Source organism: Myripristis murdjan, chromosome 5 (assembly GCF_902150065.1).
Source record: "Myripristis murdjan chromosome 5, fMyrMur1.1, whole genome shotgun sequence".
Classification (NCBI taxonomy): Eukaryota; Metazoa; Chordata; class Actinopteri; order Holocentriformes; family Holocentridae; genus Myripristis; species Myripristis murdjan.
This window is the reverse complement of record NC_043984.1, coordinates 34,835,767-34,905,773: the sequence shown is the minus strand read 5'-3', so window position 1 is coordinate 34,905,773 and position 70,007 is coordinate 34,835,767. Positions and strand designations below refer to the sequence as shown.

The 70,007-nt window shown below is 42.7% G+C and overlaps 30 non-coding genes across 30 annotated transcripts; 15 read left to right on the top strand and 15 right to left on the bottom strand.

The window, feature by feature from the left end:
• Window positions 1-42,448: 42,448 nt before the first annotated feature.
• trnag-ccc (transfer RNA glycine (anticodon CCC)) lies at window positions 42,449-42,520 on the top strand. Its single transcript has one exon. It is a non-coding gene; the product is annotated as a tRNA-Gly (tRNA).
• A 221-nt stretch (window positions 42,521-42,741) lies between these two features.
• On the bottom strand, window positions 42,742-42,813 carry trnap-agg (transfer RNA proline (anticodon AGG)). Its single transcript has one exon. It is a non-coding gene; the product is annotated as a tRNA-Pro (tRNA).
• Window positions 42,814-43,159: 346 nt separating this feature from the next.
• Window positions 43,160-43,231, top strand: trnag-ccc (transfer RNA glycine (anticodon CCC)). The gene has a single exon. It is a non-coding gene; the product is annotated as a tRNA-Gly (tRNA).
• Window positions 43,232-43,442: 211 nt separating this feature from the next.
• On the bottom strand, window positions 43,443-43,514 carry trnap-ugg (transfer RNA proline (anticodon UGG)). The gene has a single exon. It is a non-coding gene; the product is annotated as a tRNA-Pro (tRNA).
• A 350-nt stretch (window positions 43,515-43,864) lies between these two features.
• On the top strand, window positions 43,865-43,936 carry trnag-ccc (transfer RNA glycine (anticodon CCC)). Its single transcript has one exon. It is a non-coding gene; the product is annotated as a tRNA-Gly (tRNA).
• Window positions 43,937-44,158: 222 nt separating this feature from the next.
• trnap-agg (transfer RNA proline (anticodon AGG)) lies at window positions 44,159-44,230 on the bottom strand. Its single transcript has one exon. It is a non-coding gene; the product is annotated as a tRNA-Pro (tRNA).
• A 346-nt stretch (window positions 44,231-44,576) lies between these two features.
• Window positions 44,577-44,648, top strand: trnag-ccc (transfer RNA glycine (anticodon CCC)). The gene has a single exon. It is a non-coding gene; the product is annotated as a tRNA-Gly (tRNA).
• A 211-nt stretch (window positions 44,649-44,859) lies between these two features.
• Window positions 44,860-44,931, bottom strand: trnap-ugg (transfer RNA proline (anticodon UGG)). Its single transcript has one exon. It is a non-coding gene; the product is annotated as a tRNA-Pro (tRNA).
• Window positions 44,932-45,282: 351 nt separating this feature from the next.
• On the top strand, window positions 45,283-45,354 carry trnag-ccc (transfer RNA glycine (anticodon CCC)). The gene has a single exon. It is a non-coding gene; the product is annotated as a tRNA-Gly (tRNA).
• Window positions 45,355-45,575: 221 nt separating this feature from the next.
• On the bottom strand, window positions 45,576-45,647 carry trnap-agg (transfer RNA proline (anticodon AGG)). Its single transcript has one exon. It is a non-coding gene; the product is annotated as a tRNA-Pro (tRNA).
• Window positions 45,648-45,993: 346 nt separating this feature from the next.
• Window positions 45,994-46,065, top strand: trnag-ccc (transfer RNA glycine (anticodon CCC)). Its single transcript has one exon. It is a non-coding gene; the product is annotated as a tRNA-Gly (tRNA).
• Window positions 46,066-46,276: 211 nt separating this feature from the next.
• trnap-ugg (transfer RNA proline (anticodon UGG)) lies at window positions 46,277-46,348 on the bottom strand. The gene has a single exon. It is a non-coding gene; the product is annotated as a tRNA-Pro (tRNA).
• A 351-nt stretch (window positions 46,349-46,699) lies between these two features.
• Window positions 46,700-46,771, top strand: trnag-ccc (transfer RNA glycine (anticodon CCC)). The gene has a single exon. It is a non-coding gene; the product is annotated as a tRNA-Gly (tRNA).
• Window positions 46,772-46,982: 211 nt separating this feature from the next.
• trnap-ugg (transfer RNA proline (anticodon UGG)) lies at window positions 46,983-47,054 on the bottom strand. The gene has a single exon. It is a non-coding gene; the product is annotated as a tRNA-Pro (tRNA).
• Window positions 47,055-47,405: 351 nt separating this feature from the next.
• Window positions 47,406-47,477, top strand: trnag-ccc (transfer RNA glycine (anticodon CCC)). The gene has a single exon. It is a non-coding gene; the product is annotated as a tRNA-Gly (tRNA).
• Window positions 47,478-47,698: 221 nt separating this feature from the next.
• On the bottom strand, window positions 47,699-47,770 carry trnap-agg (transfer RNA proline (anticodon AGG)). Its single transcript has one exon. It is a non-coding gene; the product is annotated as a tRNA-Pro (tRNA).
• Window positions 47,771-48,116: 346 nt separating this feature from the next.
• On the top strand, window positions 48,117-48,188 carry trnag-ccc (transfer RNA glycine (anticodon CCC)). Its single transcript has one exon. It is a non-coding gene; the product is annotated as a tRNA-Gly (tRNA).
• Window positions 48,189-48,399: 211 nt separating this feature from the next.
• Window positions 48,400-48,471, bottom strand: trnap-ugg (transfer RNA proline (anticodon UGG)). Its single transcript has one exon. It is a non-coding gene; the product is annotated as a tRNA-Pro (tRNA).
• Window positions 48,472-48,822: 351 nt separating this feature from the next.
• trnag-ccc (transfer RNA glycine (anticodon CCC)) lies at window positions 48,823-48,894 on the top strand. The gene has a single exon. It is a non-coding gene; the product is annotated as a tRNA-Gly (tRNA).
• Window positions 48,895-49,115: 221 nt separating this feature from the next.
• trnap-agg (transfer RNA proline (anticodon AGG)) lies at window positions 49,116-49,187 on the bottom strand. Its single transcript has one exon. It is a non-coding gene; the product is annotated as a tRNA-Pro (tRNA).
• A 346-nt stretch (window positions 49,188-49,533) lies between these two features.
• trnag-ccc (transfer RNA glycine (anticodon CCC)) lies at window positions 49,534-49,605 on the top strand. The gene has a single exon. It is a non-coding gene; the product is annotated as a tRNA-Gly (tRNA).
• Window positions 49,606-49,816: 211 nt separating this feature from the next.
• trnap-ugg (transfer RNA proline (anticodon UGG)) lies at window positions 49,817-49,888 on the bottom strand. The gene has a single exon. It is a non-coding gene; the product is annotated as a tRNA-Pro (tRNA).
• Window positions 49,889-50,239: 351 nt separating this feature from the next.
• trnag-ccc (transfer RNA glycine (anticodon CCC)) lies at window positions 50,240-50,311 on the top strand. Its single transcript has one exon. It is a non-coding gene; the product is annotated as a tRNA-Gly (tRNA).
• A 221-nt stretch (window positions 50,312-50,532) lies between these two features.
• trnap-agg (transfer RNA proline (anticodon AGG)) lies at window positions 50,533-50,604 on the bottom strand. The gene has a single exon. It is a non-coding gene; the product is annotated as a tRNA-Pro (tRNA).
• Window positions 50,605-50,950: 346 nt separating this feature from the next.
• Window positions 50,951-51,022, top strand: trnag-ccc (transfer RNA glycine (anticodon CCC)). Its single transcript has one exon. It is a non-coding gene; the product is annotated as a tRNA-Gly (tRNA).
• A 211-nt stretch (window positions 51,023-51,233) lies between these two features.
• On the bottom strand, window positions 51,234-51,305 carry trnap-ugg (transfer RNA proline (anticodon UGG)). The gene has a single exon. It is a non-coding gene; the product is annotated as a tRNA-Pro (tRNA).
• Window positions 51,306-51,656: 351 nt separating this feature from the next.
• trnag-ccc (transfer RNA glycine (anticodon CCC)) lies at window positions 51,657-51,728 on the top strand. Its single transcript has one exon. It is a non-coding gene; the product is annotated as a tRNA-Gly (tRNA).
• Window positions 51,729-51,949: 221 nt separating this feature from the next.
• Window positions 51,950-52,021, bottom strand: trnap-agg (transfer RNA proline (anticodon AGG)). The gene has a single exon. It is a non-coding gene; the product is annotated as a tRNA-Pro (tRNA).
• Window positions 52,022-52,367: 346 nt separating this feature from the next.
• Window positions 52,368-52,439, top strand: trnag-ccc (transfer RNA glycine (anticodon CCC)). Its single transcript has one exon. It is a non-coding gene; the product is annotated as a tRNA-Gly (tRNA).
• A 211-nt stretch (window positions 52,440-52,650) lies between these two features.
• trnap-ugg (transfer RNA proline (anticodon UGG)) lies at window positions 52,651-52,722 on the bottom strand. The gene has a single exon. It is a non-coding gene; the product is annotated as a tRNA-Pro (tRNA).
• Between the last annotated feature and the right edge of the window lie 17,285 nt (window positions 52,723-70,007).

Sequence of the window (70,007 nt, the reverse complement as noted above, 5' to 3'; positions counted from 1 at the left end):
CCCCGATCCACAGCGTGTAGAAACCAAACAACACCTCCACCCCCTCGGGGAGTAAATCACCAGTTTCATCACGATACGATACGATATCGATTCTTTGGAGAACGATACGATATTTGCCGATATCACAAAGTTTGCCACGATCCGATTAGATTTGATTCGATTTAGGGGCCTGCGATCGATATGAGACTATATAATGTGCCGATTTAACAAAATCAGTTACATTTATATCAACACACAAAAAGCAACTAAAATATGTTTTAACAATTTTACTTCTGCACTCTTCCACACATCAGACATTTGAATGAAAAAGTCTACTTTTTTTTTTTTTTTTTTTTTTTAAATAAAACTACAATAAAAAAAAATAGAGTGAATAAAGTACCCCATTATAAATGCAAAGGCTTTTCCAGTTAACTTAAAGTGTCATTAATTACCTTTCAATTATGAAAGGTACCGGAAGAATATTTTTAAATGATCTTAATAATTTCTACCGTGGATCTTTTGTAGCACAGAGGAGATATGTTGCTCAAACACTCAGTATGTAGTGTTAGTGTATGTTTATGAGTTGTAGAACATAATAAATTATCTTGAAGGAGTTGATGTTTACCAGTAAGCTTGACTCCAATAATTTAACAATATGTTAAATTATTATTTGTTTTAAAATGTAAATTACTTATCAAACAGACCTAACAATTCAACCACCAATGAATGAGCAGTAGTATGCCTGTGATAACATAGATTGAAAAATAAGCCGAAGTGATACCTCTTCTTTGAATAGACAAGCTAAGCCAGTGTGCCGCTGTTAGTCAGTGAAAATAGAGCGGAGTGGCAACTCTTCACTTTGTTACACAGTCTATGTCAGTGCGCTGCTGTAGCTGGAAAGTTTCATAGCATGCCTCGAGCTGCAGCCGTTGGCTAGCGTTGTTTGAAAAGGACATGCGCGTGAACAGAAATGGTGACACAAACGTATCGGGGGAATTTCAAAATAAAGACCTATTTTAAGGATGACGATGTACATCGATGTTTGCGCTTCACATCGATGCTTTTACATCGTTAATCTGTTATAATTGGCCTTATAGTTCATGTCTCTTGTAGTATCCAATCTATGTTAGAGTTCAATGTTTCTTGTATTATCCAGAACAGCTTGACTGCTAGCAGAGGGCAGATAAAGCTGGAGCCAGACATATTTTCTCTATCTTGTTATTTAGGTCTATTGCATTAGATACACGCCCAGTCAACATCCACACACATAGCATCACACATTCCGGGAACAAGGCATGGACAGTGGTTGGCCTGTCCATGTCCGGGTAACTGGCCAATTATTCTCGGTTGCGTTTAAGTCCAACCTAAGTACGGGGCAGGCCCAAGCCCAAGAACATAAATGTGTATCATTTCCTGATATCGGGGCTCTTTCTGACTGAGATCCTGCGGGAGCTCTGTCACACTGAGACCAGCGCTGCCTTGCTTTATATGTGACCATAATAAATATTGCATCAGAAAAATGAAGACTGACTCCGGTCTGTTCTTGGGCTTTCAACAAAAGAATCGGGAGCTAACAAATCATTGAATCGATGTATCGATCTAGATCGATGTATTGTTACACCCCTACCACCCCCCTGACGTAAACGCCCTTACAGCAGGCATGAAGAAACTTCCATTAACTTCCACTGACTCCGTCCTTTGTAGGAAAGTGGGTCACAAAACCGGACCGTGTCAGCAAATCTGAAGAACGCATTTATGACGAATAATTTCCCATTACTCTTGTGTTCTACACCTCGCACCGAAATTCACAAATCATTTACACACACACACACACACACACACACACACATGGGCAGGTCTGCAGATATTGCCTCTGATTCAAAATGTTTGGGCTTTTGTAGACTGTTTTCTGCAGCCTCCAGTCGCAGCTCCACCAGCCTGACTGACATATTCTGAGGAATTATCCCAATCCATGAAATTACCAGCTGAACCCTAATCGCGGGTGTTAGTGGATACTGAAGCGTTATATACCGGTCTCCTCTGTGTTAGAGGTTTCTTAGCTGCTGTTCTGCTCTAAAGGAGTATTCTTCATACTTCTACTTATTTCCCATCTATCTTGAAATATCTGGAGGAGCGATCCAAAAATGTCACCGAGCTTTGCCTTCCTCCTCTGTGGACTCCTGTTTTTATTTTGAGGTGACAGATTTTTTATGATAGAAAAAAAAAATATATATATATATGACAACCGCCTCAAGTTTTCGGTGTCGTGTAAACGCCCACAAATGATTTTTTTGGACATCCTTGATAGTTAGAGAGAACAATGGTCTAAAATCTGACCTTTGCTGCAAAAGCGCTGAAAGAAATTCAATACTCCATGGTGAATCTTACCACCCTGTGCCTCTAAAAAAAAAAAAAAAAAAAAAAATAGAAGCCTCCCACTCTCTCAATTCAATTGCACTAGACGCATCTGTAGTTCTGAGGATGATTTGAAAGCTCGATCAGTGGAACTTCAAAATTGTTTCAGACAAAGGGGCTATAAAGAGAAATGGATCGCCGAGGCCTCCAGCCGCCTCGATTAAAAAAAAAAAAAAACAACAAAAAACCCAAAAAGGAATCGGAGTCTAAGATAACCTCGTGTGTAGAGTGTGTGTGAGTGGGTAAAGATACTGAAGCTGCCATCAAACAGCGCTGCCATGTTACAGACACAGAACCCACACTGGAATAAAACATTTTTTTTAAAAAAAAACTCAACTTGTCTGTCAGAGATCTCTTGACTCGTGCAACACGTCAGTAAGAGCAGGTGTAGTGCCTCGTCCAACACCCTCCACTCTTTCACAGCGCAGCCTCACCTGGAAACGAGTGCTACAAGAGGAATTTCACACACAGCACACACACACACACACACACCATCAAACCGCTCACTCACACCGAGCAAACCGGCACCATCAAAACTATTATTTCCCGCACCGCAGTCGGACTGGGAACAAAATTCAGCTCCGGCAATTTTCATCTGAACCGACTCTCCTTTTCCCCAACACACACCTTTATGAGCTGCATAAAGCAAAATCAGGCTATTTATAACATATAGACTGAGTGACAGATATCAGACTGGACCTTAACAACAGGTGAACTCACAGGGTTTCATAAAATAATATAATAAATAAATCACTAAGAAGCAGCCCAGAGGAAAACTAGGCAGCCCAACAGACGTGCTGAATTCATTTGATAATGGGCAACACGTCTTATGTTGCAATCTGTAACTTAAATAAAACACACAATATCATAGGTCATGATTATAGTCTATGACAAAATGCATTGCTGTTATAAAACAACAAAACGGCCAAACTCAGTTTTCACACCGGACAAAAGCTTTCCTCCTAACGGTGATCTGGAAGTGTGTGTGAAGTTGGACACTAAGCAGCAGCTGATCTGGATCTCATGATGCCGTCACTGTTTAAACAGGTTCATTCACTGCTAATGTAAAGCTGTCACACGCACCACGCTGCCCCCTACTGGAGCGACCCAGAGCCACTAATGAGCGCAGAGCCATAATAACATTTAAAAACCAGCAGCTCAGCGACTTTAAGCAGCAAACAGATCAGAACAGCAGGTCATCTTGTCATGTAATCTAAGTTTGGTGAATTTTAATGAATTTACAGTGAATGTGTTCACTTAAAATGTTTTGCAGCATCAGCCCCAAGTCTTTTTCCGCTCCACTTTTTTTTTTTTTTGGATGTGGCTAGCTTTATTTTCAATTTGAACTTACAACTATTAGTTTCCGCTTGCTCTATCGTTAAATGTCTGAATGCATCCAGTTGAAGGTGTGGTGGTTGGTGGGTGAGGGTACAGGTAGCACCTTCTGCTCCTGCCCTACAGTATGTCCACTGCAGGCAGTTTGGACGGTGTGACCTCCAGTCAGCCGGGCTCTTCCAGCATCACGTCGGCTGCAGCCAGCAGGTCCATTTTTTTCCCCACGTTTTTTTCTCCCCCACAATTTTTTCCCCCACATTGCCGGTGTTGCAGCCGACTGCTGGGCCTGGCCCATCTGGCATTTGCCACAGTTGCCAGATTGCTGGTCCGAGCCTGTCCTGCACCCCCAGCAGCATCATATGTGTGCTCTCAAGTGCACTAGTGGCCTGGTTTTACATCAGAAACTGGAGCCTGTAAAACCAGAATTACAGAGCGAACAGCTGTTAGAGACAAGGATGGATGTAAAAAACCCGGCCAAGCATGACATATAATATCTAATATACTGGAGGTACTGAAGTAATTACAGGGACATCAGCCAGGGGCGGATCTACCACAGTGGCACGGGGTAAACAGGCCCTGCCAGCCCAAATACAAAAGCCAATGATGGATTTACAACCCAGGACCCCTCATGTCAAAGTCCCTCATGTCAAACTGCCAGTCACTAGTCACCGCAAAAAAGATGCTTGAACTTCTTCAGTTTCAGGTTCAGTTTCAGTGGATTCACTCTGCATGACATCCTGCTCTCCGTCCCATACACCACCGACTGAGCCTTACGAACTCTGTCCAGAATCCACAGAGATCACCTGTTTTTGTTAAAGGCGGCGTCACCGTCTCTGCCGGACCCCCCACCCCCACCCCCAACCCTCCACGGCCTGTTTGCTTTGCTGCTTGAACGCACATGATAGAGCGCTTAATGTGTTGTAACCCAAACGTCTAATGAAACCGTCCGTCCGCTCCTGCTGTTTATGTGTTACGAGTCTTTCTCTGCACCTCAGCGGTGAATTATGTACCCCTCGTAATCCCATGTTATGTGTATGTGCTCATATTACGGCTCTGAGCTCGCATCGACGTCACCCAAAACTCACTCCAATTCATTTACTGAATGCAGTTAATAACTGACTGAATGCAATTCTGATTCATTTATTTACTTAAGACGGTGGTCACATGGTCTGGAGCACCAACAGGACACACAGAGCAACTAAATGATGGCACATGGCCGAGCTACAGTACAACAAATTTTACTTAAAAGTTTTCCAAAAACAAATCTAGTGTACAAATAACTTCTGGCTTAACTGATTATAATAACATTAATTTAAACATAGATGGGTGGATTTAAAATAATACCTTGACAAATAGCTTTGTCTGTAATTCATTTTGCTTACATTCATGTGACACTCGTCTCCTAAATGATTTGTCAAAAGTTGCACATCCTCTGGCTTCTATCCAGTGCTTTATATCGTCCAGTGACCCTCACCTGTTACTGCTCCTAAAGTCAGTAATCACATTATAGTTACAAATCAAACAGTCATTACTTGCTTAATATAAGTTCTTCAGTTATCTGCATAAGGGTCGGATAGAAAAAAACAGTCTGCCATGTCTTCATGCATGCACAAGAGTCACCTGCCCTCTGACCTCTGACCTCTGGCCAGTCGTCTCTTCTCTTTGGCCGAAGTCGGTGCAGGACAGAGGACAGAACAGCAGAGTCGTGCACATTACTGACAGTTTTTCTGTGTGAGAGGAGAGGAAGGTGGCGGTAAAGTGCAGAAACTCCTCTCCACGCTGTGAGCTTCAGACCGGCTGCTCTCCACCAGCTCTGCTGTCGGCTCCCTGCTGTCACTTTATTAAAGAACAGAAAAGAAAAATATCTTGTGTCTGTCCTTCATGTTGGGACGGGGATTTGAGCCGATATGAGGGCAGATGTGAGGTTCAGCCGGCAGCGACGTGATGATGCAGCTCAGGCCGTGTTGTGGAGAAACACGTGACTAACGTGTGTCGAGTTACTTTCCACAGGGAGGAGCTAAGTAAAGCAATGCATTACTTTTTTTTTTTTTTTTTTTTAAAGTAAGAGGTAATGTGAAATGCTTAACTTTTTTGAGAAGTGACCCCAACAATGCAAATACAGTGGTCCCTCGCTATAACGCGGTTCAGCTTTTGCGGCCTCGCAGTATCGCGGATTTTTTTAGTGCAATTTTGCATGCTTTTTTTTTTTTTTTTTTTTTTTTTTTTTTTTACAGCGCATTGTGTTCTGCGTCCTGATTTGCTAAGGGACTGTAGACCATTGTCAATCAGTCTCCTCCGTGCCGTGTCTCCTGTACAGTACAGAATGTGTTCATTCTATAATACTGGACTTATTTTTCTACGAAGGTTTGAACTTTGAGAGTTTAAACAAGAGAGAAAAGTGAGAAAATGTTAATGCCTGTCTGAGAAAAGTGTATAAAGTGTGTAGTGAGGGGTTTTACAGTCCTAAAACATCTAGAATAATTGTAAAAAAATAAAGCTGACTGCTTTGCGGATTTCGCCTATTGCGGGTTATTTTTAGAACGTAACTCCCGCGATTAACGAGGGACCGCTGTAGCCAGTTTTCGTACAACAGATACTTTTCAAGCTGTTGTTTAAATTCTACATACAAATCACATGATGTTTCGGTTCGGAGCTCACTTTGCTGTTTTTCCATAAACCGAACTTTCAGCTGCTGTTCAGGTTCGTTTCACCCAGCTGATGCTGTGTGAGCAAGAGGAAAGACAAACCAGAATCTGCTTAGACCCACGGCGGCGCATATTCACCTGAATTATGAAGGCTGAGCAGATAATTACAGATTATATGCCTCAGTTTCATTTGTTTACCTTCTACCAGCCAGTAACAAAGGGGGCACCTCCCCAGTTCCCTATAGACCAGATTATTGCAAGTTATCATCTTAACTTTTTGGATGTACTTAAAAAAAAACTGAGGTGCAGTTTTTCCAATAAATCTTTTTTTTTTTTTTTTCAAAACCCTTACACCTCACATGCATGCATCATAACTGGTGTAACTAACATGTCAAAAAGAACTAATGAGATATTTACAGGTAGAGTTTTCCACATTTATGGATAATTACAGGCTTGGCTTCTCAACAGCTTGTTTTAAACAAACCATTATAATTCAGAACGAAACTGAGACATTTCTGAGTGCAGAGTTTCATTTCCACTACTAATAATGGAAATATGCACCCAAATTAATGCATATACAGTCATAGATGTACAGATAGACCAAGATATGTCGGGTCCATTTCCTTTGCTGTTAGAAACGTCGGAGCGCTGCAGCGAGTGTGAGACTGGGAACAAACTCTGTGAACCTTTTATTGCCCGTTACTGATTGGCTTCTTTCTCTCTCTCTCTCTCTGTGTGTGTGTGTGTGTGTGTGTGTGATTTCTACTCTTTATACTGTGCAAAAGAAGAAAAATAAAATCAAAGTATTACACAAAGTAATGACCGATGCCCGATGTTTAGCCAAAGACTTTGTCGGTGAGTGCAGGCAGGCGAACCTACAGGACAATTCAGCTCATTTCCTCCACGACAGCAACTTAAGACACTTTCTGCACGATGGAGAAAATTTACAAACTGTGTATAACATTTAAAGCACAAATAAACACTTAGTGATCAATCACAGAGAGTCAAATCCCTCATTCAAAGACCAGGGAAAAGAGTTAGAGCCATGGCCATGTTCAAAAAATACACACACAAGAGCCTGAACAATAATGGACTTTTGGGGCCAATATCAATATTTGGGCCTCTGATAATGATATTTGATATTTTTATACATACAAACACACTTGTAACAAAGATATAAAGGATATATAGGGGATAATCAGTGAGTCGGTGTGTGTTAAATGGTTTGGTTTGCCTCCTCGTTGTGCCTTAAAACCATTTAACACACCGACTCGCTGACGATCCCGCCCACACCAGGGCTCATTTGCCATCCAAAATAAAGGAAGGAGGAGGAAACAATATAAAAAACTACATCGGTGTGTTTGTAACAGCAGTATTTAAGACAGACGTCCATTCAAAACCCCCAACATGGAGCACGTGAGACTCACTGGATTTTGAGAGATACCGAATTAACAGATTAACAAAACCAGAAACTGGGAACTTGAGTCTTTGGTTTTGTCATTTGAGGCCTAGAACAACATTTTGGATACGAACATCGAACTGCGTCAAGACTGAGAGTGAAATTCGTCTCCAAAGGTATTTCCAAACCCCCCGTGGACCGGCCGGCCGACCAGCTGCTGTGTTATTTTATTCTCCTGAAACAACACGAGGAAAAGGGAATGGGAAACGCTGCTGAGGGGATCTCTAATGGCTGATGATAATGGTCTCATCTTTAATGTCTCGGTAAGGGCTGCGCTGAGTAGCTAGAGGTGGTTCTGGAGATCGGCGGGACCCCGGTGATCGTGCTGATGGTGCAGCGCTGCGAACCAAATCACAGCCATCATTAACCAACAAGTACATTAGCATGGGCAGCTAATGGCCAGGCGGGGTGGCCGTGGGCAGGAATGACTGTCAACAAACTGTCATTTCTTGCCTTTCAGTAACTTTTTCCTCCTCTGCCTCCATTTGGAGACACAAAAAGTGTTGTCAAACAGGAAGACATTTGAGCATTCACTGCAGGCCGGCCTCGTCTCGGCTGTGAAGACATAAGTAGAGGTGTGACTCTTCATCTCAAGTCATTGAAACACGTAGAGCAAACACTTTTTGTTCATCCAAAGTATCCGTTTTTTGCTGGACCCAGAATAAAAAAAAAAAAAAAAAATTAGGCATCGCTATCGCACAGGATTTATTTTTGCCAGTTATAGTTTTTATGGGTACATTCTGAAAGTGCTTTTTTACAGCGTCAGCCCTCTCAGTTTGGAGATAACACACTTTTTTCACACGGACTCACAGGAGGTGATGCAGGAGGATCCTGCGTCCTTCACTGTGGAGAAGGAGATTAAATCAAATCAAGGCTTCGGAGCAGATTGGACCAGCATCAGCAAGGACAGGACGAGCCTGGAGCCACCCGTTTGAATGAACTTGAATGGGACGAGTGAAACTGAATGTTGGTATTTTTTAAAGATTTTTTTTTCAGGGGTATTTCTGCTTTATTAGACAGACATGACAGAGAGGGCAGAGAGCGGCAGCAAAGAGGCTGAGCTGGATCTGAACCGCGGCCGCAGCCACTAAATGAGCCTCGGAGGTGTTTAGTGAGTAAGTAAAGTTTATTTATAGAGCAGATTCAAACACAGCTGACCAAAGTGCTGCACCGACGCTCTGCCACCTGGTCGTGTGACGCGAGCTCTGACCAATAAGAGCCTCGAATGCACGCAACAAGAGTTTAAATTGGATCCTAAAACGGACAGGAAGCCGATGGAGAGCGGTTTGGACTGCGGTGATGTGCTCGCTCTTTTCAGTCCCGCTCCACATCCTGGACCGTCTGCAGGCCTGATCACGAAGACTGAGGAGGGCCAGAGGAAACAGAGCTGCAGCTTTGATGTTATGAATGCATGAATAACTTTATTTACTCACTTACTAGATGAAGCTGGAGATCGTGTGGGATTTAAGATATTGCAGTGTCATGATTTGGCATAAGTGCTGCCTTTTCCTGGATTTAAAGGCTGTGTTACAGTAAAGAAATGTAAATTTTCTGAACTTATTAGACTGTTGTAGCTGTGTTTTTATTAGCCTCTACCTGCTTGGCCATCATAACCACATTACTGATGATTATTTAGTAAAATCTCTTGTGTGTAAATATCTTATGAAAGCAGCAAAAGTCCCATATCGATAACAAGGTTTTTGGCCTGGGGATATTAGAGAGAGTTATATTTGGTTCATATCGCTCAGCCCTGGTGTGAACTTCACAGTGAGTCATCGTGAATCTGAATTTTTAAAATAAAAATTGCATGTGCTTCTTTAAAATTGACTTTTTCAGGATATAGTTTGAATGTAATCAGAAAAAAACAAGTTTAAAATTAGTGTTACACTGTGAGAGGTGTCAGATTTCTCTGTCGGCGCATCAAATATCTGATCCTTTTTTTTTCTTCTGTTTATCTCAATATATTGATGTAAAGCTTAGAGCAAAAAAAAAAAAAAAAAAGTGAGTTTTTGGCAACACACAGCCACACAAATAATGTTCATCATGGTTTACAAAGTATTATTAACCACTTATAAATTTATAAAAGCCTCAAAATGCTGTTTAAAGGCCCATCTGTCTCTGTATGTTTGCAGATGGTTTACAAATGGCTTTGTAAAGTTTTGCCAATCCTTTGGATCATTAGCAAATACTTAATATAGTAAATAAAATGTAAATATAATAATAAGATGTGCAACAATGAACCACTCATCATCACTGTATTGTTTATAAACTGTAAAACAGCTATTACCCAAAGTTTAATTAACTATCAATGCATGATGGTTATTATAAAGTGTTACTGTGTTTGTTGATGGAAATTTTATTATATGAGATTACACTTGAATTTCTTTTTCTCTGAGCTTCAAATTGGAAATTGTGGTGAAGTTTCAGACTCTCAGCTATAAGGTGAACTTTGAATAAATATTTTATGCGGCAGTGAAAGTTAAAACTAGGAAATTAGAGCAAGCTGGCTGTAATATTGCATGGTGAGAGCTAAATATTGTTTAGTATTAAGTGAAAATAATCAACAGGCGCAACATGTTGACTGAAACACTTAAAATGCCTGCAGTGTTTTGTTTTATAAATAAATAAATAGATGTTTTTTTCCCACAAGAGGATGACCCAATCAGCTTAGGGAGAACCTTTTGTGTTTGCATCTTCTGACTCTCGTCTCTTCATATTCGCACCGTTTGAGGAATCAGGATGCAGGAAACCAACTGTGAGCAGATGTGCGTTCATGCAAACACACACACACACACACACACACACGTCGTAGCGCTCCCGCGACACGTCCTCCCTGTTGTTTCTGACCCACAGGAAAACACACCTTGAGACAGCGCCGTTGAGCTGATTGCCTCAGTTTCCACGACAACCAGGTGAAGGGGCAAGGTAATTGACGCTTCCTGTCTGCGCGCTGGCTAATCTGTCGGGAGGAAATTTGTTCTTGCTCTGATAATCAAACACCTTTTGGAGATAAAGTCAAATTAATTATTTCTGATTCACTGTCTTATTTTATTTTTTTCATCTTTGATTCTGATTTTTTTTTTTTTTTTTTTTTCTGTTGAATCCACAAGCACTCCGAGCACGAGTGAAATTTCTCCAAATAGCAGCTGCACAGTAGAAATCACAGGCTAGATTAGATTTGCTGCAGAACAATAACCTGTGCACCGGGGCAGCCGAGCAGAGAGAGACAAAATAATATCGCTCTTCCTCTCAGAGTCGATGAATTTGTACACAGTGTGATCCTTATTCAAACAGCCAAAGCCAGCTTGACCTCGCTCCATCGAGGCTGGAGGAGGAGGAGGAGGAAGAGGAGGAGGAGGAGAAGGAAGGGGAAGAAGAGGAGGAGGAGGAGACGGCTGAGCTCTCAGGGCTTTACCTTCGGAGGCCTCTCATCAGCTTTGTTCACACAGCCGCTGAAAGTGACCCAATACTTTTTTCTTTCTCAAATCTGTGGTCAGATGCATTAACCCTTTGGTGCATAGCGGTCACTACAGTGGACAGCTGTTTAAAAGTCATTTTCTCCTAAATGCAATGGTTTCTATGGTGGAATTGCATATCAGCTGTTAGAATGCTCTCTGCTGCTCCCCCCCATTGAGGTTTATGCAGAGACTGTCAGTTCTTGTTGCTGAAAACATATTAATACTAGTATCATGACATGGTAATACCAGTCCTGCACCTTAAAGAAGTATGGAGACTCACAAAAGTGTTCATGCCCTAAGAAGAGTAAAAACACAGAAGAAAAAAAATCTTGACTCAGGCTTTCATAATTCATGCATCAAAGGGTTAACCCTCCTATTATGTTTGGTGTCAATTTGACCCCAGCCAATGTTTAACGTCTCTAAATAAATGATTAACATCATTTTTTTTTTTTGCTTCATATTTAATGAGTGTTCCTAATGTAATGGGCACTACCGGGTAAAGATGAAATTGACATAATGATATGTTTTCAATGTCCTGTACACACTTTGTAACGCATTGGTTATAAATGACAAAAATCTGTACTTAGAAATAATATAAAGCCATTAAAACACCAAAAATTTATATTTCTTTCCAATTTTAGGTCAATCAGTGAGATTTTATGGTGATTTGCATATTTTTCCATTGTCGTGTAATAGGAATACTAGAGGTATTATGTTTTACTAGGGGTTATGTTTTATTTAAAGGGTTATTTAGGTCATCAACAAAGAAACATAAAGTACCTGACACAATAACTTTGGTAACAATTTTAGTTATAATAATTTTGTGGAAGTTTAAACTGCAGGGGTCAAATTGGCCCCCAAAAATAAAAGATGTTCAAAAATGTGAACATAACAGGAGGGTTAAACTGCATTCCCCTCTCTCTGGATTTGACGTTGTGGTCGTGTGCCGCGTTTCAAGTGACACAAAAGAGTTTGGACTGAGATGAATCTGTAGAAATCTGGCTGGAATCGTATTTCCATCTCCAAATGTGGTTCGGATCTGATTTGCAAAAATACCATCATCAATCCGGATACAATCTGAATATGACAAAAACAGACTTGCACTTTAAGTCCAAGCAAAGCCTCAGATTTTGACTGATTCTACAGCTGCGACTCAGTCCGGACGCTCAAATTAGATTTGCAACTTGCAACGATGACGTCAAATCCAGAGCGATGGAGGCTTCTGGACATTTCTCCTGCCTCTGCGCTGGAGAGCCGTGTCATCAGCGTACGTAGTTTCTGACGGGTACATCTTTACGACAGCGACCCGTGTAGAGAGGTCGCTGATGTATGGAGACACAAATTCGATCTGATCGCTTGCAAATAACAGTGTGGACAGTCTGTCTTCAGGGCAGAATGAGCAGGATTTGCTGTTGTGGTTTGTAAACAGAACAATCAACGTTGGCCTCGCCTCCCTATCCAAGACAGTTTTTGTTTCCTAGGACGGCAACAGAATGACATGACCGTCTGCAGTGTAATGTAGCCAGAACAGGAACAGGAACAGGATCTGGTCCACCGGCACCTCGCTGTCCTACAGAAAACAGGCCAACACCACGTCGCTCTTCATCCTCCTCCTCTCCCTCGGAGCTCGCCAGCAGGTGAAAGCTCAACCCCAGATTCACTCTCGTTGTCCTGCGTTTCTCGTTACTCGAATTCTTTTTTCCGCTTCCTATTGGATGTGGTGCTGTTGATCTGGCGTTGTGCTGCACTGTGATTGGCTGGGAGCCCAAAGGCCGACGCCCAGCAGAGGCAGGATCTCTGCAAACACACACACACACACACACACAGACTAGGGATGGGCGATACCACACTTTTAGGATTCAATATGATACCGATACTTTTTCTTGCATTTTCAGCGATACAGATACTGATACTGATAATTTCTTATTGGCAGTTTTTTTCATTCAAAATATTATTACATTTAAGACAAATTACATGACAAATACAGACCATTTATACCATATTTATTATGGTCAATGCATAATAAAACTAAAATTAAAATAAATAACATAAATATGAATGAAATAAATTAAAAATGAACAAAAATTTGCACATTTTCACTGTTATTGTTGTTTTCTTGCACTTTTCTTGTAAAAAAAAAAAAAAGAAAAAGAAAAAGAAAAAAAGACGATCTGCCATTATTTTCTGTGTGTTCCTCCGGCTCCGGCATTCGAGCCCCTCTTGCTGGCTGTGCTGTCGGGCCGTCACGTGACACGGGCCAGCTCAACACACCGCCAGGCACAGGGGTGTGTCGGCACATAGTCAGTGAAGGAAGCTATCTAAAACAGCTGAAAGTTATGCATGCACCCCCTATTCTTATTTGTTAGTATCGATATTTGTTTAAGGAAATTGATGCCAAATGAGTAGCGTGTGAGTATCGATATATCGATACCACAGAATCGATACGCCCATCCCTAACACACACACACACACTGCTAGTGACTCACAGTCATGATGGAGCGGGAGTCTATACATTATCACATACACACATTACATACATTTTCAGGAAAATCCTCATTCTGCGTTTAAAGATCTGATGTGAGAAACAAATCTGATTTGCATGCAGTCTGAACACGGCCCGAATCAGAATCGACAACGTCAGATTCCATGTGTGTTTCTTTGTTTTGGTGTTCACACTGGATTTAAAAAAAATAAATAAAAAAATAAAAATCAAATCTGTGTCACATTTGAGGAAAAAAAAATAAATCCGCTCTATGCCACTTTGTACTGGTTGTCTCAATGTCAAGTAAGATCACCGGCTCAGTGCTCTTTTTTTTTTTTTTCATCTTTTGAAATAATCATCAGACCTATTCACACAGTCAGTGCTCTCTAATTTGGCCTCCGTTTCAAAGAGGTGCCCTCATTTTGTAGGGAAGCTGAAGAGCGGGATGCCAGCCATGTGTGCGTTTAATAGTGACGGCGCAGGAGACATTCAAGCGGACGCATCCTCGGCATTGAATGGAGAAAATTACATTCGATAGAAATTTTTCTGTATTACTTCGATTAGTCCATTAGATATAGTCTATTTAAAAAGCCAGATTGGCCTGGAGTCTCATGAATATCTCCCTGCGTGTTTGAATCTCCTCTCACGTATAATATTTTTAGATGTAACTGGGTCACCCTTATTTTAACATCACACCCCTTTCCAAAAACTGTGGGAAAGAGACTCTAATCCTCAGAGTTGTGCTTAGTAAGCTAATAGTGAAACGTTTGGCCACCTCTTAGAAATTATAGATAAAATTATAATTGAAGTGTGCCATCTGAGTGTCTTTTTAATCCCGGTTCTTAACTTTAGTCCTAAGTGCTGCCAAGCTATTAACACCTTGCAATGTAAATCGCTCTGCCATCCAAGGATTTTTTTTTTTTCCCCTCCCAAAGAAAGCTGGAAACCTCATTACCTCGGTCAAAGTGCTGCCGCTCTTTTCCAGGAGGAGGCATGCGCATGGAAATAGTCTTGTGCTGTTTTATTTTTCCAGCCAGGTATACAGTAGCGGTTGCTTTTCCACCAAACATTCGCAAGTCAAAACAGTCAGAACATTTTTTCACGAACAGGGTTTAATGACACACATCAGGTTCTCTCAGGCTGGCAGGTGATTCTGCAGGCAAACTGGTGGAAGGACAAAAAAACTCAACTCAAGTCAGATCTTCAAGACAAACTGTTATTTGCAAGCGATCAGATCACTGAAACAGAAAGCGGGGTTACGACAAAAACAGAATACATTGAAGAACAAGATGCAACGCCTGCAAAATGCAATATATTTCATGCAAGGGAGGATGCAGAAAAAAACACAGGGATGTTTTTAGATCAGAGGCCAGCTTTAGCAGCGTTAGCCGACCAGCCAGTGGGGGGACGGCTCGGTCCAGACGACGGGAAGACGGGTCAAACATGGAAATATGGCCGCCGAGGGAGGAGGCAGCGAAGGCGGGGAGGACGAGACATGGAGCCGGACGCAGAGCGGCGGTAAATCCAGCAGAGCAGGTGAACTGTGAGGCGGATCTGACTGTCAACACGGGCCGCTGAGGACCGACACATGTCAGCATGTTAACATGAGGCCAACCCACGGCTCTGCTAACTACATTAACATTACATTAGCTTTGATATATATAATTAAAATAGAGCCTCGGCGTCAGAGCTCAGTCCCGTGTGTCGCAAGACAGACATGTACAGCCTGGGAAGACACAAACAGAGACTCCTCTGTTTCCTCTGACATTTTAGAATAACTTCATAGAAACAGACAATCTCCTCACTGATGGCCTCGTTTGTTCGTGTCGGTCATGTCGAGGCATCAGGATTAACCTGAGACTGTTTCATTACCAGGTAAAGACGCCATCAAATGGACTCTTACTTTCATGGAGCAGGGAAGGATCATTGACAAGTGCAAACCAACAGGATCTCGGTGTGGGAGAGGAACACGGTTTTATTTTGAAGGGATGAGGTGGATGAAAGAGGACGTTTAAAGATTTGAGAAGGTTTTATTGGTTGAGATTGTAACTTTCATGCACCAGTGCAGGATGACGTCACTGTTTAAGACGCTCAGTTTTTCCAGGGCGAGTTGTAGTTGCTTTAAGGAGTAAAAACTGATCATTTCGCTGTGCATTAAGAAACAGAGAGTGTAGAGGTTTGTAGTGACACCTAACATTTCCTCAGCGTGCACGACGGTTGAGTCAGGCTGAGCACGTTGACCAGAGAAACTGAAAACGTCCACGAGCAGATGGAAAGGACAGCTGATGGACACGGCAGACGTCTCACCTGTCTCACCCGAGTGTTTCACCATCAGCTCGTTGGTCTTGATGACGCCTCAGGGCTCATGAGAGAAGAAGTGGCCCAGTGCAAATTGAAGCCTGGCGTCGATCACGCTGAGGCCCTCGACAAACATGTAATTGTATCAATCAAAGCGGGAGGAAAGCACCACGTGCAGGAAATTGAATTCTCCCTGAAAGAAATTTCTGGAGATGCATCGCGCTGCAGAGTGTGTGTGTGTGTGTGTGTGTGTGTGTGTGTGTCAATGCAGTGTAGCTAAAAAATGACAAAGTGCAGGAGGGGCGACTCATCACGAGGTACTACAGGGCTTTTTATTCCCTCCAAAGAGGCATAAAACTGTGTCTGTGTGGCAGATTTAATCTCCAACCATAGACTGCTTCTTTTCTGAAGTATTTTATGGGATGAAAATGAGACAAGAATTAATGCATGCGGGAGCCAACTGTGATTAATTTCTCCTAGGAGCCTCGCTCTAAATTGGTAAACTTTGAAATTTGCATTGTAGATCAAGACCCCTGCCTTAAACTGTGGGTTTTTGTCTCACAGACACCTTCACACTTCATTAGCGGCCAAATCAAAGGTTGAAAACATCGATCTCAATTGAGACACGCTGAGCTGAACTGTACTGAGAAGTCTGAAGGGTTATTATGGCGGCATATTAGGGCCACTGAGGGGCAAAATTATGGAGCCTGGGAGAGTGTTGGGTAATATTACAAGGGGAAAAAAAAATCTATTTTCTGAGATTAATGTCGTAAATTTACAAGAGTCTTTTTTCTTGACTTTTCTAGATAGATAGACAGATTTACTTTATTGATCCCAAACTGGGAAATTATTATGTTACAGCAGCATCAGTAGACACTCTGTACACACTGTACAATATAAAGCAGATGCATAAAAAACACACTGTACAATATAAAGCAGATTAAATAGAATAATGCAAAATATATACATACATATATATAAACATCTAACAATAAGAAATAGATTAAATAGAATAATGCAAAATATATACATACATAGGGGAGAGTGGGGTAAATAGTGCCAATTTTTACTTAAAGTGCCTTTAAAGAGAGGGGATTACAGTAATGCCTCCAACTAAAATATGCACATATAGTTTAAGATGTTGTGCATCCCTGGGAACAATCACTTTGGATCTTATATAAACTGTTTGAGAAATATAGCTTTCGAAAAAAAAGTGGTTTTGTGGCACAACTTGCCCCTGGTGCGGGGTAAATTGTGCCATTAGAGAGAATACACTGGGGTAAATTGTGCCATTGATAATTGAAGTAAAACAGATCATTTTAATCTCACAAATGATAATGCTATATAAAAGCAAAACAAATTCAATACAAAATTATATATTTAACATTTATTTATTATTTTAACAAGATCACAGGCCACTTTTCTATAACAAGGTCTAGCGCCACATGAACACAAACCCAGAACAAAATAAAAATTCCAAAATGAGCACCTGAAAATCATCTTCACCTGAATCTGAATAGTTTTAGTGATCAAAAGTAAGAAGACAATGTACAATAACAATAAAATACAATAAAGTAATATATAATATATAATCACAAGTTGTGCCACTGGCACAACTTATCCCAAGGCCCTTTGGCACAAATTACCCCAAGCCCACCATTTTGAAAAAAATGCATCCCCCAGCTGTTTTGAGCTAACATCATGCTAACTGTATAGACTCATGGTGTAGCTTACTAAAGTACTAAAACCTGTGTGAACTGTTTTCAGAGTTTTCGATAATTGTTCAAACACAGCAATCAAAAAACCTTGATCATGGAAATTTTACTTTGGAGGGCAAAAAAATGTTTTTTGAACTTAAATGTGCTTTCCTCTCAAGCCATGTGTCTCCCTTCTTTGCAGGATGAGTGAAATGGATGCCTCTTCAAAAATATGTGGTCACATGACCAACTTCTTCTATGGTTTTCTAGATAACAGGGGTGGCACTACTTGCCCCTTGGCACAAATTACCCCACTCTCCCCTATATATAAACATCTAACAATATGAAATATATTAATATATTAAGTGTAAGTTTTTTGTTGTAAATTTGAGTTTTTTTCATAAAAATTTACCACTTTAACTGCAGAATTTGAGTTTTTCCCTCATACATTTTTGAGTTTTTTTTTTCTCACAAATATATAACTTTAATCTCAGATTTCTTTTTTCTCTCATATTTATGACATTATAATCACAATTTTTGAGGGTTTTTTCTCATAAATTTACTGCTTTCATCGAAAGGAATATCCAAGTTTTTTTCTCGTAAATGTACTACTTTAATCTCAGAATTTTTTTTCTAAAATTTCTTTCTCTGAATATTATCCACCCTCCCCGGCTCCATCATTTTTTTCCCCTACAGTGGCCCTAATGTGCCACCGTAGCTTATACCCATAAAGTTATCCTCTAAGTTTTTTGCATTCATTGGACTGTACTGGATGTTTGTTACTGAAACTGTAAAGCTCTTCATACTTTAAACAATCACATATTCAGTTCCTCCACACTGCATGGGCTGGACATTGATCGTATGCGCAGAAGATTACTCATCCTGACTCAGGTAGAATGGGCTTTAGCAAAAGTGGGTTGAGCTTTTTTCTGTCCATATTGAAACAAAATCCATCTTATTTTCTCGTGACGGCTGCTCTCATAACCTGGTTTTGTGATGGCAGAGAGACGGCGGTGAGAAGAAAGGCCGGGGGATGACACCACGCAAAATCGAGATTAATGACAGGGATCAAGCAGCAGTTCCATCAGCGCCAGGCCACATCAATCACCCGGCGTTAGCCAAGACTAATGACGCCCTAGGAAAACATCTTGATAATGAACTTTATAATGATGGATGATGTCACAGAGCGTGATGGAAAAAAGAGCGAGATGGTGTTTCTTTGCAGAGGCATCCGAGCCTGGCCGCGGCCGTCGAGGCGGGGTGGGGGTGCAGGAGGAACACGGCGCCCTCCAGCCGGGGCGGCACCGACCCTGACCGTCTTCTGACTGTCTTCTGACTGTCTTCTGACTGTCTTCTGACCGTCTTCTTCATAATGAGGTTGAAGGATCTGAGCTCGGCGCCTGATGCAGGGAGAACGTCACCGCCAACAGACCAGGTTAGGATGGTGAACATTACAGCCACTGACTCTGCAGGTCAGTTAGCGGCTGAAAACAGGACGGGGAACCCAAAAACAACAAACATTTTCCGATTCAGTTGGCTGCTGTTCTACTACTATTCTGTCTTCTTCATCTTCTTCATTCATCTTCATTTTGTTAGCTACATTCTCCTGTAGCTAAAAACATGTAGCTAATGTTCTCCTGTAGTTAACAACATGTAGCTAATGTTCTCCTGTAGCTAACAACATGTAGCTAGCTAATGTTCTCCAGTAGATTTTGACAAACTGGTTTTCAGCAGATTAAACTGAGCAGGACTTTAATATACTGTGCCACGCTTTGAAGGTAACTGTTTAATGTTTGAAGAATGTCTATAGACCAATCTCTGACAGGAACAATAGCAGACTACAAAAAACACACAGCAAAAAACAAAATAAATCAAGTGGATCAATACAATGAATATAAGAACAAGAAAAAAATAACACTAAATATGAGAACTTATTTTTGGTCCAAACTCAAGCTGAACTGCATGCACACACAAACAAAAACTCAACTAAACAAGGAACAGCAGTGTAGATGAGGGCAGGCTCCAGCATGGACGTGCAAACATGACGTCCAAACTAAAATCTACAGCCTAAACCTCAAACTGAATCAGCCAAGCGAGCACTGAGCCCGGCTGAAATGAAACGTCTTCATTAGAAAACAAAACCGAACCTCGTCCAAGTCTTCGGACAACCTTTATTTCAGGACCGGGTCCCATTGGGCTTGGACCGGGACCCGCTCCATATTCTCATGCTCCTCGGAGAATACATGCTCGGCTAATATATGCAGTACACATCATGTTCCTGGCTTTTATGTACAGCTGCATAACAAAATATTATTAATGCTTTTAGTCATTCAAGGCTCAATCTATCTGCAAAACATCCCTACAGGGAATAAAAGTAATCAGAAAGTCATCCTCAGCCTGTCAATATCAGCCAGCCGCTCCAACTCTTTTCATGTCTCTTCCAATTGTGTTTTGTCCAATTTTTTTTTTCCCAGTGCGACAAAAGGGTCAACGTGTACATAGTAAATTCCTTATTTTAATTTACAAATGTCCAGACAATGAAATTGCTTTCCTGGTTTTCACCACATATTAAACGAGAGCCGGTATTTCAATTTACACTTCCACTCCTCCGTCTGCTCACACACAAACGTTGATGCCCTGCCAACTAACCCAAATGTTACTCTCCATTTTCTTGCCTCTGTCCAAGAAAGATTTCCTTTTACTTTGAATTTTTGGTACTTCCACTGAAGTCATTTCAAGATTTAGGCAGAGGCCATTCACTTTGAACGAAATCGCTTGGCAACTCTGAAACTTATATGTAATGCAGCAGCAGTTAGCCTGCAGCTGGAGCTGGGATTATGCTTCTCATGAGCTTTAGGTTTAACTAACCTCCAGAGATCCTGTAAATCACCCCCATATCTCCCGCTGCGAGTGACCATGGCTGCTCACTAATGGCCAGCCATTCCTCCAGGCTGTTCTTCATCTTTATCGCACTATTCCAAGGTGTTGTATCATTTTATTCTGTCAAGACACTGACCACGTTATTATTCATGATAATGAGGATGTTGCTCTAACCGCATAGGTGCCCACACTTGTTCACCGAAGAGCATTTATTCTTGTTTCAGGATGATTTCCTGTTTAACAATTTAATGCAGTTGCGATCCATTTTCCATGAGGCGCTTTTGTCATCATGGGCGATTTTCATGGATATAATGCGCACAAATCAAATGTTTCAGACTGGGTTGTCCTGTAACTAATGGAAAATCTGGAAAAGGGTGAGGTCAGATGATCCTTTTTGTATGCACTAAATAAAATGTTGAACTGTACTAAACATATAGCCTAACCCTCCAAGGGGCTGAAAGGACCTACAGTATAGAATGACTTTATTTTTAGGACCTGAGGACTGGAGCCAGTATGGAAAAAGACCCTCAATGTAGGATATTGGTGCATCCAAACTCTGAGAGCAGTTCGTCTTAACATAATCTTATGGTAAGACAAACCGGTCTCACCTCCAAAACAGTTTACCAGAGCTTGGTTTCCATTGGTATCCTGCCATTGTTTATCACCTTATCACCTTTCCCTCAGGTCAGTCACGTCAGTTTTGTCGGAAACTGGTACAACAAAAACAACAATGCACAACTTATGACTTGGACCCATCACAGTCGGCAGTTAGTAAGGCTGTAAGATGCCACAATCAACGAACAGTGTCCAACGAACTCAGGCTGTTCTCTGATTTCCCTGCTGACCAGACGCACCTGAACCAAACAGACGCTTGGTTCTCAATGTCCTTTTCAAAGTCTGTCAGATGGTTTCTGCACCGGGTTTTCATGTCTTTGACTGGAGGACCATCAGGCAGAACCAAACTACCTTTATGAGGAAATTGCGAGCTTTCTCAGAGTTGTTGGAGTTGATGAGAAGACTGGAGACTTTTGAAAAATCATATCCATTTTCTTGCATTGTGAATCCTCTAATGTGCTGAATAAATTTTACCATAAGAAACCCATTGATTCTGAAACCTAACAAGCACAAGTGGATGGCCAAAACTCCTCCTGAACAACGACGTCAGGCTGAACCATGTGACCGGCTTCATTTTGAGCAAGGAGGAACTGAACGCCTGGTCCACAGGAAGGAGATTCCTTAATATTTTTTCCACTTCTAGAATCGCTGAGGTGATTCTTTCTGGCAGGAAGTGAGAATCGGAAGTTTCCCCAGGATTTTGGTGCGTCACGCTGGAAGAGCTGGTCGATCCTGTTCAGTTCAGTCACATTGGGCTGAAGGTGCCTGGAGTTTGACGTCCCCATCCATCTGATATAGAGCCTCTGCGGCAAAACTTCAACTCACTATTGTTGTTTTCATCACTTAAAGTGTAATTTCATACTGAGGAAGCATATGCTTCACACATTTCACCGACGGAGAGCCATGTCAGAGAGCTGCTGAGTCTTCCAGGGGGGATTTCACCCACGTTTACAGCAGAATATATGTGTTGATCATTGTTTTCAGCTGCTGAATGGAGTCTCATGTACGTCTGCTACATCATGGATTCATCATTTCAAGGAAGAGCATTTTCAGAGTTGGAAACACAAAGCTGAAGTGAATGTCTGCACACCATTTTTGTTCCTTTTTTTTTTTTTATTTCTTAGGACAGAGAAGTTTCTGTGACAGCATATTAGGGCCATTTCAGGGAGAAAAAAAATCCAGAGCCAGAGCAGGAGGTGTAGTATTCTGAGAAAAAAAACTCAGAATTTCTGAAATTAAAGTAGTACATATATACAAAATATATTTAAACTTATAATATTGAGAAAACTAGTTGTTCTCCTCCTGTGGGATTCAGTCAGAGGGAAATCCTGGTGGTTTGAGCCTAGAACCCCAATCTCCTCCTCAGCATCTGGACTCTGAAGAGACGTTGCTGTGACTTGGGCCAATTCAGAAGAAAACAATCTTGTGATTCTGGGCTAAAATCAGAGGGATCTCCTTGTTCCTAAATCCCATGTCAAAGTAGAATCTGCTGAGGTGATCAGCTGCAGGCCTGAGACACGGCCAGCAGGGGGCGGCACATGTGGAGCCGCCGACACAAAAAGTAGAAGAAAAACTGTTTTTCTTATTTTTTTCTCATAAATTTATGACTTTAATCTAGGAAATTGTGAGTTTTTTCCTCAGAATATTACAACCCTACCCCAGCCACATAATTTTCCCCCCTACAATGGCACTAATACACCGTCTTAAGTTTCTTCCTCACATTGTGTACTGTGCATTTCTAACAAGGCCATGGCAAAATCCTCCCTGCACAATGTACTGTCACTGAGAAATCTGAAGAGTGTGTGTGTGTGAGTAGCCAGTTCCGTGCCTGAGGATCCCTGTGACTGTGCTGATTATTTGAGCTTGCTTCTCGCTATAGCATCTACTAACTACACACACACACACACACACACACACAACTGTTTCTTAGACATCGGTGCTCTGATCTATAATCAAAGAGGTGCTGCTCATTCCCCATGTCTCAAATGGGCTCCCGGTGCAAAACAGGCCTCATCATTGCATTATAATATGTCCCGTGCACTTATTAATGTCCTCCACAGGACCGGCGGTCTAATGTTAATGGGCTCGAACGGCAAGCGAGACGAGCCGTCGGCTGCAGCTCTGCCACTTTGACGGCGACGTTTCCTCTTGCAAGTCCGTCTGTGTCAAAGAACAAGGTTGTGATGTGTGGAAAAAAGCGGCCACACGTCTCTGGAGTTCAGCTGTGTCAGCATGTCGCTCCGCATCGAGACGGCGGGCTCTCATCTCAAACTTGCAAAGCATGCACTAAGCTTTTCTTTCTGTCTTTCTTTCTTTCTTTTTCTCATCTCCAACAATGGGTTTGATCCACACCCTTCGCACTCTCCCGGCCCTTAAAGTGTTTTCTGCCATAATTCGGCCCATTAGCCGCCTGGCATTCTTGCAGCGGCACAGCTACCTCAGATCTCGAGTTCAAACCTGCCTCCTTCACTTCCCTGCCACTTTGCTTCATCCCTCGGCTGTTGTTGCGTTCCACCACCACTTTTTTTAGCCTTCAGTCTTTTTCTCTCCTCACTGTTTGCTGGCGTAATGCCGTCATCTGCTGAGCTGCTTTTCACTTTTAATTCTCAGCTTTTAAATGCGAGATACAGCATTTTTAAGTGCAACAGACCAATGTTATTGAGTTCATTACTCATTCTTTTTTATAGTATTTATGTTAGTTTTACATTTCTTGGCTGTGTGCTTGTGTTGTCTGTCTTTAATTGTCTCATTAATTGCACCAATCAGGAGTGGCGCTCCTAATTTCGCTGTACAAAGACAATAAAGCCTTTCTATTTGATTCTATTTTCTTGCAGCCGATTCTTTTACTCATTTTTTCATCTTCAGCAGCTTCTAGGGTGGCTTACACTGTTGGACTCTCTCGCTGTGTGTGTGTGTGTGTGTGTGTGTGTGTGCACACGCTGCACCTCACCCATCCTCTGTGTGTACCTCTGAGACTTTTCATAAAGCCTTTAAAATAAGTAAAATTAGACTTGTATACTCAATTCTTGCACCTGTACTTGCCAATTCTTCTTCAAATTTCAAAAACCATATCCAAGCCACTTATTGAATTTTCTTGCATTTTGAATTCTCCAATGTGTTGAATAATTTTAAACCACAAATGAGCGGCCAAAACTCTTCCTGTGTCATGATGTCAGTCTCACCACGTGACCGCCCAGCTCTAGTGTTGGAGAAAAAAAATTGTTTTTTCCACCGATGGTTCACTGAAACATCGTGCGATAATAATGCACAGCAAATAATAATACACCAAACCACTGGTAGATTGCAGCTCCATTAGCATGTCTAATGGGTCTCAAACTGGGCCCACATTAAACGTTAATGTTATTGTTTGATGTTGCAAAAAAGCTGGCACAAATAAAACTGTTGGATTAATTGATATGGGAATTTGTGGACCTAATTATCCATGATGAAATCAGGGTCGGTCTGTCTGTCCGTCCGTCCATCCATCAAGCACAGTATTAGCTTGGCCTCAGGGAGGGGAGCGCTAATGTAGTTTTAATTGGCTTATTTAATTGTACGTCACACACAATATCTCAAATATGATATAAGTTTGTGGGATACTGCAACGTTTTTGACATATTTGTTGCTGTTAGGGTGTTACTTCGTTATTTTCTTGGCAGGCATAAAGAATTTGGGACGTTTATTTTTGTCAAAGGCTTTCTGCATGCATGTTTTGGTTCGGTCAAAGGAAATGTGGCCAATTAAAAAATGGTTTGCAGACAAAATTTTAGGCCTATGTGAGTGTTGATGCTGGCTGTTCAGAGTCCATCAGCTGTGTGTTTCGAGCGCTGATACAGATGTGCGGTTCATTTTGGTATTAATCACAAATTTATCCAGTGAGCTGGACTTCCTCGGATGTGGAGGCTGTGCCGACAAAACCTTTGCCTCTGAATAATAAAAGGCTGATGGTTCATTGGACTGGGAGCTGAAGAAAGGAGCAGATACTGCAGTTTAATTCATGTCAGGCTTTTTATTGTTTGTCCTTCAGACCTTTATTTATTGATTGTTTCATTCAATTAACTATGTAACATTATTTCATGCTGTGGAGATAAAATTATTTTTGTTGCCGAGACCTTGCAACAAGGAGAATTATTAATAACGGTAATGGTGAAAAACGGATGTGTCACAGGGCTGCAACTACCAGGAAAAACAAAGCAAATGTGACAAAGAAGCCAATAATAACAACAAAACACACAACCAGACATTCGTTTATTTCTGTTTAATTTTTTTTTTTGTTGGGGAGATGGAGGTGATCCTGGCAGGTCTCCAGTCAGACACACTCTCCTGCGATGGACATTCAGTCTCCAGGCTTTCTGGTCTCAGTGTGGGGCCAAATGAATGAAGCTGCACTACACTTTCCCTTTTGCACTCATTTTTTTTTTTATTGTTCATGTTGATTATGTTCTTATGATTATGTCCATCCTTTTGGTGCATGACACTTGAAAAAAAAAATTACTACTACTACTACTTGATCTTGTGCAACTTGTTCTGACAGCCAAACTGCCACGTTTAGTGGGGCGGCATAGCTAAACTATCGTTCATTTTGTGATAAAAGCACCAAATTTGGTAGATGTGTTGGTGGATATATTTCAAACAAATCTGGATATTGGGCCATCACAAAATCGACCCCTAGTGGCCATAGCAGGCATTTGATTTGTTAAAATTAATAAAAATATAAAAATGATTCATTAAAATATTTTAAAAATGTAAATACACATTAAATTAAGAAAAAATACAGTTATACACACTCACTATCTCAAACACTGCCCCCACCACCACAACCACCACTGCAAGCCAGCTAGCCAACGAGCTAGCTAGCATATATTCAGGACCGAAAATTGAAAAAGCCCCTTAGAAAACAACATGGTAGGCATTTTTGAGGAAAAGCACTTTATCTGTTGTTTCTGTATGATTATTTAATGCTGAATCCATTTCTGCTGTATGCCAAGCTGTAAAAGTTACAACTTAGTCATAATTATTGATTAATTAGCATAATTATCGATTAGTCGCCCAAAGTCAGAAATGGCTATCAGTTTCCTATTTGTCAATATTCTGTATATGATGTTTGGTATCATTGTAAAGGGGACCTTCTCAGCTTTCATTTAAGCCCATGGGTGTCTCTTTCTGACAAACACAGAGGTCACATGACCTCCTTAAACCATAAATTACACACATTTTCCCACATTTTTCGCCTAAACTATATAGTTTCTTTTATCCCTGTGGGATCAAGGGATATCAAGGACCCAAAACACAACATCCACAATACCTAATGGACTTTGAGGATTCAGGAAATGTATGATATACCCATACTATTTCTTTGTGAGAGGTTATTGTGAGCCTTAAAATAGCAGTAATCGACTCAGGCCCATTCACCTCCATTCATTCTCCAGCATTACATAAAACAACCTCACCAATTGTTTACTGTAGATATAATGATATTATTACTAATACAAATGTAATAATAATCAAAGGCCAGGTAGACATTTTTCATCAATTTAATTAATTAGTAAAAATTAACTGAACGTGGCCACTAATTATTACAAATATGGATGATAATGATTGGATCAAAACAGTAGTGCATTACAATTTTTTTGTGATCACATTTTTTCTTCTTCAGTGCATTACATATTCATGCAAAGGTCACTCTGCTGCTTCAGCGGACACTCGGTCTGAGGATCGACTGGTGCACACAAAAAAAAATCTTGATCAGCACAGCTATGGTATTGCACAGTAGCTAAGATGTGATTAAATGCCAACATTACCATAGGTATTATCTGAGTCACGCCCATGATGTGACACGCCCAGCCAAAGCAGATGACACACAGTGGTTTTGGGTGGAGGAGGAGCGGTGCTGAAACATGGTGCTGGGACGGCTCGTGTAAACTAGTGCAGGGAGCAGAGGGCGTCCAGCAGCTCATGGAGCAGACTGTACGTCCCGCTGACGTTTGGCTCTCACCAAATGAATAAACCAAGGTGTGCTGACAGGCCAAGCACAGGCTGCAGCACCTCACACACGTGGGGATTCACAAAACGTGTGTGTGACTCCAGTCAGAGCCCGTGAAGGTGTGTATGATGATACAGAGAAGAACAACACTTTCATCATGAGCAGCTTCTGTTGCTCTCCTCTCATTAGTGGATGTCGTGAAGCTGAACTGGTCATTACGTTTCTGTCCATGTCTGATGTTTTTAAATGTTGTGGAGGATTTTACTGTCAAGTGTGGATCCAAATCACATTGGCCCGGTGAACTCCAGTTTCAGAGTCAGCATTAAAAGGCCTCTGACGCCGGGGAAGAAACCGGTGTGTTTGGACTTCACACGGCCAGTCGACTCGCTGGCGGCAGGAGGACGTTCATTCACAGCGGTGTTATCCTGTAAGGCTGGACTTGTTTACCCCGAAGCAGAGGAAGCAAACTGCTCCTCTCTCTCTCCCTCTCTCTCTCACACACACACACACACACAGCAGCAACACGACTTTCCAGGGCAATTCTCTGAGTTAGCTGCAGCAGGCCGCCGTTTGCCCAAATCAAGCCAAGGCACAGTGTGCAGCAAACAAGTGTGTCTGAACTCATGAGACCAGTTCGCCCAGTTTGGGCAATCAAACGGGGCAAACGGGGCAGCCGTCACGCTGGCAGGACGATACAGATCCGTCTTGATAAGCTAAACGAGCGCACGACCTGCTCATTTGTGAGTTTCCATCGGCGGAGCAAACTTAACAATCTGACCCAAATCCCTGTTTGTCAGAAAACGGAAGAATAAATCATGAGTAACCAACAGGAATATGTGGATTTCTCAAACAAATGAAACCTGCATTTTATCAAAAAGCACAAGTTTAATGGGAAATACGTGCAATTTTGAGATTTATCAGAATATTTTAAATGCATCTTCACATATAACGGTGATTAAATGTGTTGTGGAACAAAAAATACACCACATTACAGCGTTTGAGCATGCACTGAGGTGAAGGAACGGCAACAGGGAGGTCTTTAATTCCTCTCACTGCACGTCTTTATATAAATGTAGGCGTGCACTTTGCATTTGCATTTCTCCTTTCCGTTCAAACACTCAAAACTACACGTCACCTCACAATTAGAGGCCGCTCCCAGCCGTGTGTGAAATGCAGCCGCTTGATACCAACCAGCCATTGTGCGGGCTGTCTCCACCGCCGCGCCGCGCTTCATTTTCAGAGAGAAATATTACCCGGGCGCAATCAGAAAATGACCGGTGTGCATTCATTGTGAAGGCCGGTCCCAGCCTGTTAGGAGAGTGCTAATACTGGATTCCCATGGTTGAGCGAGCGAGGTTGGTAATAGGCACTGAGTAAGACTCCCTTCTCATGATTCTAATGTATTCCAGAGCCACACACACACACACACACTCCGTCCCCGCTGACAGATACTAATGGTGACTTATTCCTGGGAGACTTCTCTTTTTTGTCCCCGAGCTGCCCACATTACTGCGAGGGGCCGGGACTGGAGTGCATTACCATGAGCTCTGGATGCACAAGGGGACACACACACACACACACACACACACACACACAGAGGTTCTACATCTCCTCTGTGTTTCAGGTTTTCATCCGCTAATCATAACACACACACACACACACACACACATGGATCCTGTTACATGGCCGCAAATCACTTGAGGATTCGGGACCGTCCTGAGAGTGGGCGAGCGAGCGGGCGGGCGAGCGAGTGGGTGTCCAGCTGAGGGCGGGGCAGAGGAGCCGGGCGAAGCTGTTTGATGTTTGCTTCTTTAAACATCAGCACATTACTGGCAAAGTAATTGTAATGATGCATTGGAGTAACTGATGAGGTAAGAAAATTAGTGGGAGGCAGTGGAACAGCATCATGTTTTTTCCACTTTATCAAAAAAATTACACGAAAAAAATTCCGTTTTTTTTTTTACAGATTTTTTGAAATGCTTGTGGATAGACCGATAATTTCAGAGATTTGAATGTCTACCATTAAAATTACAGGTAATGAACCGTGATTTAGGATTCCTTAATATGATATTTTTTAATGGAAAATGTATTTCTGCAGATTTAAATGTAATTATATGTAAAATGTGAAGTGGATTTGCAGATTTCCTGTTCACGATACTGAAGAAATATGACGTTAGTAAGCTGATGTTGGCAAGCTAACGTTACCATGGGAACAAGCTAACGTTGAACCGTCATGGGATGTAAATAACTCATGTGATGTGAATGAACGAGTTAATTTCCTGATATTGGCAAGCTAACCTTGCAAACAAGACACAAACACACTGGTCTAAACTCAAACTGGGTTCCGACCCGGGCCGCCTTTCATTCTTTCCTTTCCTTTTCTTTCTTTCTTTCTTTCTTTTCGTTCGTGTCCAACCTGTTTGACTTTGCGCTGGCCTGGTTTCTGTGATCGGCACTTCATTTGGATCCATTTACACCAACGTGCAAATGCCTCGCTGCTTATTTCTGTCAGACCGGGCTGGATTAGCCGCATGATGTCAGGTCTTTGAAATAAGAATTTAAATAATAAAATAAAGAAAAAGCAGCATGTGTTCTGGTCAGTCTGATCATTTTGTGGGAGGAACAGAAACTCCAGCGGCGAGCTTTCTGTCCTCTGTGTCAGAAAGGCTTTGGTGCCGCCGGGACTCTGCCCTCCCTTCATAAACACACCAAACCCAACATCTGGCTTCAAATGACAGAGAGACGGCAACACGGGTCAGAAAACCATAAAGCCTTCATCACTTTGGGCAGGAAATGGCACTTTGCTTGGTGTAAAGTTTAGGAAGTGTAAAAAAAAATCCTGCGTGTGTGTGTTTCTGTGACTGGCGGTATTTATTTATTTATTTTTTTGTGCACTGTCCCTTTTGTTTGCATTCAGCGTCGTCTTGCCCTAATCCTTTTCATCCATTCACCGCGGCGCCATGTCCCACGACATAATTTATTTCAAACTGTGCGTACACATGCTCGCTGTTTGCTGTAAACGCAGATAAACTCTTTCAGCGAATTCTTTATATCTCAGCGTGGGCATGAAAATAGCTGTGCACTAGTTGTTTTTTTTTGTTGTTTTTACTCTGTTTCTTTCTGCAACAATTGAAAAAGAGGCTGCTGAGCCACCTAAGCGGGGCGCATTGTAATAATAATTACTCTTTTTCCTATATGTCCATACTAATTTAGCCGCCTCTGCCCTGGGCCTGTGCTGTCACGGCTGCAGGATGTGCTGCCAGTTCAATAATTGGCACAAAGCTTCCAAAATACATTAGCAATTGTCACTGAAAAAAAAAAAAAAAAAAAAAAAAGTTTTCACCTTTTCACACGGGTTTCAGGGTTATGCATGTATTTATGGAGATTTTCCAGGGTGTTTCCTCCTCCTGGAGAAATGTTAGATGTTGTGGTCGTGGCTGATGTGTGGTAATGGATGGCGGTGTTTGTTATTCCGCTGCAGCTTCATGATGGGTTAATGATGGGTAAATGTTAATGAGTCTTCCCACCGGTCTGGATGGAGCGCTGGAGGTTTTGGCGCCCGGGCTGATAAGCGCTGAAACGGTGGCATCTAATAAGGACACTATTTTTAACAGCAGGATGAATCTGTGTTTTTTTAATGTAGGCGACTCGTGGGTCCTCCCTGCCATTTACACCAACAACAGGAAGCTGAAATACAGTTGAAATGTATCTTAAGTGAATATTACTGAGCAAAATCCCTCGAGAGGAAAAAAAAAAAAGATGGACTTCTGGTCATTTTACAAAACATTTCTTTCATTTTTTTTGTGTTTTTTAACTTAAGAAAATGTCTGTGAGAAATGGTGCTCTTTTTGGTTTACATGCAAAAGCATATGAACATGTACATAATTGCATAAAAACTGAACCAAAGCAGAACATCACTGCTAAATTGTGTTACAGGAGATTGGCTGCCCCATACATTGGGCTTACTTTTATTTCCATATTCACATTTCTTTTTTTTTCTCTCTCTCATATAGATAGATAGATAGATAGACAGATAGATACTTTATTCATCCCGAAGGAAATTCACAGTTTTCAGCAGTATTCACAGAGTACAAGATTAAGTAAATAAAAAATAAAGAATAATAAAAAATAAAGTATAAAAGATGACACTCGAGATCTAAAGATCTAAGTACCCAATGTGCAAAAAACAATGTGCAAAAAAACAAAAAAAACAGTGTGCATCGATGTATACAATGTGCATAGATGTGGGCAATGTGCAAATTTACAGTATAAACAGATGATAAATAGCAGCAAGCAATATACACACTATAAACAAGGAATATATAAAAAATAGAATATGTCCCTTTACACGTTGCCATCTACTGTAAATAACTATCATGTCAATAATTCATCCCTTTTATGGCTGCAATATGCCCCTGACTCAGCGGTTATACAATATTAAACTTCTGCCGTGGCACTTTTTGTTCGCTTCACAGCAATCTGTGTTTGTGTCGCGGCTGGAAACGGCGGAAGCGAGCATCTGCTTGGCCTCCTCGCGTAAATCACAATCGGATTAAATAATGAATAGCCACTAAGAGCCTCGCTGGTTTGTTTTACTCATTGATTTCTCCGGGTTTCACGTGGATGGATTTTCTGTCGGTCTCTTTTGGGAGTTAGTTAACCGGAGCTTTGGTCCTTGCTCATCGCTGCATTACTCCTCCTGAGCGCCGCTCAATCGCATAGCCATAAGTCGATTTCCCCACTTGCAGATGCCAATAAGTGTTGTTCTGCAGGAGGAAGAGAGGAGAACATCTATACTTCCTGCTGTGATTGATTATGAATTCCTGGGTGCGTTTCATCAGCTGGGGACGTATCAAAAAAAAAAAGGCCCTAATGGCGCCCTTGGACAAAAGATCATTTGAGAATTTTCAGCTCGGTTTATGATTTTTCATTGAGTTAATGTGTTTTTCATGGACTCTCGGGGTGAATTTAATGTGGCACAATCTCCCCGGCCTGCTGCTAGTCCTATGCTGATTAGCCGTGGAGTTATATGGAGTGGCAATGCGAAGGATCGGGCGGAATACAAATGGCTCTGCGGAGGCATCAGTGTGAGCTCAAACCCATCAGGAGGAAATGGACCTGTCATTTAGAATTCCCACTGTTTGCAACCAACACACACTTCCTCGTCCCCATTCACACACACACACACACACACACACACACACACACAAACAGGGCAGGCATTTTTTTTTTTTTCCAAGCCTTTGCGGCCTAACATGTGGCCACCGCTCCGGCTCAGAGGTGACAGTGATCCCAAAACCACATCACCCCGTCACCGCGTCTGACGACCGGTGACGGACGTGAAATCGACCCACAATACACACAGGTATGAACCAGATGAGTCATAGCTTTGTGTGTGTGTGTGTGTGTGTGTGTGTGTGTGTGTGTACCAGGTTTTACTAATGTAGTGGGGACTCCCCTCCCTCATGGGGACAAAAATCAAGTCCCCTTAGTGAAAATCATTTTAGGGTGAGGACTCGATTTAAAGGTAAACTTGAGGGTTAGGTTAAGGGTTAAGGTTAAGGGTTAAGGTTAGGGTAAGTCCATGAAATGAATGTAAGACAATGTAATGTCCTCTGAACTGACGGAAACACGACTGTGTGTGTGTGTGTGTGTGTGTGTGTGTGTGTGTGTGTGTGTGTGTGTGTGTGTAAAGTCATATAAGAAGAGGAATGAATAGTGTATAACAATAATAAATACCTGCAGAGGAACAGTACTTTTAACTTCTCAGTGAAAAGTACTGTTCCTCTGCTGGTATGTGACTGCAGTAGAAGTAGAAGTACTGTTCCTCTGCTGGTATGTGACTGCAGTAGAAGTAGAAGTACTGTTCCTCTGCTGGTATGTGACTGCAGTAGAAGTAGAAGTAGTGCAGTAAAAATCTCCTGCAGTAAAAGTCCAAAGTGTCTCATGTCAAATGTCCTGGCAGTAAAAGTGACTGAGCTCCTTTTTCCAAACAGTAACTGTGTTAGCTGGGATCTTTTCCATGCAGTTAGAAAAGGAGGAGAGAACACGCTGCACACTGCATGCTTTTAAAGGGACATTACACTAAAACTGAAGTGAGGACCCTGTAGACCCAATTGACAAAATGTGGAATAAGCACAGAATATGACGATTGAGTCTACGTGGTTCTCATCACCCACATTTTGATGCCAGTTGAGTCTAAATGGTCCGCGCTGCAGTTTATCATAGTGCAGCTTTTATTGTGAAATTTGGAAAATGACAAAAAGTAGAAGCAGGTTCCTCTTCTCATCTTTGCTGACTGAGCTTTTATTGTGAAAGGTTCCACAGTCTGTCATTGATTTAAAATGTAGTGAAGGACAAAAGGCAAGCAAAAAAAAAAAAAAAAAAAAAAAAAAACTGAAGTAAAATGACAGCGTTTCATACACAAAAAAGCTACTCAGTTACATTAACATGAGTAAATGTAGTTAGTTACTGCCAGTACTGTAGCTTTGAAATCTCCTCAGACCTCTCTGTGAATTCAAGGCCTTCAGTGAGGGATGAAAATCTCATATGATCTGTGAAAACTCCAGTTATGCTTGTTATACTCGACCCTTGGTTAATAATAACATTGTCATTATCATAATTTTTCTGGCCTGTTAGAAAATAAAAAAAGTTGTTGTCTGTCTGCCTCATCGATAGTCTGTTGGTTTGGTGTTTTTTTCTGTTTTTTTTTTTTCTCTAAGCTGTAAAGTGACGGTTCTTCAGCGAGGATAATTAGCTGAAGTTGTTGACATGCACGGCAGGGAAACTGCACACGGAGTCGCGGCCGCGGTGAGACTGTATTAGTATTAATGTGCCAACTTCATGAGTGTCAGAGGTCCAGTTTCAAAGGACCGGAGAGGCAGACGACATCCATATTCATGATGACAGGAGACGCAGGAAGAGAAAATACACAACATACAGTCAGTCACTTTCAAACAAATATATAATCAAGTCTTGTCGCAAAGTTGTGTCTGATTGAACACTGACCAAATCTGTTTCCAGCCAGCGTTGGACTGGATTGTGATTCATAATCCCATTAAGATGCGACCTGAGTGTTAAAAACAAAAAAAATATTTGTGCAACTTTTCAGGTGCAGCTGCCAAAACCAAAAAATAAACCAAAAAATAAAGGTTTCTTGAGGCTACTCTGGTTAACTGCTGTCACTAAAACTTGAGGATCGAGTCATTTGGAGCTTTTGAACTCTTGTAAGTTCATAAAAACAATAAAAATAATAAAGATAATTAGTACATTAAGCTGTACTGAAAATATTTTCACTGCCACTGATACAGGAATACATCGACACCTACCGCACACATACAGACACATCAGGACCTCACAGGGTGACTATAAAAGATAATAGAGAATGGACTCCACATGTCAGTGCATATTATTATTGTTTTAATGTCTTTTCACAACAGTAGATGTAGTAACACCAGAGGCAGGGGCGATGAAATAACAAAACTCAAGGAGTTTAACAGAGGAGACCGGGCTGACACAACACACTCCCTCTGCTGAGTTTAAACCCGAAACCTGAACTGAGGAGCTGCAGTCACTTGTCAGCAACTGGAAATTCTCCAGGGGGAATAAGAGTCCCCAAAAAAAACCTCCTGTGAACAACAGCAAAACAGATCTCGCCACATCAATCCAGCTCAGATCATTCGGTCGGGTTGCAGGGAAGAAGAAGAAGAAACAGAACAAGCTCCTCCGCTTGGATCTCAACACCAGTGTCCCAAATAGAATGGCCATTTCCACAACACCAAAAAGGAGGACACTTTGCAGCATTTATTGAGGAAAGGGGAAAGGGGTGGGGGTGGGGTACCAGTGTTAAATTCAATTTAGTTTTAGTCTTAGTCTTGTGTCAAATGACTAGTTTTAGTCATATTTAGTCAACTTGTATTCTTTTTGGTTTAGTCACATTTTAGTCGATGAAAAGTCTTGGCATTTTGGTCTAGTTTTAGTTGAAGAAAATCCAAAGTATTTTAGTCTAGTTTTAGTCGACTAAATTACAAAGTATTTTAGTCTAGTTTTAGTCAATAGTCTTTTTTTAGTCTTTGACCTGCATCATGCTGGCTTTTTTTATTTAACAATATGTTCAATTATTATTATTATTTTAAAAATGTAAATTACTTATCAAACAGACCTAACAATTCAGCTACCAATGAATGAGCAGTAGCCTAGTATGCGTGTGATAACATAGATTGAAAAATAAGCCGAAGTGATACCTCTTCTCTGAATAGACAAGCTAAGCCAGTGTGCTGCTGTTAGCCAGTGAAAATAGAGCGGAGTGGCAACTCTTCGCTTTGTTACACAATCTATGTCAGTGCGCTGCTGTTTTAACTTTGTTCTTGCCGCTACGCTTCAGACAGCGCCGGTGGGTGTGTGCTCTTCACACACACACACACATACACACACACACACACACACACACACACACACACACACCGGCATGAGCACACAGCAGCGCAGGAGGAGAAAAACTAACACGCATCCAATGAATGCACTTTTAATTTAAAAGTTTATGACGAAAAAGAAAAAACTCCCGGTTCTCCCGACATACAGTCCGGGCCTTACACCATTGGACGATATGCAGCATTGTGTTCAAGTGCAACTCCAAAAAGGAGGACAAATAAGCGTCCGGACGCCAGACAAGGCATTTAAATTCCGGACTGTCCGGCCTAAATCCGGACGTAAGGCCACCCTAGTCCCAAACCCGGCTCCAAAATCTTTGCTCTTAAATCATTGAATATACAATAAATGCATACTATGTGTACAACTATGCCTCCAAAGTATTAAAGCTTCCTACCTCATTTAGCTGTCCTCAGTCTCAGCTTTGCTTTGCTCTTGCCTTGCTGATGCGGTTCTGTGCTTTGCTAACCCGTCCTCTCTCCCAGGGCGGCCGATACCGCAGCTTTCTCACGCCTCTTTGGTGTCTGATACCCAAGAGGCACCATTTAACGTCAGTATGAGACACAGGGGATGCTGCGTTAGGGTTAGGGTTAGGGTTAGGGTTAAGGACAGGTGGTCGGGGTGGATGGCAGGTGTGACAGCCACAGAGCTTTCACCCACGAGACCTGAGTTTGACTCCTATTTCGAGTGTGACCAAGACCGTGTCCGGTTTCTGTTTTGTTATCTAAAGCGAACCTTTGCCTGACCGTAACCACGTGACAGAGGACGTCACAAGAACCGATACTCAGGTACCAAGTCGATGTCAGTAGTTCAAAAATACGACGGCACTTGTTTTTCTGTGGCACCGTACGTATGGGATGTGTTTATTCAGATTTAGCATTAATTCAGATTTAGCATTCAGTGGGCAGTAACATATTCTTCCTGAACTGAAGGGGCAGTATACACACAATTTAGGCTTGTTCAAGTGTGCGCCAAAGAAGCAGAATATGCAAACAGTGCCATTAAAGTTTTCCCATTATTATTTTTTTCTTTTTAATATTTATAAGCCTATTCATTACTTCCACACTTTTCTCATATCTCTGCTGGACACTGCAGTTGAAATTCTGTGCAATCTAAAAAGTTATTTAAGCCACATTTGACTTATTGTTTGTTCTAAATACTTTAAAGCTTAAATACTTGAATGTTCAACAGATTTTAATAAAGGAGTATGTTGAAGTAAATGGGATTTTTCTTTTCTTTCTTTCTTTCTTTTTTTTTTTTTTTTTACCATTGTATCAAAACAGGTATCGAGAATTGTAGAAATTCACCTGTATTGGTGTCAACTATTGAATTTCTGACAATCCTCTACGTGACACCAACACGTGATGAAAGCGAGAAAGCCCACTGCGTCTCATCCTGATGCAGAAGGAAGACTTTTGGCGTCAGGATGAGATGCAAAAGCAGAAAAGTGTGACCAAGCTCAGAACGTAGCTGGAGCTTCTCATGTCACCATCACCTGCACCGCATCAACCTTTTTTTTTTTTTTTTGGTGAAAATAAAGGCTTTGGTTCAAGCCTGCTCACATGCTTCGGCTGTGCCGGTTTACAACTTGCCCATCTCTCTAAAGAGCCATTGCATGTCGAAGGGAATATGTTTTTGTCGTAGATTGCTTGTAATGCTTCATAATCTCATCATCACAATAATCCCTTTAGTTTCAAGGCTGCACTTTGTGGAAGGTGAGGTGGTGGAACAACTGACTCTCACCCAAATGACACACGTTTGAATTCAGCGCAAAGCAACAGTCGTATTTGTTTCTGGCAAACTTTACGTATGTTGGGTCACATTACCATAACTAAGGTTTTCATGCCTAAACGTAATGCTGGGCGGTATACCAGTTCATACCGAATACCGGTGTTATTTTTTTTATGATATGAATTTTTCAGATACCCCAATACCAGGGTGTGTGTGTGTGTGTGTGTGTGTGTAGCGCACATAACGTTTGGAACAGCACGCGGAACGTAGCGCCGCAGGACATTGTTGGAGGGGGGACTGTTTTTGCAGTTGCACTCACTAAGCAGTGGGAACTCAGAAAATGTGAAGCTGAAGAACTTTTACCAAAAAGAGGATCTGTGTCGGCTGTTTGGAAGTAGTATGCATGCCATCACATGCATACTACTGCTCATTCATTGGTAGCTGAATTGTTAGGTCTATTTGATAAGTAATTCACATTTTTAAAATAATAATAATAATTTAACATATTGTTAAATCAGTCAAATCAGTCTGCATATTAATGCAAGTGGCCTTAAATTTGCGTAATAAAAAGGTTCTGTATTTTGACTGCAACTGTCATGCATTTAATAATGTCCAGTTGTCTGGACATTAATGTCCAGTATTCATTCCTCATAACAGTAAAATAGGCCATTCTAAGTTAATTTACTGCAGTAATTCTTCTCTAAATCATTAGAAATGTGGTTAACACCCAATCGTGCATGAAAAAAGAAAATACTGTGATATACCGTGAAACCGATATAATTTTGAAAAATACCGTGATATACATTTTTGGTCATACCGCCCAGCACTACCTAAACCTAACCTTTCTCTAAAATTAACCACATACTTTTAGCGGCTAAAGTAACAAAACTGACTAAAAAACGATATACACGATATGACAAAATACATTTCCCTCTAAATGTGATTAAGAATGCGGCTTGGCTGTATGGGAACATCATTTTTGGACAGCGTTGCTCCAAACTGCCGATCTCTGTTTTAGATCTGACATGAATCAAGACTCAGCCACATCATTTGTCTGTTTCTCACCTCAAACATTCCCAGAAAACAGATTTTGGCTTCTTTTTTTTCCAGTGGCAACCGAGCAAAGCAGCAGGTTTTGTCCAATCAGAGCCGAGTCGAGCTCAGGCTCCTGCCGGGCGGTGGAAGTCCTTCACCAAAACTTTTCTTTTTAAACTCATGAAAAACCGAGAGAACACATCAAAAGAGGCCCACGTGGTTTTGTCGAAGCTCCTCTATTTTGCCTTCCATTTTTTTGCGTCCGATGGGAGGCTCTGCCAGCTGTCGTCCCTCCACCTGATTTTGAGTTTTAATTATCTTTTGCTGCTCAGCGTTCTCAAGACCTCACATATCTCACCTTACACGAGCCTCGCAGATTTGCTGACAAAATCAAATGTGTTTGACAATCTGTGGATGTCTGAGATGGCTCACACACTGGGGTCAGACTGAATCTCTGACCTGCACACAAATTAACAAGCTTCGGTGACAGCTGCACACACACACACACACACAGAGAGACACACACACACGTATTTTGTCTGAGATCTCCGGCCTGAAGTCGTGCAGCTTAACGTGAGCGAGAGATGGTAAAGACGAGGAAAAAGCAGGGATCAAGTCCTCGGCGTCGCAGACCGTGAACGCTGCTCCTGAGGCCAAAGTGGCTCCGCAACAAAGACTTGACTCGTCACTTGACTTTGAGCCGGTTTTGTTTTGAACCTGATGAAGCACACACACACACACACACACACACACACACACACACACACACACACACACACACACACACTGCTGATACAGCCACAGCTCCATGCGGCTCACTGAATCCATCAGACACACAGGACGGAGCTGGAGATTACCACTTTATAAAGACGGAGGGCTAATGAGTTAGCATGCCATTGGACAGCAGTGTGTGTGTGTGTGTGTGTGTGTGTAAGAGAGAGAGAGAGCATATGTGCCTGCGTGTGTGAGCAGCGATGTGCAACAGCAGGACAAGGAGACCGGACGGTGCAATGAACTCTCAAAGGTTAACATCCAATTCCAGTTCGCTCTCGCCGCTCCACAGAGCGCTCTTAATTTGAAGGAGCAGTGCCTGTGGACCAGCGTCATCAAGTGAGGCTTTGATATTTTCTCTTCACCGTGTGTGGGCACTAATGTAAAGAAAGGCTGGGCTGGAAATTCAAAAATAAATGAATACAGCCCCTGCAGCCTGGCAGGTTACAGTTATCTGCTTTTCTGCCTCTTGAAAAACATGTTTATGCCTGTTAGAACTGATAAACTGCTGCCACCTGACAGCTTTTTGAAAATAATAATAATAATAATAACTGTATCTCTCATTTCAAAAAGTCTTCTAAAACCATTTCTTGAATTTACATTTACTGAACTGAATTTATCATAGTGTTGAATTATCGTTTTTTCCCTTTGAAATAATGACTTTCTTAAATGTTATAACTTGTATAAATGTGATTTAAAAACTAGAATTAAAAGGAAAATGAATTACTTTAAAGAAATTATATCTATTGTTTAAAAGTGTGTGCCATAGACAGTGCATGAACACAACAGAGTCACATCAGACACAAACACTGAGGCGGGGAGCTGCAGTCAGAGATGTACAGGAGGTGTTTACACAGTGTTTCATGTGGATCTGAAATACACAAAAAATAAATAATAAATAAATAAGTGGTTTTAGGTGTGGGCTGTGTAAATCAGACAGCTTCAAAGTTGCTGTAAGGCTTATTTTTTCACTTTGACAGAGCCAGGCTAACGGCTCCCATAGACTTCAAGTCTTTATGCTAAGCTAACAGGAAATGCTACCCATAGGAACTGAACCACTGGATGTACAGACGTGGAAATGGTGTCCAACATCTGGTCTCAGTCTGGGTAAGACGGAAAAAAGGGATTTTTTCCCAGAATGTTGGAGTGTTCCTTTAACTGAACCACTGTAGGACTTTTGCAGACAACAAATCAGTATTATTTTCAAAATCACAAAAGGAATTAGCATTTAGAATTATATTTACCCTGTTCATTTGATGACTTGTTGGACATCTCTAACAAATCCACCGGCCTCCCTAGAGTTAACTGAGCATATCAGCATATGCAAATTAATTTGAAGTGACTCCATACCCTAAATATCAACTGTATTTCTCAACCCAGCACTCTGCATGAAGAACAGATGACACGGCAGCGACTGAGAACTGAACCATGGCGATTTCTGGGCGTCATCACATCCATCAGATGTAACACAGAACGGAGGCGAACGCCAGCGCAACAGCAGCACAATGACAACGCCAAACAAGACGCCCACGCCGGACCCGTGGCAGCACAGCGCCAGCACCAACACAATGCCCGCACCAATGCCAGCCTAACGCCGAAACCAGAGCAACACCAACGCAATGCCGCAGTGAAGCACCCTCTATTGTTTTTAAAGAAGGCATTCAGAGACCGGGGGGGGGGGGGTGTTATGTGGCATTTTGGTGGAAAAAAACAAAACAAAAACACAATCACATATCTCCACTGCCACGGGCACAAAGGAAAAGCAGCTTCTGGGTTGTGGGGTCGCCGCCAAAATGTGAGGATGAACTGTTGTTCAGCAAGAAAGAGGGAAAGAGAGAAAGACAGGGTGAGAGGAGAGGCGGTGGAGTGTTTTGGCAAAGCATGATGGGAGGTTTGCTGATGGTGGATAGTGAGGCTCAGCCAGCATGCAGAGGCAGTGACACTGTCATTATGAAGATGAATGTAAAAGCAGCATCCTCAGCCACCAGGTAGCCCCGAGGAAAAGACCAAGGGGGAAGGTAAGCAGTGTGCGTGTGTGTGTGTGTGTGTGTGTGTGTGTGTGTGTGTGTGCATATTTAGCCTACTGAGTAAGTTTTCAAAGCATCTCAGCAGTGCCTTAGCACTGAATCGGTGGACTAGAAAGATTTGCATGAAAGAAAAATGAGTTTCCGCTTCACAGTGCATAGATAGACATGTATCGTTTCATGTGTAATTTGTATTGGATTTTAATCTGTAAACTTGTCACGACGGCCTGTTGAAGAGATTACTGGCACATCAAGGTGTATTTAATTCAGGCGTGTGCATTTCAGAGGAGAAAAACATGCATCATAGTGTTGCCTATATCTTCGGTCAGCCCACAAGCCATGACTGACAGTGATTTGTATAAATCTGAGCATGAACTGTTAGATTTGAGCCTGTTTCTGACCTGATATTTGCGCCGCACAACTCAATTTCTGAGTCAGACTTAGTTTGGGCTCATTGGACCCTCCATTCTAAGTGAATCAGACATATGTAAAGTGCCAAGCAAAAATTTTGGGTCAATGCTCAGGGACGTATTTAGGGGCACATTTCAGGCAATTCTGGGTCTATTGAGACAAATGTTCAGTAAGTTTTTTTACCAGACTGTACCTTCATACCAAAAAATTTTCCATCCATATTTGCGCAGCACGACTCATTTCAGAGTCAGACTGAGGTTCATCTTCATCAGATGTCATGTGCCATGTGGTGTACAGGAGGAGGTGAGGGCCGAGCAACAGCTCTTAAGAGGCTGTCGGACATGTGGATGAAGCCTTTCAGGGTCTTTGAGACATGGACAAAAAACTGACAGAAGAAGTCTGTTCCTTAAATTTTCAGTGAGGAAAATCAAGCAAGAATCTACTTAAGGTCCCATGCACATGTTCAATCCTGGCCAACATATGCCAAGTAGTGATATTTAGTGTCTCCAGAACATATTTGACTGCAACAGGCTACTGTTTTAAAACCAAAGACGCTATTGAGAAGTTGTGGCATTAAAGCGGTGTCTTCAGTCCATTTGGGGCCATCTGCCAACTTCAACGACAGCAAGTCTGACAATGGATAACATGGCTTCCATGGACAACATGGCTTCTTCTGTAGCAGCTGATATCACCTTTACTTCCAGCCAGGGCAGTAGTTTAGCGTGCTGCTGGATGAAACATCGAGCACCCGAGACACAAAACTCTCAACCGACTGCGATCAATCATGTAAGTCAAGCCACTGAGCATTGGTGGTATAGTGGCTAGCATAGCTGCTTCCCAAGCAGTTGACCCGGGTTCGATTCCCGGCCAATGCAAAGCTTCACGAGCATCGTACCTTCTGCATTTTCAAGAATTTGTGCCACTCCTGTGCTTTCTTAGGTTGCTGAAAAAAAATCAGCAAAGGGGCCGAGAACACAAAGACAACCCACAGTAGAAAGTGACAACGTTTCCGTTCTACCATGTGTACTGTTTCTATTAGAAAGCCTTGTTTGCCATTTCATTTGATAAGCGGAGGGTACAAGGTGATCACTAACGAGGGCTCGTCCGGGATTTGAACCCGGGACCTCTCGCACCCTAAGCGAGAATCATACCCCTAGACCAACGAGCCACATGTGAGTTGCCTTTTAACAAAAGAAAACGTAGAACATGGCAATGTCATCTGATGTCTCATCTTCGTTGAGGAAAATCAAGCCAAAATTTTGAAATTACAGACAGTACTAAGAACGTTGTGGCAGTAAAGCTGTGTCTTCAATCCATCTACCTCCTTCAACAAGAGCAAGTCTCACAATGGATAACATGGCTTCCATGGACAACATGGCTTCTTCTGTAGCTGCTGATATCACCTTCACTTCCAGCCAGGGCAGTAGTTTAGCGTGCTGCTGGATGAAACCTCAAGCACCTGAGACACAAAAGTCTCGACCGACTGCGATCAACCATGTGAGTCAAGCCACTGAGCGTTGGTGGTATAGTGGCTAGCATAGCTGCTTCCCAAGCAGTTGACCCAGGTTCGATTCCCGGCCAATGCAAAGCATCCTACCTTCTGCATTTTCAAGACTTCATGCCACTCCCTGTGCTTTTCTTAGGTTAGTGAACAACAATCAGCAACAGGACCGCTTACCCAACATGCTGAGTAGTCGCTGACTATGTTACTGTTCTACCATGTGCACAGATTATATTGCAACGCCTTGTTTGATTTGCTAATTGGAGGGTACAAGGTCACAAAGTGATCACTGACGAGGGCTCGTCCGGGATTTGAACCCGGGACCTCTCGCACCCAAAGCGAGAATCATACCCCTAGACCAACGAGCCACAAGACGGTTGCTTTTTAACACTTACAAAAGAAAACGTAGACCATGGCAATGTCATCTGATGTCTCATCTTCGTTGAGGAAAATCAAGCCAAAATTTTGAAATTACAGACAGTACTAAGAAGTTGTGGCAGTAAAGCTGTGTCTTCAATCCATCTGCCTCCTTCAACAAGAGCACGTCTTACAATGGATAACATGGCTTCCATGGACAACATGGCTTCTTCTGTAGCAGCTGATATCACCTTACTTCCAGCCAGGGCAGTAGTTTAGCGTGCTGCTGGATGAAACCTCAAGCACCTGAGACACAAAAGTCTCGACCGACTGCGATCAACCATGTGAGTCAAGCCACTGAGCATTGGTGGTATAGTGGCTAGCATAGCTGCTTCCCAAGCAGTTGACCCGGGTTCGATTCCCGGCCAATGCAAAGCTTCACGAGCATCGTACCTTCTGCATTTTCAAGAATTTGTGCCACTCCTGTGCTTTCTTAGGTTGCTGAAAAAAAAATCAGCAAAGGGGCCGATAACACAAAGACAACCCACAGTAGAAAGTGACAACGTTTCCGTTCTACCATGTGTACCGTTTCTATTAGAAAGCCTTGTTTGCCATTTCATTTGATAAGCGGAGGGTACAAGGTGATCACTAACGAGGGCTCGTCCGGGATTTGAACCCGGGACCTCTCGCACCCTAAGCGAGAATCATACCCCTAGACCAACGAGCCACATGTGTGTTGCCTTTTAACAAAAGAAAACGTAGAACATGGCAATGTCATCTGATGTCTCATCTTCGTTGAGGAAAATCAAGCCAAAATTTTGAAATTACAGACAGTACTAAGAACGTTGTGGCAGTAAAGCTGTGTCTTCAATCCATCTACCTCCTTCAACAAGAGCAAGTCTCACAATGGATAACATGGCTTCCATGGACAACATGGCTTCTTCTGTAGCTGCTGATATCACCTTCACTTCCAGCCAGGGCAGTAGTTTAGCGTGCTGCTGGATGAAACCTCAAGCACCTGAGACACAAAAGTCTCGACCGACTGCGATCAACCATGTGAGTCAAGCCACTGAGCGTTGGTGGTATAGTGGCTAGCATAGCTGCTTCCCAAGCAGTTGACCCAGGTTCGATTCCCGGCCAATGCAAAGCATCCTACCTTCTGCATTTTCAAGACTTCATGCCACTCCCTGTGCTTTTCTTAGGTTAGTGAACAACAATCAGCAACAGGACCGCTTACCCAACATGCTGAGTAGTCGCTGACTATGTTACTGTTCTACCATGTGCACAGATTATATTGCAACGCCTTGTTTGATTTGCTAATTGGAGGGTACAAGGTCACAAAGTGATCACTGACGAGGGCTCGTCCGGGATTTGAACCCGGGACCTCTCGCACCCAAAGCGAGAATCATACCCCTAGACCAACGAGCCACAAGACGGTTGCTTTTTAACACTTACAAAAGAAAACGTAGACCATGGCAATGTCATCTGATGTCTCATCTTCGTTGAGGAAAATCAAGCCAAAATTTTGAAATTACAGACAGTACTAAGAAGTTGTGGCAGTAAAGCTGTGTCTTCAATCCATCTGCCTCCTTCAACAAGAGCACGTCTTACAATGGATAACATGGCTTCCATGGACAACATGGCTTCTTCTGTAGCAGCTGATATCACCTTTACTTCCAGCCAGGGCAGTAGTTTAGCGTGCTGCTGGATGAAACCTCAAGCACCTGAGACACAAAAGTCTCGACCGACTGCGATCAACCATGTGAGTCAAGCCACTGAGCATTGGTGGTATAGTGGCTAGCATAGCTGCTTCCCAAGCAGTTGACCCGGGTTCGATTCCCGGCCAATGCAAAGCTTCACGAGCATCGTACCTTCTGCATTTTCAAGAATTTGTGCCACTCCTGTGCTTTCTTAGGTTGCTGAAAAAAAATCAGCAAAGGGGCCGAGAACACAAAGACAACCCACAGTAGAAAGTGACAACGTTTCCGTTCTACCATGTGTACCGTTTCTATTAGAAAGCCTTGTTTGCCATTTCATTTGATAAGCGGAGGGTACAAGGTGATCACTAACGAGGGCTCGTCCGGGATTTGAACCCGGGACCTCTCGCACCCTAAGCGAGAATCATACCCCTAGACCAACGAGCCACATGTGAGTTGCCTTTTAACAAAAGAAAACGTAGAACATGGCAATGTCATCTGATGTCTCATCTTCGTTGAGGAAAATCAAGCCAAAATTTTGAAATTACAGACAGTACTAAGAACGTTGTGGCAGTAAAGCTGTGTCTTCAATCCATCTACCTCCTTCAACAAGAGCAAGTCTCACAATGGATAACATGGCTTCCATGGACAACATGGCTTCTTCTGTAGCTGCTGATATCACCTTCACTTCCAGCCAGGGCAGTAGTTTAGCATGCTGCTGGATGAAACCTCAAGCACCTGAGACACAAAAGTCTCGACCGACTGCGATCAACCATGTGAGTCAAGCCACTGACCGTTGGTGGTATAGTGGCTAGCATAGCTGCTTCCCAAGCAGTTGACCCAGGTTCGATTCCCGGCCAATGCAAAGCATCCTACCTTCTGCATTTTCAAGACTTCATGCCACTCCCTGTGCTTTTCTTAGGTTAGTGAACAACAATCAGCAACAGGACCGCTTACCCAACATGCTGAGTAGTCGCTGACTATGTTACTGTTCTACCATGTGCACAGATTATATTGCAACGCCTTGTTTGATTTGATAATTGGAGGGTACAAGGTCACAAAGTGATCACTGACGAGGGCTCGTCCGGGATTTGAACCCGGGACCTCTCGCACCCAAAGCGAGAATCATACCCCTAGACCAACGAGCCACAAGACGGTTGCTTTTTAACACTTACAAAAGAAAACGTAGACCATGGCAATGTCATCTGATGTCTCATCTTCGTTGAGGAAAATCAAGCCAAAATTTTGAAATTACAGACAGTACTAAGAAGTTGTGGCAGTAAAGCTGTGTCTTCAATCCATCTGCCTCCTTCAACAAGAGCACGTCTTACAATGGATAACATGGCTTCCATGGACAACATGGCTTCTTCTGTAGCAGCTGATATCACCTTTACTTCCAGCCAGGGCAGTAGTTTAGCGTGCTGCTGGATGAAACCTCAAGCACCTGAGACACAAAAGTCTCGACCGACTGCGATCAACCATGTGAGTCAAGCCACTGACCGTTGGTGGTATAGTGGCTAGCATAGCTGCTTCCCAAGCAGTTGACCCAGGTTCGATTCCCGGCCAATGCAAAGCATCCTACCTTCTGCATTTTCAAGACTTCATGCCACTCCCTGTGCTTTTCTTAGGTTAGTGAACAACAATCAGCAACAGGACCGCTTACCCAACATGCTGAGTAGTCGCTGACTATGTTACTGTTCTACCATGTGCACAGATTATATTGCAACGCCTTGTTTGATTTGATAATTGGAGGGTACAAGGTCACAAAGTGATCACTGACGAGGGCTCGTCCGGGATTTGAACCCGGGACCTCTCGCACCCAAAGCGAGAATCATACCCCTAGACCAACGAGCCACAAGACGGTTGCTTTTTAACACTTACAAAAGAAAACGTAGACCATGGCAATGTCATCTGATGTCTCATCTTCGTTGAGGAAAATCAAGCCAAAATTTTGAAATTACAGACAGTACTAAGAAGTTGTGGCAGTAAAGCTGTGTCTTCAATCCATCTGCCTCCTTCAACAAGAGCACGTCTTACAATGGATAACATGGCTTCCATGGACAACATGGCTTCTTCTGTAGCAGCTGATATCACCTTTACTTCCAGCCAGGGCAGTAGTTTAGCGTGCTGCTGGATGAAACCTCAAGCACCTGAGACACAAAAGTCTCGACCGACTGCGATCAACCATGTGAGTCAAGCCACTGAGCATTGGTGGTATAGTGGCTAGCATAGCTGCTTCCCAAGCAGTTGACCCGGGTTCGATTCCCGGCCAATGCAAAGCTTCACGAGCATCGTACCTTCTGCATTTTCAAGAATTTGTGCCACTCCTGTGCTTTCTTAGGTTGCTGAAAAAAAATCAGCAAAGGGGCCGAGAACACAAAGACAACCCACAGTAGAAAGTGACAACGTTTCCGTTCTACCATGTGTACTGTTTCTATTAGAAAGCCTTGTTTGCCATTTCATTTGATAAGCGGAGGGTACAAGGTGATCACTAACGAGGGCTCGTCCGGGATTTGAACCCGGGACCTCTCGCACCCTAAGCGAGAATCATACCCCTAGACCAACGAGCCACATGTGAGTTGCCTTTTAACAAAAGAAAACGTAGAACATGGCAATGTCATCTGATGTCTCATCTTCGTTGAGGAAAATCAAGCCAAAATTTTGAAATTACAGACAGTACTAAGAACGTTGTGGCAGTAAAGCTGTGTCTTCAATCCATCTACCTCCTTCAACAAGAGCAAGTCTCACAATGGATAACATGGCTTCCATGGACAACATGGCTTCTTCTGTAGCTGCTGATATCACCTTCACTTCCAGCCAGGGCAGTAGTTTAGCATGCTGCTGGATGAAACCTCAAGCACCTGAGACACAAAAGTCTCGACCGACTGCGATCAACCATGTGAGTCAAGCCACTGACCGTTGGTGGTATAGTGGCTAGCATAGCTGCTTCCCAAGCAGTTGACCCAGGTTCGATTCCCGGCCAATGCAAAGCATCCTACCTTCTGCATTTTCAAGACTTCATGCCACTCCCTGTGCTTTTCTTAGGTTAGTGAACAACAATCAGCAACAGGACCGCTTACCCAACATGCTGAGTAGTCGCTGACTATGTTACTGTTCTACCATGTGCACAGATTATATTGCAACGCCTTGTTTGATTTGCTAATTGGAGGGTACAAGGTCACAAAGTGATCACTGACGAGGGCTCGTCCGGGATTTGAACCCGGGACCTCTCGCACCCAAAGCGAGAATCATACCCCTAGACCAACGAGCCACAAGACGGTTGCTTTTTAACACTTACAAAAGAAAACGTAGACCATGGCAATGTCATCTGATGTCTCATCTTCGTTGAGGAAAATCAAGCCAAAATTTTGAAATTACAGACAGTACTAAGAAGTTGTGGCAGTAAAGCTGTGTCTTCAATCCATCTGCCTCCTTCAACAAGAGCACGTCTTACAATGGATAACATGGCTTCCATGGACAACATGGCTTCTTCTGTAGCAGCTGATATCACCTTTACTTCCAGCCAGGGCAGTAGTTTAGCGTGCTGCTGGATGAAACCTCAAGCACCTGAGACACAAAAGTCTCGACCGACTGCGATCAACCATGTGAGTCAAGCCACTGAGCATTGGTGGTATAGTGGCTAGCATAGCTGCTTCCCAAGCAGTTGACCCGGGTTCGATTCCCGGCCAATGCAAAGCTTCACGAGCATCGTACCTTCTGCATTTTCAAGAATTTGTGCCACTCCTGTGCTTTCTTAGGTTGCTGAAAAAAAATCAGCAAAGGGGCCGAGAACACAAAGACAACCCACAGTAGAAAGTGACAACGTTTCCGTTCTACCATGTGTACTGTTTCTATTAGAAAGCCTTGTTTGCCATTTCATTTGATAAGCGGAGGGTACAAGGTGATCACTAACGAGGGCTCGTCCGGGATTTGAACCCGGGACCTCTCGCACCCTAAGCGAGAATCATACCCCTAGACCAACGAGCCACATGTGAGTTGCCTTTTAACAAAAGAAAACGTAGAACATGGCAATGTCATCTGATGTCTCATCTTCGTTGAGGAAAATCAAGCCAAAATTTTGAAATTACAGACAGTACTAAGAACGTTGTGGCAGTAAAGCTGTGTCTTCAATCCATCTACCTCCTTCAACAAGAGCAAGTCTCACAATGGATAACATGGCTTCCATGGACAACATGGCTTCTTCTGTAGCTGCTGATATCACCTTCACTTCCAGCCAGGGCAGTAGTTTAGCATGCTGCTGGATGAAACCTCAAGCACCTGAGACACAAAAGTCTCGACCGACTGCGATCAACCATGTGAGTCAAGCCACTGACCGTTGGTGGTATAGTGGCTAGCATAGCTGCTTCCCAAGCAGTTGACCCAGGTTCGATTCCCGGCCAATGCAAAGCATCCTACCTTCTGCATTTTCAAGACTTCATGCCACTCCCTGTGCTTTTCTTAGGTTAGTGAACAACAATCAGCAACAGGACCGCTTACCCAACATGCTGAGTAGTCGCTGACTATGTTACTGTTCTACCATGTGCACAGATTATATTGCAACGCCTTGTTTGATTTGCTAATTGGAGGGTACAAGGTCACAAAGTGATCACTGACGAGGGCTCGTCCGGGATTTGAACCCGGGACCTCTCGCACCCAAAGCGAGAATCATACCCCTAGACCAACGAGCCACAAGACGGTTGCTTTTTAACACTTACAAAAGAAAACGTAGACCATGGCAATGTCATCTGATGTCTCATCTTCGTTGAGGAAAATCAAGCCAAAATTTTGAAATTACAGACAGTACTAAGAAGTTGTGGCAGTAAAGCTGTGTCTTCAATCCATCTGCCTCCTTCAACAAGAGCACGTCTTACAATGGATAACATGGCTTCCATGGACAACATGGCTTCTTCTGTAGCAGCTGATATCACCTTTACTTCCAGCCAGGGCAGTAGTTTAGCGTGCTGCTGGATGAAACCTCAAGCACCTGAGACACAAAAGTCTCGACCGACTGCGATCAACCATGTGAGTCAAGCCACTGAGCATTGGTGGTATAGTGGCTAGCATAGCTGCTTCCCAAGCAGTTGACCCGGGTTCGATTCCCGGCCAATGCAAAGCTTCACGAGCATCGTACCTTCTGCATTTTCAAGAATTTGTGCCACTCCTGTGCTTTCTTAGGTTGCTGAAAAAAAATCAGCAAAGGGGCCGAGAACACAAAGACAACCCACAGTAGAAAGTGACAACGTTTCCGTTCTACCATGTGTACTGTTTCTATTAGAAAGCCTTGTTTGCCATTTCATTTGATAAGCGGAGGGTACAAGGTGATCACTAACGAGGGCTCGTCCGGGATTTGAACCCGGGACCTCTCGCACCCTAAGCGAGAATCATACCCCTAGACCAACGAGCCACATGTGAGTTGCCTTTTAACAAAAGAAAACGTAGAACATGGCAATGTCATCTGATGTCTCATCTTCGTTGAGGAAAATCAAGCCAAAATTTTGAAATTACAGACAGTACTAAGAACGTTGTGGCAGTAAAGCTGTGTCTTCAATCCATCTACCTCCTTCAACAAGAGCAAGTCTCACAATGGATAACATGGCTTCCATGGACAACATGGCTTCTTCTGTAGCTGCTGATATCACCTTCACTTCCAGCCAGGGCAGTAGTTTAGCATGCTGCTGGATGAAACCTCAAGCACCTGAGACACAAAAGTCTCGACCGACTGCGATCAACCATGTGAGTCAAGCCACTGACCGTTGGTGGTATAGTGGCTAGCATAGCTGCTTCCCAAGCAGTTGACCCAGGTTCGATTCCCGGCCAATGCAAAGCATCCTACCTTCTGCATTTTCAAGACTTCATGCCACTCCCTGTGCTTTTCTTAGGTTAGTGAACAACAATCAGCAACAGGACCGCTTACCCAACATGCTGAGTAGTCGCTGACTATGTTACTGTTCTACCATGTGCACAGATTATATTGCAACGCCTTGTTTGATTTGATAATTGGAGGGTACAAGGTCACAAAGTGATCACTGACGAGGGCTCGTCCGGGATTTGAACCCGGGACCTCTCGCACCCAAAGCGAGAATCATACCCCTAGACCAACGAGCCACAAGACGGTTGCTTTTTAACACTTACAAAAGAAAACGTAGACCATGGCAATGTCATCTGATGTCTCATCTTCGTTGAGGAAAATCAAGCCAAAATTTTGAAATTACAGACAGTACTAAGAAGTTGTGGCAGTAAAGCTGTGTCTTCAATCCATCTGCCTCCTTCAACAAGAGCACGTCTTACAATGGATAACATGGCTTCCATGGACAACATGGCTTCTTCTGTAGCAGCTGATATCACCTTCACTTCCAGCCAGGGCAGTAGTTTAGCGTGCTGCTGGATGAAACATCGAGCGCCCGAGACACAAAACTCTCAACCGACTGCGATCAATCATGTAAGTCAAGCCACTGAGCATTGGTGGTATAGTGGCTAGCATAGCTGCTTCCCAAGCAGTTGACCCGGGTTCGATTCCCGGCCAATGCAAAGCTTCACGAGCATCGTACCTTCTGCATTTTCAAGAATTTGTGCCACTCCTGTGCTTTCTTAGGTTGCTGAAAAAAAATCAGCAAAGGGGCCGAGAACACAAAGACAACCCACAGTAGAAAGTGACAACGTTTCCGTTCTACCATGCGTACCGTTTCTATTAGAAAGCCTTGTTTGCCATTTCATTTGATAAGCGGAGGGTACAAGGTGATCACTAACGAGGGCTCGTCCGGGATTTGAACCCGGGACCTCTCGCACCCTAAGCGAGAATCATACCCCTAGACCAACGAGCCACATGTGAGGTGCCTTTTAACAAAAGAAAACGTAGAACATGGCAATGTCATCTGATGTCTCAACTTCGTTGAGGAAAATCAAGCCAAAATTTTGAAATTACAGACAGTACTAAGAACGTTGTGGCAGTAAAGCTGTGTCTTCAATCCATCTACCTCCTTCAACAAGAGCAAGTCTCACAATGGATAACATGGCTTCCATGGACAACATGGCTTCTTCTGTAGCTGCTGATATCACCTTCACTTCCAGCCAGGGCAGTAGTTTAGCGTGCTGCTGGATGAAACCTCAAGCACCTGAGACACAAAAGTCTCGACCGACTGCGATCAACCATGTGAGTCAAGCCACTGACCGTTGGTGGTATAGTGGCTAGCATAGCTGCTTCCCAAGCAGTTGACCCAGGTTCGATTCCCGGCCAATGCAAAGCATCCTACCTTCTGCATTTTCAAGACTTCATGCCACTCCCTGTGCTTTTCTTAGGTTAGTGAACAACAATCAGCAACAGGACCGCTTACCCAACATGCTGAGTAGTCGCTGACTATGTTACTGTTCTACCATGTGCACAGATTATATTGCAACGCCTTGTTTGATTTGATAATTGGAGGGTACAAGGTCACAAAGTGATCACTGACGAGGGCTCGTCCGGGATTTGAACCCGGGACCTCTCGCTCCCAAAGCGAGAATCATACCCCTAGACCAACGAGCCACAAGACGGTTGCTTTTTAACACTTACAAAAGAAAACGTAGACCATGGCAATGTCATCTGATGTCTCATCTTCGTTGAGGAAAATCAAGCCAAAATTTTGAAATTACAGACAGTACTAAGAAGTTGTTGCCAACAACAGCCATCATAAGTCCCAAATCTCACCCACTACTGAGCCAAAAAAAAAAAAAAAAAAAAAAAAAAAAAAGACACGATCAGATGGTGGCGCTATATTAAACAATTTCACATTCTGTCCAAAAACATTGTAAGCACACATGAAAAAAATCTCACATCAGCAAAATCAGTGCATCGGGCTGGATCTCATGATATAGGCCATGCCCGCATTCTAGTGGGTAAGGCCATTTATTTTCATTTTATATGCTTTTTATTGTGGCTTTTGCATGGGATCCCAGGAAAATTAGCGACCACTTGTTGGAAGCAGACTGATGTGCGCCGGTATTTTCCTTCTCCTGAATGAAAAGTTTGGATGTATAGATATTTATTTATCTGTCATCACGTAAAAACACAAGGAAACTTCATTTGGATGCAATCCAATAGCAGCGTGAAATATACCTACAAAATGTGTGAACAGTGTCCCAGGCCGACATTTTTTTTTCTCCCGAGTCTCAGCAGGGTTTATTCTCTGCTTTACATCAGAGTCATTCTGCTTTCTTTTTCTTGCCTTTGGATTCAGCTGTCCTCTAAAGTCTGAAACAACACTTTGCACGGTCGGAGCTGACAAACACTGATAAATACTTTAAAAACTTTGGTTCCTGTATAAGTGCACTGAAAGGTGTAACGACAGTTTTGCAAATCTGAAAAAGTGAACAGAAACTTTGGATAAAGTGTCTGACTCAACAGCAAGGACGTTATTTGTCGATGAAGAAACTGGCATGAATAGTGATTAAAAAAAAACAAAAAAACTTGTCGAATAAAAAAACATGCATAGCAAAATCAGTCAAACTGAAGGCTCAGTCTCATTCAGTACTCACCTCAGATTTTCTGAAACGGTGGCTGCAAAGTGTCAGTAATGTCCCATCTGTCCTTGTTCCATGTAAGCTTCCATCAGAGACACACGACCATTAAAATATCACTATGCAGGCCCACGCCTTACCTGCAGCTTAAAGCAGAAAATATGACCAACATGAGCACTAAAGAATAACATCTTGTCCAGTAGTGGATTTGTTTTTGTTTTTGTTTTGCTTCAGTTCTACCTTTAGAAAGTCCATATATTCACTCATTTTTGTTCTGAAGTTAGTTTGAAATTTGTTGGATGAAAACAGCTCTTTCCTTAGTCACATTGAAACATGATACTGAAAACCTGTTAAGAAATTTAATCTGGGCTGATCACATATCTTGTCAAAGGCCTTGGAAAATATGACTGCTTAATGCAAATGAATTTTTTTTTACCCACCATTACTGTCTTTTGTACATGAATCCCCCCCCTAAAAGAGAAGGTATCTTTCTTCTCTTTGTTTCTTTATGTTTTGGGTGCATGGAAACAGTCGTGTCCCCCAAAAAAACAAAAGACTGAAAAATCTGTCTCCTCCGGTATACAGAAAAAAATATGTTTCTATCTTCAAAACAAAATCGTAGAGTCAAGGGGTGAAAACCGGTGTGTTCAGCGTCCACGAAAACCCCAGATGGATGTTGGTTCTGAGTTCCTAAGAGGTTCAGTTCTGGGGATGTGGTTCCCATTGGAGCCTCCATTATAAGTGAATGGGAGATATGTGAAAAGTGCTAAACAAAATTTTTTTGGTCATTTAGGAGTGTTGAGATCCAATTTTTGGTAACTTTTTTTTTTTTTTTTTTTTTTTTACTGCACTATACCTTCATGCTAATAAAAACACATATAACACACATATTTCATTCACATATTTACATAAACATGCTGTGAGAATGTAGCCTAATTTTTCCCCATTGAAAGCTATTGTAGAATAGCATGGAATAAAACTGATTAGTAAAAAAGGCATCGCTGTAATTGGTCAGTTAGACAGTGACTGAAACAAAGCCAAGTGGAGGAGCAGACACTGTCTCGGAGAAATTACAGACTGTTCCTTTAAATGGGAATTCAAACGGTTACTGTGGGCCTCAAAAACTGTTCTAAATGTGCAAATTTCCATATGTTCATAAATATCATAGAATTGTGGGGAAAGTGCTTTGTGTAATGGTTATGCCACTTGATTAATTGAATAAGAAATGATAGCTTCATTAGTTTTCAGTTTCATTAAAATTTGTCTTTAAGAGCGTCAGGTCGAACTCTCTGATACTTGCTTCTCAAGTGACACTTTCACTTTGTCTGATGCAATTTTTAGAAACACGTTTCCTTCTCTCGGGTTTTGGTTAAAAAGTCAGCAGCTCCATCTTGAACAGACGTCGTCACTCATTTGGCAACAGCACGTCCATAATACGTTCGATGCAGTCGAAAACCCCCCGTTATGTGGTTTAAACAGTGGAACGGTGGATTCCCAGTCTAATATTTGCAGATGTAAATGAGAGGCCAATGCAAAGAGGGACGTTATTGACTGAGGTTTTGAGGTGGATGATGTTTTCCATGTTTTAAAAACCTGCCGCAGATTCATGAGCAGCTCTTTTGGATGTTCTTTGATGCTTATCTCACAGCTCAGTGGGGAAAAGGTGGGTTTTTTTTTTTTTCTTTTTTTCTCTCTTCTCACCGCTGGTCCCCTTTGCCCCGGTTTCACATCAGCCAAGCTCCAGTTCAAGAATACACGCAGTTCAACGTGTGTTTCTGATTTGTGAGGAAAATAAAATAAAAAAATTCGCCCCCCCCTGCTGAGCGAACGCGCCGCCAAGGCCAGACTCACTGCTGCACTTTCAATCAGAGAGAGAGGAGCAGCGATAAACAACCCCGTCTGAGCTGGAAACAAACTACTAAAAAAGTGATCAAAGTGCAGAGCTGGTGTGTTGGCCCGTGACAGAGACACAAAGAGCCCGAGCGTTCGCCTCTCGCCGCCGCGGATAGCGCCGCTGTCACTTCTGTCGCCGTGCGTCTGTCTGCCTCGGCTGCCTGCTTCTTCTGAGAGCGAGACTTGCTGTGTTTTTGGTCCCGCCGCCGTCTGATCTGCTCCGCCGTGACCCGGGCCTGGTGCTCGGCCCGCCGTAATCAGGAGAACGACAGGTGGCGGCGGCCCGCATCAAACGAACAGGCGCTGCGGCGGTGATAACAGAACCCGGCGCTGATACCAAAGCTGCCCGGGGAGACTTGTTACACGTCCTTTACCTTACACCAAAATGAAAGTGAGACACGGGAGGATACAACTTCCTGGAATCGGTTTGAGTCAAGCGGGCTCGGTGAATTTGTTGAAACAAGCTAGACCGCTGTGACCGGGCGCCGGGAGGCGGAGGGACGACAGAGGAGGGAGTTTGTCTCTCTGACGAACTTAAAACAAAGGAAAGACGTTTGATCAGGCGACCAGTAGAGCGTAAAACACCTTCAGAGTTTCCCCACCTTTTTATTTGCATAGTCGAGTACTACTACTCCTCCAGTAGAAGTACTGTTCCTCTACTGGTATGTGACTGCAGTAGAAGTAGAAGTACTGTTCCTCTACTGGTATGTGACTGCAGTAGAAGTAGAAGTACTGTTCCTCTGCTGGTATGTGACTGCAGTACAAGTAGAAGTACTGTTCCTCTGCTGGTATGTGACTGCAGTACAAGTAGAAGTAGTGCAGTATAAATCTCCTGCAGTAAAAGTTCAAAGTGTCTCATGTCAAATGTCCTGGCAGTAAAAGTGACTGAGCTCCTTTTTCCAAACAGTAACTGTGTTAGCTGGGATCTTTTCCATGCAGTTAGAAAAGGAGGAGAGAACACGCTGCACACTACATGCTTTTAAAGGGGCATTACGCTCAACTGAAGGGAGGACCCTGTAGACTCAATTGACACATAAGCACATAATCTGATGGTTGAATCTACATGGTTCTCACCACCCACACTTAATCCAGTTCTTTTTCCAGTTGAGTCTAAATGGTCCTCGCTGCAGTTTTTCATAGTGCAGCTTTTATTGTGAAATTTAGAAAATGACATAAAAAGTAGAAGCAGCAAAGTAGAAGCAGGTTCCCCTTCTTATCTTTGCTGACTGAGCTTTTATTGTGAAAGATTCCACAATCTGTCATTATTTTAAAATGTCATGAAGGACAAAACTTAAGCAGAAAACTGAAGTAAAAGTCAAATTTCGGACTTTAAAAACTACACAAAAAGCTCCTCAGTTACAGTAACGTAAGGAAATGTAATTAGTTCCTTCCACCTTTGGTTTACACACCTTCAGGCTGACATGACTCTTGATAATGTCTCTTCATAGTGTGTCACGATAAGTATAAACAAAGTATATGTTACATGAGGTTTGGCCTTTTCAACCGAGGAAGAATGTGTGAATTCTTGCATTTCTGAAAATGGAAAAAATTATTTATTTTGTGTCTGCAGAGGTTTGTCCGATGATGTCAGGCTGGTTCAGCCTCCTTTTTATTTTCTGCTGCACCAATAAATACATTTGATATGCATCGATCATTGATCACTCACATTGCCAACTCTGCAAACTACTAACATAAACTAGGTGACTCGTGTCATTCTTTATGTAATATATCGGCTGTACTGTCATTTGTTGTGATTTAAATGAAAATGTAGCGTTTACTAGCTCACCTTTACCTTCAGTCTGGCTGACAGTAACACCAGACACAGATGCTGCCTTCAAGGACTGTCAGGAATGTAGTAAATTATAGTAAATATAGTAAATATAACAGAGGAAGTCTAAATCTTTGATAGTAATTGACTCTAAGATCAAAACATTACACTAATTATAATAACAATCATAATAAAAATCAGAACGTCTAATGAAAAATGGACAACAATCAGCATATTTTTATGAGCTTTACACTGCCTGCTTTAAATATTTAGCTTTGCCCGGTTTAAAACATTTGTTAGAAAAGTAATCAAAAGGTAATGAAAAGTAAATTTGATTACCTTGGTTACGTTTCCTTGGTGTAGTTATAAAAAATGCTTTACTTTACTGATTGCATTCTTTATTAATACATTTTTAAAAGGATAATGAGTCGTGTAATTAATTGCAGAAGTAACCTTCACAACAGCCAGCAGCACAAAGGGGCCATAATATCTGTTTCCAGGCCGAGCGTGACCTCTGACCTCCCTGTGGAGGGAGGCCACGAGGAGGGAGAACTTCCCCACAGGGATTAATAAAGCATCAGATTATTATTTTACGTGCGAATGAGCGTCTGCGTCGCTGCTGTCGCTCTGCTCCCCTGCCGCAACACAACATGAAGTCCCAGTGCGTTCGCTGTAACCTGTCGACGCCGTTAGCGTGCAAAAAACACGGCGTAACATCGCCGTCAGAGCGGCAAGTCAACACCTCCCGTCTTAAGGAGATGACGAGGGAAATGTCTGAGAAGAAAATCCCAGAGTAGCCAATCTGAATCCAATCGAAGCGAGATTGCTCATCAAACAAAAGGTGAGGTTTCGGAGCATGTGCTGCAAGTCAAAAAGGGAAGATTACTTTACAATATTCACATGGGAGGACGCGAGCCTCTCATCCAGACAGAGAGATGAAAACTAAAACAACATGTCTGACCTGAGTGGCGACACGGCGACACGGCGGCACGGCGGCGCTCTCTGTTTGTTTTGTCCTTCTGAGCTCAATGAGCGCTCCCTGGAGAGGCTCTCGTCTGATGGAGAAGAACTTAACGGCGGAAAGAGAAACGATCTCTCACCCTGAACACGTCCCTAGTTAATTTTCTTTTTTTTCCAGAGCAAAGTTAGACAAGATTAAAAGTAATCACTTACCCTCTGGACCCTGAAGCCAGTCATTTCACTTAGTGCAGCCAATGAGGCTTGCTGCGCCACACAGATGCATCGCAAATATTTGAGTGTCCTTGTTGGAGCAGCAGAGGTAGCTGCGCTGCGCTGCGCCGGCGTCTCCGACTGTCAGCCGGCCACCGAATACAAACAGCAGCACCGTTCAAATATGGATGCTGCGAGATTAATCCTCACTTTTTCTTTTATTCCCTCCGACATTCAAACAAAACACACGGGCTGCGGTGCATACTGAGGCTCGGCCTGCACTGTAAAAACGAAATAAATGTCCTGCTCAGGGAACTGGGGAATATATTTGGAGATGCTTCAAGAAACGAAGATGAAGATCCGCACACCGTACAGCTCCTTTAAATGCAGTTTATTCAGACGTCCATCAAGTCACAGCGATGTTTCCTGAGGACAGAGCTGTTGTGGATTTCTACTCTGGACACTCGCACAGCAGAAGCTCTGAGCGAGGACTTTAACATCGACTCACGGTCGTGTCTGTTCCTGCTCCAGGAGTCGTGCTGTATTTCCCCTCCCGTGTGAAACGACTGGACCGGGGTAACTCCTGTTATCCCAGAGGTCATCAAGTAAAGGTCTACTCACTATTCCAAGAATACATTGAAAATCTGCTCATGGTGCTTTCAGTCATTACGGTCCCACTCTTTGGAATTCTCTACCACACGAACTCAGGTCTGCCAAAACAGTATCTTTCTTGAAATGCTGACTAAAAACATTTCTTTTCTCACAAGCTTTCAGTTTATAATTAGCTGTAATGCAACACTGCCTTTCATGTCTTTTTTTATTTGTATCGTATTTATACTGCTTATGTATGTAATCTATGTCTTGCTTTGATTTTAAGCACATTGACTTTAAGTTTGTCGTATGAAATGTGCTATATAAATAAATTTGACTTGACTTGACTTGTGCTGTCCTGGGTTTATGCTCCACGTGTGAATTCCTGATGGTTAGGTATGCTACAGTCCTTATTTTCTCTTTTTTAAATTATTATGTCGTCTGTTACATGTTTACTTATTCATTTTTGACATCCATCTAACTGTTTAATGCACTTAGTTTTCATTGCTTCATTATTTTGCTTTGTTGTTTTATCTGCTCACTTGTAAAGCACTTTGAACTTCCAATGTGTACGAAGAAATAAACTAGCAGGCTTTCTTATATTTATCTTTACAGAGTATAGAGGTGCTTTTATTTTGATGAACCCAGACTGAAGGTATGACGGCTCTTGGTCGTGCATGGATGGTCTTTTCTATATTTCTGTGTTTTTTGATGTGTTTTATGTATTAGGGGTGTGAAACCAAATAGTTCAACCCACGACACACCCTACAAAGTGCAGCATTACACACACACACACACACACACACACACACACACACACACACACACTGATGAGTTAATGAATATACTGAACGTGTTTTTATGTTTGGTTTAAATAATCTGAGGAGACTTTTGCCTTTGACAGAGCGTTTGTTGATTTGATATTGTTGTCCCTAATCTCTGAATGGGTAAAAAGTTACTTTTTGCAAAATACCATTGCAGATGGTCATGTGTTTTTTTCTTCTTGATGTACAAAACAAACAGAAATTACAACCTCAGACACCACAACACAAACTGAACTGTGGGTTTTTTTTTTTTTTTTTTGAACTTACACCCCTAATATGTATATACAGTATATGTTTTTCTTTAGACATGTATCTGTCATGTTACTGTATATACAACATTTGTAGTGTGTCATGTGACTGTCATGTGAACAAGAATCATGTGACTGGACTTTATGATATTTATCATTTTTATTTATGACAACTGTGTGTCTAGTTAAAAAAGCCGAATTTGATTTAATTCCACACAGAACTCCAAAAATGGAGTGGACAAAATTACTGGCACCTCTTCAAAAATGTAAGAAATAATTGGATTTCAAGCATGTGATGCTCCTTTAATTAGCGTTTAAACTCACCTGTGGCAGTAACAGGTGGCGGCTACATAGAAATTACACTTGCAACCAGTTTAAATGGAGAAAAATGACTCAACCTTTGTGTGCTTTCTGGTGAAGCACATCATTGTCATGTTTACAGAAAACGAAATGAGGCCTTCAAAGAACAGAACACGGTCCCTCAGGTCAAACATGGTGGACGTTCACAGATGTTTTGAGGTTTCTCTGCTGCCTCTGGCACCGGAATGGCATCGTGAAATCTAAAGACTATCAAAGCGTTCTGGAGCACAGTGGAGGGCCAGGGTCAGGAAGCTGGGTCATGGGTCAAATGGTTTAAGACAAAGTGCTGCAGAGTTCTGAAGTGGCCGGCAATGACCTGAGTATTCAGACCCTTTGTAACAACACTTGACATTTAGCTCAGGTGCCTCCCATTTCTCTTGATCGTTGCTGAGATGTTTCTGCACCGTGATTAGAGTCCACCTGTGGTCAATTAAATTGATTTGACATGACTTGGAAAGGCACACAGCTCTCTAGAAGGCCTCACAGCTGACAATGCATATCAGAGCAAAAACCATGAGGTCAAAGGAACTGCCTGCAGAGCTCAGACACAGGATTGTTGCAAGGCACAGATCTGGGGAAGGCTACAAAATAATTTCTGCTGCACTGAAGGTTCCTAAGAGCTCAGTGGCCTCCATAATTCTCAAATGGAAGAAGTTTGGCACAATCGGGACTCTTCTAAGAGCCAGTCACCTGGCCAAGCTGAGCAATCGTGGGAGAAGGTCCCTAGTAAGAAAAGGTCACCAAGAACCCGATGGTCACTCTGATTGAGCTCCAGAGATCCTGTGTGGAGACGGGACAAAGTTCGAGAAGGCCAACCAACCATCACTGCGACCCTCCACTGATCTGGGCTTCATGTCAGAGTGGCTCGACGGAAGCCTCTCCTCAGAGCAAAACACATGAAAGCTGCTTGGAGTTTGCAAAAAAGCACCTGAAGGAGTCTCAGACTGTGAGAAACGAGATTCTCTGGTCTGATGAAACCAAGACTGAACTGTTTGGCCTAAGTTCCAAACATTATGTCTGGAGGAAACCAGGCATCGCTGATCACCTGCCCAGTACCATCCCAACAGTGAAGCATGGTGGTGGCAGCATCAGGCTGTGGGGCTGTTTTCCAGCAGCAGGGACTGGGAGACTGGTCGGGGTTGAGGGAAAGCTGAATGGAGCGAAGTACAGAGATATCCTCGATGAAAAGCTGCTCCACAGCTCAGGACCTCAGACTGGGCTGAAGGTTCACCTTCCAGCATGACAATGACCCCGAGCTCACAGCCAAGACAACACAGGAGTGGCTTAGGGACTCTGTGAATGTCCTAGAGTGGCCCAGCCAGAGCCCTGACTTGGACCCTGTCCAACGTCTCTGGAGAGACCTGAAAATGGCCGTCCACCGATGGTCCCCATCCAACCTGACTGAGCTTAAGAGGATTTGCAAAGAAGAATGGCAAAAAATCCCCCAATCCAGGTGTGCAAAGTTTGTTGCGTCATACCCCAAAAGACTCGAGGCTGTAATCCCTGCCAAAGGTGCTTCAACTAAGTACTGAGTAAAGGGTCTGAAAACGTATGTCAATGTGATATTTCAGTTTTTTGTTTTTATTGAATTTAAACGATTGTAGCATCAGGCTGCAACATAACAAAAGTGAACAAAGTGAAGGGGGTGTGAATACTTTCTGAATGCACTGGATGTAGGTATTGGATGAAGTTCTGAACTTTCCAAAAAAGATGGGGGAAAAAATGCATCTTCATTGCAAAAGGGAGCATTAATAGTTTCTTAAAAGGAATAAAGGTAATTGTTGGGGGGGTGGGACTCACATCCATTGTTGCCTAATGAAGTGAGGTGAAGAATTAATTTTAATTTGCCAAAAACAACAGACAGTTTTGCGTGTTGCGGTCAGGGAGGAGCGACACTGACCGGCTCAGATGATCCTCATCCCTGTGTTTATCAGCGTCGTGTGGGTCTGAACGCTCGCGGCTGTGTGAAACACACCTCCTTCATGTGTGTGTCCCTGCATCACGGCATCGTAATGCCGGCTGCAGCTCCGGGCCGGGAAACGAGGCTCCGTGTGCAGAGGACTGACACGCACCGGATCCGTCACATCTGGATCAGGCCCGCAGCGCTCACTGCTGTGTTCCCTTCTGCTTCCACTGGCTAAAACACACACACACACACACACACACACAAAGAGACTTCCACCCTCCTCCTCCTCCTCCTCCCCCTCCCCCTGTCTGTCTGGGAGCCAAGCGCCATGTAAGAGTTGATGAGAAAAGTTGGGTCCCGACCGGCCAGCCATGACAAAAATAGATTAGTCCGAAAATGAGAGAGACAGACAGGTTCTGTGTGTGTGTGTGTGTGTGTGTGTGTGTGTGTGTGTGTGTGGGAAAGAGAGAGAGAGAGAGAATAGAGTGATGCCCAGAGACTTTAAAGCGTGCCACGTTGTCTCAGTTGGGTCCAACACTCCTCCTGTCATCCTTCACCTTCCCTCCTCGCTAAATATCGTCTGAAACGTCGTCGGCAGGACGAGCTTCCACCGCTTTGTGCTAATTTGGGAAAGCAGCATTTAACACCAGGTAATAAATTCTGTTCACTCCGTGCAGCACTTCAATAGTTCATCCAGCAGATACAGAAAAAAAAAAAAAAGAGTCACTGTCGCTGTTTTTCTGCCAGGTCAAAAGCAAAACAAGCTGCGGCTTCGGTGTGTGTGTGTGTGTGTGTGTGTGTGTTTACCTTGAAGCTAAAAATTACCATCTGAAAACCATCCATTTTCTTGACTGTTTTTTTTTTTTCTTCCTGACGCCCCCACCCCACCTCTCTCTCTCTCTCTCTCTCTCTCACACACACACACACACCCTTTCACACACTCTGTCTTCCCCTGCATGATGAGTGTGATCAGTCTCTTTAGTCTCATTGACATAAATAAATGCATTATGTGTGGGCCCGGGGTTTGCAGGGGCTAATTCATATCTCTAACACAGTTACTCTGCTGCGTGCGCGGACGTCACGCCGTAATGTGCAGCCAGCAGAGGTCTCCTTAATGGCCTGGGTTCTGATTTTGCTTGAGATGAATGTAATAACGGGGCGGGCGAAGCTGGAAAACACCCACTGGGTATTTTAATATTGGAGGGAGCGGTTAAAACGAGTTAAAGGACAAAGTCATTACCATACTTTGGAGATCCACGCAGACTGCAGCTTCAGGTGCACGAGCCTCCACGTGACGTACGGCTGATTGAGTTGTCAAATCAGTGGAAGACGAATCTACCAGAAACACAATGCTGCCAGAATAAACCACAATTCATCCATAACATTGTGTATATACAATATATAGTTTCATTGACATATTTGTGCATTGTTTCTGCTCATAAGAATAATATAAATAGTCAATTAGGGTAATAATTTCATCCTCTTTTTTTATTTGCGTTTATATTTTAAAATGTGTTTTTATTCATATTTGTTAGTTATTTTTGATACTCATGAGTCTTATTTTTGTATTTACTTTTTTATATACAGTGGTGGAAAAAAGTTTTCGGACACCCTTAAAATTTTACACAATCTCACAATCTCACAATCTCAAATATTATCGTGAAATATTTGTGGAAAAATCTTTTTTGTGTTTCAAAAGGTGTGGCTGCATTAGACAGATACAAACAAATACAAATTATATTTTTTGTTTATTGTTTACAAGAAAACCTAACAAAACTAAATTGTTGACAGGTTAATCTTTATCTTCAAGCGTGTTTCCTGAGTTAGGTTCCTTGTTTTAGGCCATTTTTGTGTCTGAAGAACTTTCAGATGTGCTGCTTTATATAGACACCAAGCTTGGCAACAAAAATTGTGTCTTTTAATAAAAAGAACGACCTTCATCACTGCTACCAAAATGACCCAATACTCAAAATTTCTTATGTATTTTAATGGAACCAATCAATTTGAAGTTTTTAATGGCTTTTTTAGGATTTGTTTAGTATTTTGGCTGTGACTGTACTAAAAGAAATTGCACTTGAAGACCTAAGAGTGATTTGTTAATGCAATATTTCACAAATGCATGGGGTGTCCCAAAACTTTTTTCCACCACTGTATTTATTCAGTGGTAAATGGTAGGGTTATTTGGGATTAGATGGCAGTGTTACAGATAATGCCTCAACCAGGAGACTGAGGCAAATAAAGAGACGCCATGACCACTAAGTTATCAAGGAAACCAGGATTTATGAAGAGAAAAAGAGAGGAATATTCAAAGTACAACAGAAGATAAACAGGAAGGGGTTGGACAGCGCGGCCGAACAAAACAAAAGGAGTTGATGAAACTGAGCAACCCGATGACGATGAAACCTGGGACTGCAGACGTCTGTGTGTTCACTGCCTCGCCTCTCCAGTTCGTGACTGTAAAATACTGAATGAGTCTGATCTCATGTGAATGCTCTGTTCGGTATAACAGGTGCAGGGTACAGCTAGCAGACAGACCAGGGCGTGTCGCGGTCACACTTTGATTTTCAATGCAACTTTTCAAGATTCAGTATTCCTTCATTGTCAGTGCACAAGGTACAACAAAATAGAGCAGTGATCCTGCTGCTGATACATTCACACAAAACAGTAAAAAAAACAAACAAAAAAAAACTAATAATTAACTATGCAACTATTTAAGGTGCCAAATATCTATAAACAATATAATATAAAATGGAAGTTTTGGCAGCCATTGGCCACATGTACAATAGTGCAGTTAGGAACATACACACACAAATGATAGAAATATACTATGGACTGTTATGGGAGACTACATTTTTTTAGCCGCTGAAACCAAAAAAAAAAAAAAAAAAAAAAAAATGCTCTTCAGGTTATTGCTCCTTGGTGAATTACATGGATCCACTAGATCTTACACTTTAATGCCACCTGCCTGATCGATTAGTGATCAGATATGTTCCCCTGCAGATATACTCCACTGTTCTGTATGTACGGATAAACTGTCCAGGTTGTGTCCTCATGCTGTCCACACCTCGCTGAGATCTGGACTCGGATCCGAACGCGAGCAAGATCCGATCTCGGAGCGAACAGACCTGACAGTTTATGGGTAAATGGTAAATGGACTGCATTTCTATAGCGCTTTTCTAGTCTAATGACCACTCAAAGCACTTTACAATGTTTTTGCCTCACATTCACCCATTCACACACACATTCACACACTGATGGCAGAGGCTGCCATGCAAGGCGCCTAGCTGTCCATCAGGAGTGGTGAGGGGTTCAGTGTCTTGCTCAAGGACACTTGGACACACTCTGGAGGAGCCGGGGATCGAACCGGGAACCCTCCGGACGACCGCTCTACCTCCTGAGCCACGCCGCCCGATTTTCCACCCGGCATGAAGTGGAGGTCAACGCGACTCGTGTGATTTTTCTAGTTTCTAGCAGCCAATGTTTTTTCCACCGTTAGAGCAGCAGAAGTGGATTGTGCTATGCGAATTGAGTGTGAATGTGAATGTGAATGTGAATGTGAATTGAGCTATGTGGTCCAAAAACATACTAAATGTTGGTAAACGTTCACTTTTCCTTAAAAGAAGAATACATTTCTTGGCAAAATAGGTTATGGTAGTTAACAGTCTGCATTTCTTTTGATCTAAATAACAGTTGATTATATCATTTAGGAGGTAAACACATGGAGACATCTCAAATTCTAATTTTAAAACTGATTTTGCAAATAAATGAATCCTGTTCCAGAAACTATTTAATTTTCACACTGCCAGAACATGTGTAACAATGTCCCTTCTTTGATTTTACATCTTGGGCAGTTTGGTGAATTTTCTTTCGATATGTCCTCTTCTTTATGGTGGACTGGGTTTCTCCCTGTGTGATTGATGGACGTCGCTGCAAACTGGCGGCTCCAGGAAGATAGAAGGCCTCGCTCTTTGGTTTAGAGGGACTGACACCAAAACCTGATGTTGTAGATCGCGTTCACATCAGAATCACGTGACAACTGATCTTAAAAAGACAACCAATCCTAAAACAGATGTATGTTGCATTTTTGGGTCCATTTCCTGGTTTGGTAACTGGCCAATCATATTTCTAGCAGCTCCAGTGGAGTTTGTTTACTTTCCGCTGAAACTTTATTCCCACACCAACAAAGATGGTTTTCTTCTCAACATCCATCGGCCTCCAAGAGGAGCAGAGTCAGCTCCTCCTGTCTGACGGCGTGAGCTTCCAATGAAAACCAAACCGGTGGGATTCTTCTTTTTCTTTTTTTTTTTTCTTTTCTTTTCTTTTCTTTTTTTTTTTTAGAGAAAGGGAAGTTGTACCTCTACCCGCCTGAAAAATGCAAATATGTGAGGTGCAGTGCATCGTGGGTCTGAAGGACAACAAAGTCTTATGAATACTAACCAGTGAATAATGTCTCGCAAGGGAACGCTGACCACCTGCATGCTAAAACACTGTCGCTGCCGTCGCCATGGCAACAAATGCCGGGTCCTCGGCGGCCTCCTCTCCATCGTGACATATTAAGTTACAAAATACTTTTTAAGAGTCTAACTGGAGCTAAATCACGTTGAGCACGGCAATATGAGAGCGGACTCTTCCCGGTATCTGTCTTTAATTTGCAGCCGCCGCAGCTCAGTTGTTCCTCGTGGATATAACAGAACTGTCACATCTCTCAGAATAATAAAAGTGAATGGTTTTAATTATACTTTCTGCAAGTTTGAATCTAACTAACTAGGTGACAAATCACCACCGTCTGGCCGCTATCTGATTTAGTTCATAAGCCCACGTTATAGGTGCATCAGTCATTGTTAAAGTGACTGCTTCCAGGCGTGGGAGTAATAGAGAAATATGATCATCAACACCTTTTTGCGCAAGCTGAATATGTTCCTTTAATTGCTTTTTTTTTTTTTCTCGGTGCACACTGAAGCGGCGGCACACATGGCGCACACCTTCAGATCTGTTATTGGCGAGGATTTAACATTTTGAAATGATTGCTTTGGCTAATAGGAATGAATGATGTGCAGGAACAGAGTCACAGCCGCTGTCCCCTGATTACAGGGTGCAGGGGAAACAAGCTTGTTTTCCAAATGGCAGCTATTGATGTGGCTATTGATCAGTCTCACCTGTGTGTGTGTGTGTGTGTGTGTGTGTGTAGGGGGTGGGGCGGGGACTGGAAATGCACTTTACATGCTTAATATAGCAAAAAGGAGCAACACTGGAGGAAAGTATCCTCTGTCCTCCTGCTGTGATGCGTTCACTGACCTCACAGACCGCCGTCCTCCTGTTGTGATGCATTCACTGACCTCACAGACCGCCGTCCTCCTGTTGTGATGCGTTTAATGACCTCACAGACCGTCGTCCTCCTGTTGTGATGTGTTTGATGACCTCACAGACCACCGTCATCCTATTGTGATGCGTTTGATGACCTAACAGACCACCACCGTCCTATTGTGATGCGTTTGTTGACCTCATAGACCGCCGTCCTCCTATTGTGATGTGTTTGTGACCTCACAGACCACCGTCTACCCGTGGTGATGCATTAAATGACCTCATAGACCGCCATTCTCCAGCAATGATACATTTAATGACCTCACAGACCGCCGTCCTCCTGTTGTGATGCGTTTGATGACTTCACAGACTACCACCATCCTATTGTGATGCGTTTGATTACCTCACAGACCACCACCGTCCTATTGTGATGCGTTTGATGGCCTCACAGTCCGCCGTCCTATTGTGATGCGTTTGATGACCCCACAGACCGCCATCCTCCAGCGATGATGCGTTTGATGACCTCACAGACTGCCACCCTCCTATTGTGATGCGTTTGATGGCCTCACAGACCGCCGTCCTCCTGTTGTGATGCGTTACATGACCTCACAGGCCGCTGTCCTCCAGCAATGATGCATTTGATGACCTCACAGACCGCCGTCCTCCTGTGATGATGCGTTTGATGACCTCACAGACCACCATCCTCCCGTGATGATGTGTTTGATGACCTGATGTGATGTGTTCAATGACCTCACAGACTGCCACCCTCCCGCGGTGATGCGTTTGATGACCTCGCAGACTGCCGTCCTCCTATTGTGATGTGTTCAATGACCTCACAGACCTCACAGACCTCACAGACCTCACTGACCTCTTCCACTGTCGCCATGTTTGTTGTTGACTCTGATCTGCCCTCTAGTGGATTTATTTGTTATTGCTTAACGTCCATGCCAGCGTAAAGGACACATGGAAGCCTGTGGGCAGCGATGGTTACGTTGATGGCCAAATAGCTCAGTGTGATAGAAGATGGTCCTTGGTCCCAGAGATCATGAGTTCAAGCCTTAGCTTGGTTTATTTATTGTTGCAGCTGTAATTCCCATAATAAGCTAGAAGAAGTTCTAAACATATCACTGTGTTGTCGTTTGCTAATTAGCTCAGTGAGATAGAGCATTGTCCTTCATGCCAGAAATTGTGAGTTCAAACCTCAACTGATGCCAAATGCCTATTAGAATGGCATCTTCCAGTTCTACACTTGTTGCTCAGAAATGCCTAAAATCCATTGCTGCGCAGCAGCTGTAACTTTATTTATTCCCTATGCTATTCTGTTTTTTAAATTACGATGTATTTTATTGTTTTTTTCATGTGTTTGTTATAAAGCGCGTTGTTTTGGTTTTTCTCTTAACACTACACCACCGTGTCGTTATTTACATGACCACTAGAGGGCACTTACCTTTAAAACCTAACAGCAGGTCGTAATGAGCTGCTGTACAAATGTCCTACAGGGTTGTTTTTTCTGGGTTCTCCTCGGAGAACCTCACCTAACTCACGAGGAGAACCACCGGCGGCGGTGTTATGAATCCCACCAGAGTTCTGGGTAAGTGTTTTGGTCTCATGTCTCGTCAAATTCTATGGCCAATGACAGCGCTTGTGGGCGTATTTCATCCCATAACTCTGGTAGGATCCATAACAACGCCCACCACCATCTTTTACCATCATTTAAATAATATTCCAGACTGCAGCATCCATGATAAAACTGTTAGAACTGTTTCCTGCACTGTTGGGGAAGAACAGCAGACATTCAAAGCTTCTCTCTGCAAATAAAACCACAAAGTGCACGCACACTCTGCACGTTGGGGCTTATGTGGGCATCCAACCCGGAGCTATGATTATGTATGATCATTAATGTGTATATGTGTTTGATATGAAGCGTGCCAGGCCCGTTCGGAGGTGGAAGGGAACATGCTGTTTACATGACAACTCAACAGAGGTTCAGAAACATATCAGGGCTTCCCGGGCTGCACGGTGTCACGTCTTCGCCCAGGACGTCATCCACATGACTGGAACGAAACACGCTTGGAAACCAGCTCATGCTTTGCTGGCACCTTTTACTTTCCTTTTTACTGTCTGGTGAAAAAAAAAAAAAAAAAAATGAGACGAGTATATAAATAGGAAAAATATATATTAAAGCTGTTGACAGCATTAATGAGCACCAAAGAGCAGGTGGAGTTTGGTAACCTCCGAGTGATGGAGGCAGAG